This window comes from Tiliqua scincoides, chromosome 8 (genome assembly GCF_035046505.1).
Source record: "Tiliqua scincoides isolate rTilSci1 chromosome 8, rTilSci1.hap2, whole genome shotgun sequence".
Lineage (NCBI taxonomy): Eukaryota > Metazoa > Chordata > Lepidosauria > Squamata > Scincidae > Tiliqua > Tiliqua scincoides.
Genome location: NC_089828.1, coordinates 35,493,448 through 35,565,037, shown reverse-complemented (window position 1 = coordinate 35,565,037; position 71,590 = coordinate 35,493,448). Strand labels below are relative to the sequence as shown.

The window sequence follows — 71,590 nt, the reverse complement described above, 5'->3', positions numbered from 1 at the left end:
GCCCATCCATGGAGTAGCCTGAGGGGGTTATATCAGGTTGCAGGCAGGTGGGGGCTACTGCTGCTGCTCCCACTATTCCTTCTATACGTGCTGTATTGAAAAAGGAGAAGGGAATAGTACAGAGAAGAGGTAAATGATGGGCTAGAGCAGGGGTGTTCAAACTTTTTGGCAGGAGGGCCACAACATCTCTCTAACACTGTGTCGGGCCAGGAAAAAAAAGAATTAATTTACATTTCAAATTTGAATAAATTTACATAAATGAATATATTAGGGATGGAACTTATATGAATTAATGAAGTTCTTGCAATAGCTCAAGGCCTTTAAAAGGCCTTGCACAAAGCAAGGCCAGCCTTTTCTTTGCTGCTGCTGTTGCATCAGATGTGAAACAGCAAGTAGTGGAGGGAGCCCTTGTCCTACAGTTCACGCAAGAGGTTGAACAGTTGGCTATCATGCTGAGAGTGGTTGCATCAGGCCAGCACGGGCTCCAGCAAGCCTCTGGTAGGCCAGAGGCTCATTAGAGACTGGGGGCTCCCTGACGGCTGGATTGAGAGTCCTCGAGGGCCACAAGTGGCCCCAGGGCTGGGGTTTGGGCACCCCTGGGCTAGAGTGTGCCCCTAGAAACACTGTAGCCCACCATTCTTCTCTCTTCTTCCACTTCCTCCTTTTCAAATACAGTGTGCTAAAGAGGTGAACAAAAAAGTTCTAGCACATGGCCACTACAGCAGAATGAGGCACATGGTCGTATTTGGTACCCTTTCTCAGCTGCCCAGAGATTGCCACTGTAACAAAGTATTATGCAGCTTTATGAAACCAGGAATTTGCACTCGGGGCCTGAAATGGACTAGGGCTCATAGCCCAACACAGAAGAGTCCCTTGTCATATCACAGGGATGTGCGGTGCAGGTGTGGCAAGTAAGGCAGAACCACCCCATTGTAATCCATGGAGAAGCACCACAGCTGCTCTGCCTGCTTACACCTGAGGAGGCTCTCCTTACACCTTTGAAAGCTGCATGTAAGGGACTGCATGTCCCTGCATTGTCAGCACGCCCACTAAGGTGAGTAGATTTGCAGATTTTCCCTAGTGCCTCTTTAAGTTCCAGCTCCCCTGTGAGTCATCTCTTTGCAGACTGAGAGCTCCCCCTCTTGCCCAGCAGAGTGCACAACAGCCATCTCAACCAGAAAACTGTCCCAGGCACAATTTGAACCAGGAACTTCTCACTTCACATATTAATCCACAACCCTGCATGGCTTCAAGTTCTGAAGTCTGAGGACATAGGAAAGAAACTGGGATGGCAGCTCCGCAAGGTGTGCAAGTGTTTTATAAAATCATCTCAAGATTGAAAACAGCCCAAGATGTGTCCTTGGTTCTTATTTCTGTCTTTCACATTTTAGACTATAAGATAGCTTGATACAACATTGCCCCCTGCTGGATTCCCCATGTTAAGCCCTCAGTTCCCATAATCTACTTCAACATGCCTGCCACATCTCACTTTGAATGGGGAGTGAAGTCAGCTTCCCCCATTCCTAACCATCTGCTACACAGCAGAGGACAATTTAGGGAGCCTCCAGCTACATCCCTGAAGTAAACAGTCGATGAAGGCTGAAGGCCCAATCCTATGCAACTTTCCAGTGCTGATGCAGCCACAGTGGAGTCTTGAGGAAAGGGAATAAGTGTTCCCTTACCTGGAGGAGGCCTCTGTGACTGAGGATGCAGCATGTGCCTCATTGGCATGGCCGTACCAGCGTTGGAAAATTGGATAGGATTTGGCCCTGAATCCTCCAATTTTCTCTGTATCTTGCATTTTTCAGTTCACACATTTATGTTCAACTCCATATAAAGCACATACTGTACCACTACATGCTGCACACAGTGGTACATGTGTACATCATGTGTACACGTGTTAAATGAATGTGTTACATTCATCATGCGTACTACAGCAGTACGAGCAATCTGTCCGTTGATTTTTAAGGAAAGAATAAGGCTGTTAACATTATATTGCCCCTATATCAATCTGTGGTGCAGCCATATTTGGAATACTGTGTACCATTCACCACAGCTCAGGAAGCTGAGCTGGCAAAAGTGCAAAAGAGGGCAACAAAAATGATCTGAGGGTTGGAATGCCTTTTTCACAGAAAGGAAAAGACTATAGTGTTCGGGGATTTTAAAAATGCAGTTAAGGGAGAATGTGATTGAGGCTTCTCAAAGTATGCATGATGTGGAGATAGGAGACAGAGTGGCATTTTTCTACCTTTCTCACAATACTGGAACCAGAAGTTAACCCAGGGCAAAGGTCCACGATGCCATCTCCCTGCACCACGCCAAGCCCCCTGCTTACCCAGCACCATGGAGCACCACGGAGCCTCGTACAACATTAAGACCAACTGCGAAAGCATTCTGCGGCTTCCCTACAGTCTTAAACAGTACTTCAAGGAAACGGAAGTACTGCTTACAATCATGTCAGAAGCCTCAGAAGGCTTCCCACGCAGTTTGGAGCACTGCACAGATGCAGCACTCAGGGCATATGCCCCCTGTCCCCCTCCAGGCCTGCCATTGCATGCGTCCAGTCTATATGCTGACTTTGAAAACAAATGCCCCTGTGTATGTATGGCATCAAGTATGAATAGCCCCATATAAACCCTGAAATCCAAATAATTCCACTGTTGCTGAGACAGACAGACAGACAGACAGACTGACTGACTGACTGACTGACTGACTGACTGACTTAGTGCTAGCAGGAAAATCTTCCACACACAATTCTCAGCAGCCACAATTATTTCAGTTGGAAAGGATTGCCATTTTTTCCTAGCAGAACTCCTGTGCGTTATCAGCAACTCTGCACAACATGCACAAACTCACTCAGTAAAGCTTTTCCCATGACTGCATTTGCAGGCCAGAAAAAGAAATACCTGATTTATTTCCATTGGTTGATTCACTTTTCATTGGTTCTACTCTTGAAATCAGAGTGTAGAGTTGTCCATTTCATTGCCAGCTGGTGCTTTCAACAGTGGCTTGGTATGTAAACATTAACAGGCGATCATTTTTATCCCCGTGTCTCAAGAAGCTTGATCATCTGATTCTGTTAAAGACAGAAGCGCAGGCCCAGGTGTTTTTTCATGGTCAAGTGGCAACCTGGCTCAAAAGCCTGCCAAACAAAACAAAAAAAATGGCAATCTCAAAGGGTTAAAATTCCATACAAATCTAACATTTGGGGGGAAAGGTTCAAATTCCAAGCACTGGTGGCTGATAGGAGAGCAAAATTGTCAAATGATTTTTAGTGGTGTGTTTTTAAATGGGATTCTTTTAAGACTGGTTGAATATCATGGCAGAAGAGCTGCTTATATGTTAAATAAATAACAGCTGCCAGCATATGCACATTCACCTGGGACTAAGCACCATTGAACAAATAGGCCTTGTTTTTGTGTTGTTGTTGTTCAGTTGTTAAGTCGTGTCCGACTCTTTGTGACCCCATAGACCACAGCATGCCAGGCCCCACTGTCTACCACTAACTTCCAGAGTTTGTCCAAATTCATGTTCATTGCCTCTGTGACACTATCTAACCAAATTAGGCCTTACTTCTGTGTAAACATGACTGGAGAGACAAACTTTCCAGTTCTCAACCACCACATTTACTTTAGCTTAAAGAAATTGCCATGGCTTTTTCTCTTACATAGCTCCTGTGCCCTTAACAGCTGCAAGAACATGGTGCTACTGAGATGTGATCTGAACCCTGGGCCTTCCTGCCCCTTCAACCCTGCTCTGCTCCAGGTCTCCCTTTGTTCCTTTGCCCACCTGTCTCCAGAGTTTCTTTTCTGTACAAAAAAATGAAATAACACCACTGTTGGCATTCCCTTCCAGCCTCTCCCGCCCCCCCCCCCTCCACAAAACCCTGTCAAGATACTCTTTAATATAGCTGCTCATCTCCATCCTGGTTGTTTTCACTTGAGGAGTTGCCACTCACTCACTGTCAGGCTGTCAGACGTGATGGGTTTGCGCCTGGCGTGACGCTGCAGTTGCAATTCAAAGTGGATTAACTCCTTGAACAGTTTTGTGTGTTGCGGTGCGTGAGCACTCCTTTCTTCCCTCTTCCCTTGCCTTCCTTCCCCCCTCCTTGCGCTGCCCTCCCCGCTTCACTTGGGTGGGTTCCAGCCGAATACAGTTTACTCTTCCGTTTCATTGTCAACATTCTATGAGGTCTGGTCAGAGAGGCAAAAGTTGCATCCTAGCCGGCAACTAGTTTTGCTGGAGGGATCAAGGCCCAAAGTGGCCTCCTCTATCCACAACCTGCCCTATGAAAGAGTCCCATCCCTGCAGTCCATATCCTCCTTTGGCCTCTAGGCCTGCAAGAGCGTTGCCTATTCTGACTGATGTCATTCCTGGAGATGCTTAAACTTTAATTAAAGTACTGTGTTAATTAATTAACCCTGAAAAAAATGCTGCCCCCTTACCTAATAATGTGCCAGTCTCTGCTCATCCCACCCTCCAATGTTCTAGTTCAGCACTCCCCTCTCCTTCACATTTCCTCTTCCTCTCTGTCCCTTTTTTCTAATCCAGGGACTAGAAGAAGAAGGAGCAGTAAAGGCAAGTAGGAAGATGGAGATGGGCACCACCCCATCCCAACAATCTGCTGCCTGAGGCAACTACTTCAGTTGGCCTTATGGACAGGGCTGGCCCTGCTCCTCCCACTTGCTGGATTGGAAAAAGGGGACAGTGCAGAAGAGGAAACATGGAACAGAGGAGAGTGGCCCACCTCTCCTACATGTTTCCTGTTCCTTTCCCACTCCAAAGTGGGAGGAGGAGCTATGGAAGTGAGTGGGCAGAGGGAGATGGAGGGGGGTCATCCCTCACCAATCTAGTGACCATCATCAAGGGGTCAGCCCTGGTTTCTACCAAGGCTTTTGGTTACACTCTCCCTTCACAGTGGCTACAAACCGGCGCTAGACCACTGCAACAGGCAAGAAGCTCTATTACAGGGGGAGCCTTGGTATCTGCAGGGGAACCGTTCTCGGATATCCCCGCGGATAACAAAAACTGCTGATAAGCTAATTTGTGGTTTTGGGCCCCCTAAACCCTCCAAAGGATGTGCTCTGGTCACCTCCAGAGGGCTTTCCGAAGCCTGCAGAGGCCATGGGGCTTCTGCAGCCCTCAGAATGCCTTTTAAAGGCATAAAAACATCACTTCCAGTTTCCCTCCAAAACGAAGTAGCAGGTTTTTTGCCTCTGGGGGGCATTCTGAAGCCCACAGAGACCATGAACGGATGCCCACAGCCTCTGCAGCCTTCAGAAAACCCTCTCTGGTCGCCTTTGAAGGGTTCAGGTTGGGCTAAATCTGGCTCAACATGGGTCTGGGCAACCTGCGTTGAGTCAGATCTGCGCATAAAAAATCTGTGGGTAAGTAGGCTCAATTTGTATATATTTATACAGAGCCTCAATGTTCACACTGCTGTATATAAAAAGGCAGCCCCCTGCCCTGCAGAGCTTACAGTCTAAAAGGTAGCAATCACTTTCAGGGGTAGCAGGCATTCCCCTCCAAATATAGTCCAGTATCCCATTTGTCACCCCTGCTTTCAGTCACAGTCCGTAAAGGTTTTATATAGCATCGAAATAGTTTTATATAGCATCGCCCTAATAATGTTCTCTGTTCACACAAACCAGTTTTTCTGGAGTTGCCCTTGCTGAAAGTAGATTGAGCACCAAACATTGAGGGCTTTCCCACACCAGTTATCTGAAGTTGTATAATCCTAATGTGGGTTGGTGCAATTGTAGATTTTTTGCAAGCCAAGAGACAGCACAACAGCAGCTGACTTCAGCACAGCCTTCCTTCACCAGGCAAGAGTGGAGAACGAGGCTCTGTCATCTGAATTAAAAATGGCAGTTTCTTCTGATATATGCTAGGTGAACCATATCCACAGATCTTCAAAACCTGCATTAGAGACAGTAGCAGGAAAAAGATGATGCAAGTAAAATGGAACAGACTTTTTCCACTGTATTCCTTTGCTGTTTCAGAATTTAGCTCTGCACTGTGTTCCACTCCTACCAGTGGAGGAATAATATTATCATGTTATATATAAATCAATGCGTAATTTCATGCAGAATGCAATGAAACTGAAATATCTATGTTCTATCAAAAGGTACTGCCAAAAAACCAGTGGGGGCGAGGCAATGGTACATCACCATGCCCACCATCTGGGGTGTTGCTCCGCCCACTGCATGGGGTGACACGCAGGCCTCCTGCACCGGGTGACGCGAACCCTAGTGACGCCACAGACTCCTACTGGATTCTGGTTTAGCTAGAACTTCAGAATTGATTCCACAGTTAGAACATGCGTGTAACTTTTAGCAAGTTTGCATATTTTTTTCCCTCTCCAGGCTCACAATATGTTAGCTTGTATCGATACAACACTGCAAAAAAGGAAATGTGATGTGAGCCTAAAGTATAGCCATTTTCAACCACTGTGCCACAGGAGTGCGGGGGAGGGTCATTTACTAGTAGGGCCATTAGGTGATGTGAGCCCCCACCAACAGCATGGTGTGCCTTGTCAATTGTCAAAAGACTGATGGTGTGCCTTGACAATTTTAGTACCTTGTCAGTGTGAAACAAGATGAAAAAGGTTGAAAATCACTGCTATAGTATATGCAGTTGCATCAAGGTTCTTTTTCAGCAATGTTTTACCGATATGTGTATGCAGCCCAGGGCATTAATAAAACACCACATTAAAAAATTAATGCGCATACATTCAATCACCTCATCAGATGTCTTTTTTGTAGTTTTTATCAATGTACATGCAAAGGGAAACAGACATAAGTGCACTAAAGGAATAGAAAGTTGTGGCAAACTACACATGCACTGCATTCTGTATGAAATTTGGATTTTTGTTTTTAAAGGAAGATTTCTAAGACATCCGTTGCCCTTGGAAACAAGACCAGATAATTTGGAATCTGAAAATTCAAACAAGGACAATGTCACAGGCATTCCTAGCTGCTTGATCCCTCTCCACTGGGCGCATTGCTTAAAGAAGGATGTGCCATACCGTCTTTACACAAAAATGTTTTCTGTACAGTGATGAGCACCCCACCAGAGAGAAAAAGACTATAATCACACAGGTGAAGCAGCCTTCCGTTTGTTATGGCAAAAACGCCAAGCATTCTGTGACACCTTAAAGCAGTCTTTGTTTCCCTGGTCACCTGGTCAAATGAACATGCTTCAAATGATGAGACAAGGGATCCTATGGTTGCTCTTTCCTGGAAGTAAGTCCCACTGAATTCCATGAAACTTACTTCTGAGGAGACATTCATAGGATTAGACCACGGGATACTTTTGTAAACTGCAAAAGAGCTAGTTCCTCTCTGCCTCTCGTTAAGGCCACTGATGTGTGACAAATTAATAATATAGATTTCTGTGGGGAGGCTGGCAACTCAGAACTGTTGAGGACTAGTAACTTTATTTTGCTGAAACTTTACACAGCAACATCACACAGGTATTTCTCCCCCCCCCCCATTTTATAGTTACATTCGATAAGAGAAAGAAAGAAAGAAAGAAAGAAAGAAAGAAAGAAAGAAAGAAAGAAAGAAAGAAAGAAAGAAAGAAAGAAAGAAAGAAAGAAAGAAAGAAAGAAAGAAAGAAAGACACTAATCAGTGTATCATTTGCTGTGTGAACCATCACAGCCAGGCTGCTGCTCCACAAACACTGCATCAAGAAATCATCCTTTGTGGCGAGGAGTAAGAGTTGAACTGCCGGGGCCAGCCAGCCGACCACCATGGCCCCTTCACCCGTGGCGCTGCCTGTCAGAAGAGCAGAGTCAGCCATGTAAAACCGAAGTCTCCAAGGGACTGTAGGGCGCTGACCCCTACATTTCCAGCAGGAGGCATTACTGTTGCGCCTGGCTGCTGAAGGCACATTATGATTCCACTGCCTGCTCCACCCACCCCTCCCTATTGACTGAAGGGCAAGTCCTGGAAGAGGGATTAGCAGTCTCCTCTGGATCTGAAGGGGAAGGAGTTGCTCCTTGGGCCTTTCTGTCTGATGTAAGCACCACTGCAAATACTGGGGGTAGTGGGAATAGCAATCCTTGTAATAGACCTTAGTATTACAGACAGCATGGATTCAATAATAATCACTTGCATTATCATGTGATAATCTGGATAACAACTGTGTACAGTAGGTCAGAATAATTATTATACCCATACTGCATATGGGGAGGACTGAGGTCAAGAGTGTGGCTTGCCTAAGATGAAGAAAGCAAGATGAAGAAAGGCAAGATTTAAAGCAGGAAATGGGTAGACCACAGATAAATGCCTGTCACAACACGGCACTTGTTCAAGGGCCAATTTGCTCAATTAAATATTTTCACACACTTGGGAGCATCCCCTCCACCCCCGCTAAACTCAGCAGCATCCATAAAGTGGAAATGTTGCAAAAAAAGAACGGGCAGTTCACAAGATCATGATGACCACTGGCTTAGACAGCGTGAAGAAGCAAAGAGACAAAAGCTCAGAAGGGGTAAGTTTTCTCAACTGCTGTGAGTTCTGTTAGCTAAATGGAACCTCCACATTCAGAGGCAGTCTATCTCTGAATGCCCACTGCTGGAGAAGAGACAACAGCAGGAGGTGAATATCTTCACCTCCTGCTTGTGGGCTTCCCTGAGGCATTTGATTAGCCATTGTGGGAAAATAGAATGCTGGATTAGATGCTGGACCTTTGTAAGCCTATCAGTGGCTATTAAGCAGAAGCTTAAATGGAGCTTCCAGGGGCAGGAGGAGTCTACAACCATTTACCAGACTGAGCACAAGTAACATGCAAGGGGTGCTGCCTTCCTGCCTTAGTTGTGGTCTTCCAGGAGGCGCTGTGGGGAGCAGGATATTAGTCTACTTTCTTCCTATCATTGCTTTGGCACATCCTCTGGCATTGGCCTCTACAGAAGTGTAGCTGGGGGGTGTGGTAAGTACAGCAGGTGCTGCTATGCACTGTATAAGTGGCCCTGTCCCTTGCCACCGGAGCCATTTGGGGCAGGAATAGCAATGCAGTGTGCTGCCATTGCTGCCCCAAATGGCTCTGATGGCAAGGGGAAGGGACCACTTACATGGCGCATTGTGACGCCTGCCGTACTTACCACACCACCACCCCTGGCTCTCCCCCGCCAGCAACCTGTTGCATCAACATCTTATTTGTTCACATTTTCTCTTTCAGTTCCTTGGAATTGCAACTAGAAAAGGGAGGTGAGGAAAGAAATCTCTGGTTCCGTCAAAGGGCACTTGCCCCATCACTCTCTGCCCCCGCCCCAAATCAGGGGACTTTTAATGTGGCAAAACACGACGGCTCCCACAGGTCTTCATTATGTCTTACAGGCCTGACATTATACCCAATAATGGAATCATTAAACAGAAAATATTGTACTCCCAAGGCGTCCACAGGGGCCTGCCCGTTTTCCTTGTCTAAATATAACAGCATCATTCTTAACCAAAGAGCTGCTTCCCTTCCCTTGAGGCTTCATTATATTTCACAGGCCTGGTTTGGAATATCATGTCTTCTGGCTCACGTGCCCAGATTCCTGCTCTCATTCTCCTGCCAACACTGAGGCACATGGAACAGCCAGGGTTCCTCCCATCAAATAGCCCTGATACACACACACACACTCCTGATGTGCAAATGAACCTGGCTTATACAGTCCAACCATCAATAACTAGATGTCCAATTACAGGACACTAACCAATCATTACAGTCCAATTATTGTCTCCCAGGGCTTGCCGTTAGGAGTCTTTTCCAGCCCTATCTGGAGACACCATCAGTGACTCAACCTGAGATTTTTTGCCTGCAGAGGAGGTGCAAATCAACCAAGGTATAGTCTATTCTCAAACAAGCCTTGACTTAGCCCTCCTCTAGCTCCACCCCCAAACTACCAGACTCCTTCAACTTCTGCTCAGAACCACCAGCTCCTGACTTTGATCCTCCACAGATGTACCAGTGTCTGGTTGACTGAGAGCCTCACCTGGATCTCTTCTAGAGCATCTCCTGGGCAACTCTTGCTTGGCAAGATCTGGACTGCACCATTTTCAGAATCCTGGTTTGGTTGGTTGACCACCTCTGCTTCTGAGCTCCAGGCAGAGACGGAAATGAGGAGGGATGCTCACCAAGTGAACACTCTCTTGCTCACAAGCAGGACCAGGGCTATGAGCACAGGGCAGTGGCATACAAATGGGGGGCCAGGGAGCTGTGGGTGCCAAGCTGCAGAGGGGATGACACTATTAAAGACCAAAATTGTGGAAATTATGGTTTTTAGAAACAATACCATCCTGTTATATATCATTCAATGCATAATTTATAGCAGAATGCAATGAAGCAAACCACATTGACATATCTGTATTCTATCAAAAGGTATAGCAAAATAACCAGAAAAGGAAACACAATTTTCTTATGTCACAAAAAGTGGATTTCCTTAACTCAAAACTGACCAATGAGCCTGAGTGTTATGAGAGCTAACAAGGTGTTATTATGACACAGCATGGATGTTATCAGAGTAAGCTTCCAATAAGATGTTATAATGAGTCTACTTCCTTTTTCATGTATCAGAGCTAATATTCAAACTCCTGTTAAGTTGCAAGTGTAATCAAGTTGGCCGCTGTTTTTTGTTGGGTTGGCTGGGTAACCTGTACTGTTCTATAGTACAATAAATAAATGGGGGTGACACAATGAGTTACCAGACTGAGTGACACCAACCCTAGTGATGCCACTGGTGGGAAGGCTGGGTTTTGGTCACTGGCTTAGATGACTTTTAAAGTGGATTCTAAACATTCATGGTAGACTATAGTCTATCAGTGGTTATTAACCATGATGGCTACATTGAACCTCCAGCTGCAGGGGCAGTATGTCACTGAGTCAGGTATGGATCCAGTGTTTGTATTGGGGGGGCATGAGCACTCAACTCAGGTCTACCCACCAGGTAGGTAGACCTGGGCTCCTGGATCAACTTCAGCCTCTGTGGCTGATGTTTGCTAGGTAGACCGGGGCTTCCACCTGGACATGGGGCCGAGATCTACCTGCTGGGTAGACCTAGACTCCCATTCTGACTGCCATCTGGAGCCATCTCTTCCAGGTGGGTAGACCTGGGCTCCTGGTCGAACTTTGGCCTATGTGGATGAAGTTTGCTTGGTGGTTGGACCTGGGCTCCTGCTAGGACTTGAAACCCAGATTAATTAATTGTATTGTATAGGGGGAGTGTCAAAAATTTATGGGCCTGAGTGTCAAATGATGTAGCTACGCTAATGGCATAGGGCAATTAGGGCTGTGCTCCCCCTGATCCTGTAAGCCATCTCTGCCACCTCCTCTTTCTCCTGCCCTAAGCCCCTTCCTCAAAAAACTTACCTTGTGCTGGGGAAGGCAGGAATGCTCACAAGATCAGGGTCTTCTCAGCAGGATGGTGCATAGGTCATCATTTTTCCAATGGGGAAGCTGGGATTTGTAGTCCCAAGTTCTCACTTTCTGGTGGGAAAGTAAGTTCCATCCAGGTGCCATTGGAGCCATTTGGGGGAGTGAGTGGCCATGCCACTATCACTTTCCCTTAATGGAAAAATGATGCCTTGCTGGTGCCTGATGTGCCCACAGCTTCCCCCTCTGCCTTTCTCTTGTGCCAAAACTAAATTTCAAGGTGAGGTTTGCGGCAAGGGAGAGAAGAGACAGTGATGTAGCAGTGGATGTTTGGCAAGCATTAAAGAATCAATGCTCACAAAACTTTTGAGGATTTACGCATTTTTTAAGCTCATGCAAATCCCTTGCTGTTCTCTTACCTGTCCACCTGCCCAGGTTCTGCTGCTTGTTCCTTCCTGGGGAAGGGAAGTTGTTTTGAAAGGGGAAGTTGGCAAACATTCTTACATGGGGGACATGAAGCCATATTAGCAGTCACTTGGAACAGAGAGCTGGGGTTCTTCACCAAATAAAGCTATCAGGAGAGATCCTCTGAAGTTCTGAGGGGTTGTCTCTCTTTGTATTGATTGACTGACACCTAAGATTGATTGATACCCTGTGGTATATTTTTTTAACCTGAGTACTCAAGAGGAGAATTTCAGGGAGCCCCTTTGCTTCCCCTGTGGCCATGACCAAGGTCCAGCTCTGACTCTCTCCATTCTGACATTTTTTCACTGTGCTGAATAAAGAATAAAAGGAGGGGAGCTATTTAGTTGATGCAATAAATCAGTAAAGGAAGGGGGTAATGGAAAAAAATAATAATACAGGGGTTAAGTACAAGAGAAGCACAAAGAGAAGGTCAATTTATTTTAATTGCACATACAGCATGGCTTGGCACTATGCCAGTCTTGCTGTTTGCTGGTTTTAAATAGGGCCAATTATGTGTGAACGTCTAGCAGGTCAGATGGATGGTGAATCAGCAAGTGGGTGCAGGGTGGGATTGACAGAAAAAAAAACCCAACCAAGTTCACACCCATCTGTCAAGGCTCAGTTATCCAGAACATGTTCGTGGAAGGTCAGCCTCCCTAATTTCCTTTTGCCCCATGTTGGTTTTTTCAGAATGCAAAAAGGCTGCATGCACCCCAAGACTTATCTGCCTGCTAAAGGGATAAAGATCCATCCAGCACCATCCAGGCAACGTTATCCATTGGCTTGTTTGATTTTAGCTCTTCTGCTTTCTATTATTGTAGGAAGTGGCTCAGGATCAAATATGGAGAAAAAGCCCAACAATTGCAAAACAAGGAAAACTATTACAATGCATCCAGTAAGGCAGAGAAAGAGAGCGCACGTGTGAATTGGAAATGCAGTCGCTACAAAAGCCACACCAGATTAAAAACTGCCTTGAATAGAAAAGTTTTGAAACTACCATGGATTAAGAGTAAAGTGGGGACAAGAAGCCTGGGCACTTCCGTGGAGCACTCCCTCCAGGGCTGGGTCAAAACCTTCTGAGCCAGCATGACAAATGCTGCCCCCCTTACCCAATGACGTGCCAGTTTCTGCCACTCTCCAATGTTCTAGATCAGCACTCTCCTCCCCTTCACATTTTCTTCTTTCTCTCTGTCTCCCTCTTCCTTTCCCAATCCAGGGAGTGGCAGGAAAAGAAGAAGCAGTGGAGAAAAACAAATTGACAAAGATGAACACTCCCCCCATCTGCTGTCTGAGACAACTACCTGTACTTTATTTGGCCTCATGAATGGGCCGGCCTTGAGTTAGTCTTCCATGCAAGAGAAACTCTCTAGATGGCTTTAGAAGCAGGCAATCTTATACCTGGAGAAGATGGTTGTTTATAGACCTAAGAACCCAATCCTAAGCAGTGCACGCCAGCATGTACTATCACAAACATGCCATAAAGCACGTTTGTGGGGATTAGCGCCAGCCAACCTGCCACAGAATCAAGTAGCCCCGTTGCGGGCTACTTCCCTTACCTGGGGGAAGGGGACGAAAATCCCCTTCTCCTGAGTTGTCACATGTCAGGAAGCTCAGGATTGGGCTACCCGTCCTTTAGGGTTTTTAACATGCTGAATTGGATCAGGTATATTTGCAGCCAGTGGTGCTAGACAAAGCAACATTGGTGTTAATGGTGCAAAGGACCATCTCTACTTAACAGATGAGCTGCTGCATTTTGCATGAACTGCCATTTCTGGGCATTTTTCCAAGGGTAAACTCACCTCCTTTGTGCTAGTTTATTGTGTTTTAACCCATTTTTGCCCATTTTTGTGTATACATTTGGTCCCTGTTGCGTATAAGCATTGGGCAGAAATGGCTTAAGGTGGGGTTTTGCTACTATCTCATAATCAGTGTGCACAGAGCTTTACTAAGTACATTTGAAAAGATCCCTACTTCAAAGTCTGATTAAAAGTTCTGGTGCTGAAATCAAATTCCTGGACTGAACATGTGCCTCTTAGAGTCCCCTTTAGCTTCATTCTAAGTGCTGGTCTTGCTTTTTTAGGAGCAAGGAGCTTTAGAACTTGCAATCTCTTGCAAATGGGGGCATGTTGGTGATGACAAGGGGTAGATTTTTATATAGAGCAAAATGTGTTGTGAGCTCCACTTGTATAGTTTTTATTTATCTTATTTCAAAATATTTTCAAGACAATGCTTGGTTTTTGTTTATGGGGCTTATCTGCAGAGAAAAAGGGTAATCATCATTGCTCCTTAAGTTTAAATGCATGAGAAAGGGACAAGTTGCAGTCGTCCATTAAATTCCTGCGGATGCACTCTGTACATGCACAGAGGCATCCATCATTAGTCACATTTTTCCTCTCCCCTCCTCCACAAGGCTCAGGATGGCATACACAGGACTTCCCATTCCATTTTATCCTCCCAACAACCCCAGAAAGGGGTGGGGTAGACTGAGAGTGACTGACCATCATCCAGTGTGCATTATGGCCAAGTGAGGATTTGAACTCAGATCTCACCAGGCCTAGACTAACCACAACAAAGCACAGGCTCTCTATTGTCAGAACCTGGGACTAATTTCAAGAAGGGGAAAAGGTTGTGTTGGAATCCTTGGGCCTTTGCTTGGCAAAGCAAAGTGGACACCAAGAGCCTGAAGTGTGCCTACCTCCACTGGAGAAGGGTGGAGTCACAGCACAGGCAAGAAGTTGCTCTGCCTCTTGGTGGCACTGTGGTTCCCACCCTGTCCTCCTGCCACTGTCAACTTTTACAAATTGGGAGAAGGGATGGTTCTTCTCAGAGTGGCTGTCTAAACATTCATTCCTTGACCCAAAAAAGCAGGGCAGGGAGTATTAAGGAGGATATAATCACAGTTTAGCCTCTCAGCCTGGAAGTTCTTTGACTCTAATAACCTTTACCTTTGAGTTTTTCTGCTTAGGGGAAAGAAAAAGAGAGAGAGAGAATGTGTGTGTGTAGTATCTACCTTTCAGGTTAGAAGCGGGCTTCGTGGAGGACGCCAGCCCCTGGGGGGTTGTAGCCGGGCCTTTTCCAAGCTCGAACTTCACAGACTCATTACAGTACAGCCGGAGGATCTGGGCCTCCTGAGACCAGGGCACATGGGAGCATGAAGCTCTGGTTCCTATGGCGACCGGGAGGTTGTGGATGTCGCCGCCTGCGGCTGTACTTTTGGTAGTTACAGATCAAACGGAAAGGGGCAAGTGGTGCTGAAGAGAAATACACAAGAGCGCTGGAGATTTAATGACTTGAATTAACAACACACAAACCTGCAGTGCGTCGTGCCCCCCCCCCCCACTGCACCTCTCCCTGTGCCCATGCATGGTTAAGAATCCACTTGCCCTTCCCCGCTACAAAACTTCACATCATTTCTCACCCCTTCAATTACCAATGCTTTCCAGTGGCTCTCTTCAGAGTGAGAGGCTCCCTGGTCAGCACCTCAAGAGGAACCAGCACAGAAATTGGAGTAAAAGCAAAAACCTGGCTCATTGGAACTTGGGCTGCCTTGAGCCAAGTTCAAATCAACCATCAATGGATTGGAACATTTATGGCCCGCCCTATGCATCCACAATCTGGCATGTACACACACCTCAGTCCTCAAAATATATACAGGTCCAGCCTTGTTATACACAGATTTTTTTATACATAGATTTGACTCAACACAAATGGCCACTGCAAATGAGAAGGAATGTGCTGATCCCTGGAGAAGGGGAAAAATGCATCCCTTTAAAATCAGTTTAAAAAACTGAACAGTCCTTTAACAATACCCTCCTTAATGAGAGAGAGAGAGAGGGCAGCTGGCTGACAATGCATCAAACCTTCTTTCTCCAAGCGACCCCTCCCTTCCCCCTGAGCACGTGAAAGAAAGGTGATCAGTTTGCATTGGTGAAGGGAGGGACTGAGTGAGGCACCTTTCTAAGCTCTTGGAGGAGGACAGATTGATGGATTGTCTTCTTAATGACTCTTATCTTACATCACAAAGGTCAGCAAGGCTGTTTTCAAGTCACCGGAGCAAAGAAACTTTGTTTTTTAAATTGATTTGCTATAGTGCGCTTTTTGCCATCCAAGTGAGTGCTTGGAACTGAACCCACGCGAAAAATGAGGCTCAACCTGTATGACTATATGCCTATGACTATAGACATATATGACTATATGCCTCTGGGGCATAAGTCATGGGTGTGTCCTCGGTGCAAGTTGCTCCAGGGACTCAGGGAACGTGTCAACTCCCTTGAAGCCTTGGTTGCCAACCTGGAACAGCAGAGGCAGGCAGAGAAGGACCATGCGGAGACTTCCGGGGATGATTAGGCTTCGTCCCAACCTCAGGTGTGCAGCTCCTCAGCTGCCCGGGTGGGAAGTCTTGGGGCTGGAGGACGTCATCCTGGAGAGGAGGGAAACAATCCCCTGAGGGGTCCCCTTCTTCAGGGGATGGGTTTGTATCCAAACACACTCAGGCTACTCTTCAGCGGGAGGGGGTGTCAGTGGCTTCTTGTTGTGGGGGATTCAATTATTAGAAACATAGAGAGGGGGGTTTGCGACAGATGTGAGGACCGCATGGCGACTTGCCTGCCTGGTGCGAAGGTTGCGGACATCACTTCTCGTCTAGACAGGCTGGTAGACAGTGCTGGGGAGGAGGTAGCGGTTGTGGTGCATGTCGGCACCAACGACATGGGCAAATGTAGCCAGGAGGTCCTGGAGGCCAAATTTAGACTATTAGGTAGGAAGCTGAAAGCCAGGACCTCAAAGATAGCGTTCTTGGAAGTGCTACCTGTTCCATGCGCAGGGCCAGCTAGGCAGGCGGAGATCGGGGTTTTCAATGTGTGGATGAGACGGTGGTGTAGGGAGGAGGGGTTTAGATTCATTAGGCACTGGGGAACGTTTTGGGACAAGCAGGGCCTGTACAAGAGGGACGGGTTTCACTTGAACCAGAATGGAACCAGACTGCTGGCACATAACGTTAAAAAGGAGGCAGAGCAGCTTTTAAACTGACCCCTGGGGGAAAGCTGACAGGAGCTGAGGGGCATCTGTTTCAGCACTCCTTATCCCTATGGGATGAGGATGGGGAGATTAGAGAGCAACAAGGTAAAGACAGAGTAGGAGAAGAAATTGGGAATGGTAGCATGATGGGATGTGATAGACAGTTTGGCAAAATGAGAAGTTGCAGGGATAAAGGAGCTAATAAGCAGCCCATCCTGGGGCATTCCATGTTCAAATGCTTTTTTGCAAATGCCCGAAGTCTCTGAGCAAAGATGGGAGAACTGGAATGTTTGGTGACTAGAGAAAACTTTGATATGGTGAGCATAACGGAAACCTAGTGGAATGCAGAGAATCAGTGGGATACCACAATCCCAGGCTATAAACTCTACAGGAGGTACAGGGAAGGGCATGTTGGAGGTGGGGTGGCTATTTATGTTAAGGAAGTGATAGAATCCAGCAAAGTAGAGATTGAAGGCGGTCCGACTCCACAATAGAATGTGGATTAAATTACCAGGCCTGAGGAGTGATGTAATACTGGGGCATACAGTCCTGGTCCTCCAGGCCAGAAACCGGAAGGAAACCTTGAAATGAGGAAACAGATCAGGGAAGTGTCAAGGAGGGACAGGGTTATAATCACGGGGGACTTCAATTATCCTCATATCAACTGGGTCAATTTGTGTTGTGGTCACGAAAGAGAGACCGGATTCCTTGACATGCTAAATGACTGTGCCTTCGAGCAGCTAGTCATGGAGCCCACCAGAGGACAGGTGACTCTGGATTTAATATTGTGCGGTACAGGTATGGTGCGGACCTGGTTAGAGATGTCAATGTTACTGAGCCATTGGGGAACAGTGATCATGCTGCGATCTGTTTTGACATGCACGTTGGGGGAAGAATACCAAGCAAATCTCTAACAAAAACCCTTGACTTCCGAAGGGCAGACTTCCCTCAAATGAGGAGGCTGGTTAGAAGGAGGCTGAAAGGGAAGGTAAAAAGAGTCCAATCTCTCCAGAGTGCATGGAGGCTGCTTAAAACAACAGTAATAAAGGCCTAGCAGAATTGTATACAGCAAAGGAAGAAGGGCTCAACTAAGTCCAGGAGGGTGCCCGCCTGGCTAACAAGCCAAGTTAGAGAGGCTGTAAAGGGCAAGGAAGCTTCCTTCCGTAAACGGAAGTCTTGCCCTAATGTGGAGAGTAAAAAGGAACATAAACTGTGGCAAAAGAAATGTAAGAAGATGATACAGAAGGCCAAGAGAGACTATGAGGAACACACGGCCAGCAACATTAAGGGGAATAATAAAAGCTTATTCAAATATGTTAGAAGCAGGAAACCCGCCAGAGAAGCGGTTGGCCCTCTGGATGGTGAGGGAAGCAAAGGGGAGATAAAAGGAGAATTAGAGATGGCAGAGAAATTAAATGAGTTCATTGCATCTGTCTTCACGGCAGAAGACCTTGGGCCTCTCCTGACAAGGAATTAAATCAGATAGAGGTTAAAAGAGAAGATATTTCAGACCTAATTGACAAATTAAAGATCAGTAAGTCACTGGGCCCTGGTGGCATCCACCCAAGAGTCATTAAGGAACTGAAGAATGAAGTTGCTGATCTCGTGACTAAAATATGCAACTTGTCCCTTAAAACGGCCATGGTGCCAGAAGATTGGAGGATAGTAAATGTCACACCGTTCTTTAAAAAGGGAAGGAGAGGGATCCTGGGAAACTATAGGCTAGTCAGCCTAACATCTATGAGATGTTAGGTAAGATGGTGGAATGCCTCATCAAAGATAGAATCTCAAAACACATAGACAAACAAGCTTTGCTGAGGGAGAATCAGCATGGCTTCTGTAAGGGTAAGTCTTGCCTCACAAACCTTATAGAATTCTTTGAAAAGGTCAACAGGCATGTGGATGCGGGAGAACCTGTGGACATTATATATCTGGACTTTTGGAAGGCGTTCGACACGGTCCCTAACCAAAGGCTACTGAAAAAACTCCACAGTCAGGGAATTAGAGGGCAGGTCCTCTCATGGATTGGGAACTGGTTGAAGGCCAGGAAACAGAGAGTGGGTGTCAATGGGCAATTTTCACAATGAAGAGAAGTGAAAAGCGGTGTGCCCCAAGGATCTGACCTGGGATCGGTGCTTTTCAACCTCTTCATAAATGACCTGGAGACAGGGTTGAGCAGTGAGGTTGCAAAGTTTGCAGACGACACCAAACTTCTCCGAGTGGTGAAGACCAGAAGTGATTGTGAGGAGCTCCAGAAGGATCTCTCCAGACTGGCAGAATGGGCAACAAAATGGCAGATGCGCTTCAATGTCAGATGCGCTTTAAGTGTAAAGTCATGCACATTGCAGATGCGCTTTAAGTGTAAAGTCATGCACATTGGGGCAAAAAATCAAAACTTTACATATAGGCTAATGGGTTCTGAGCTGTCTGTGACAGATCAGGAGAGAGATCTGGGGGGGTGGTGGTGGACAGGTCAATGAAAGTGTCAACTCAGTGTGCGGCGGCAGGGAAGAAGGCCAATTCTATGCTTGGGATCATTAGAAAAGGTATTGAGAACAAAACGGCTAATATTATAATGCCATTGTACAAATCAATGGTAAGGCCACACAAAGTATTGTGTCCAGTTCTGGTCACCACATCTCAAAAAGGACATAGTGGAAATGGAAAAGGTGCAAAAGAGAGTGACTAAGATTATTACTGGGCTGGGGCACCTTCCTTATGAGGGAAGGCTACGGCGTTTGGGCCTCTTCCGCCTAGAAAAGAGGTGCCTGAGGGGGGACATGATTTAAATACAAAATTATGCAGGGGTAGGATGGAGTGGATAGAGAGATTATCTTTACCCTCTCACACAACACCAGAACCAGGGGACATTCACTAAAATGGAGTGTTAGGAGAGTTAGGGCAGACAAAAGAAAATATTTCTTTACTCAGCGTGTAGTTGGTCTGTGGAACTCCTTGCCACAGGATGTGATGATGGCATCTGGCCTAGATTCCTTTAAAAGGGGATTGGACAAGTTTCTGGAGGAAAAATCCATTACAGGTTACAGGCCATAATGGGTATTTGCAACCTCCCAATTTTACAAATGGGCTATGTCAGAACGCCAGATGCAACGGAGGTCACCAGGATGCAGGTCTCTTGTTGTCTTATGTGCTCCCTGAGGCATCTGGTGGGCCACTGTGAGATACAGGAAGCTGGACTAGATGGGCCTATGTCCTGATCCAGCAGGGCTGTTCTTAAAACCCCAAGGTTTAAAAAGCTAGAGATGTGTAGATTTTGCTTTGTTTCTTGGAGATTTCATTTATTTTATTTTCATTGTGAAGGACTCACATCCCTTCTCACATAACTTTTCTCACAGCATAATAATGCAATGCAGTTTACATTAAAAAGGACAGAAATACAGTATTTTGCTTACAAAAATGTGTTTATGAAATCTTTATTATTCCACTATTGGTTAACATCATAAGAAATGACATCATTTATATCAGCACCAGATCTTCCAGTAACTCACTGATACATACCAATTCTCAAAAGGAATTTCCATTACTATTAGAGCCAGACTGTCCCCCAAGTGGGTTCTTGCATGGACCATTGCACCTTGCTCTACACAAGGCCCGACATGTGGCCTCTCCTCTGGTGGTAAAAAAGCCAACAACCTCCACGCATTCAATACAACAATTGAAATAATAAGGCCACAAATACCATCAGCCAAATGGATGGGCTTTCCAAGCTAAAGATATCCAACCTATGGATGGCTGCATTGGTGCTTTAGGGCAGTACATCCTTGGGTGATCCTCTGCGCAGGCACAATAGCAGTAAGCCAGCAAGAACTGGCTGTTTTGACTTATGTTCATCTCAACTGCACTAAACAATATATCAGTGGTTTTCAACCTTTATCATCTCATGGCATGCTGACAAGGCACTAAAATTTCCAAGGCACACCACCAGTTTTTTGACAATTGGCACAGCACACCGTACTGCTGGTGCAGTACGGCTTACATTTCCCAATGACCCTACTAACAAATGACCCTCCCCAAAACTTCTGCAGCACCCCTGCACACCATTTATGGCACACCAGTGTGCCACAGCACACTCATTGAAAATCAATGAAATGTATTGTGAGGAGTTTTCAAGAAGTGACAGCTGTGCTGCCTGGGAACAGGGTCAGGATCCAGCACAAGAGCCAGATCTTGTCCCACCCCCCATTCTCCCACCACCCACCCATTGGCCCACCCACCACCCACTCTCCCTGAAACACCTCCATTCCTTCCTCCACTTGACCCCCCACAACCTCGATGCTGACGCAAACATACTTTTTGTCAGCACAGCAAAAGCAGGATGCAGCCTCCTTGGGCCTGTGCACCTCTCTGTACCAACCCAGCCAACACCCAAGGAGGTGCAAATGTGCTTTATGGCACGTTTGTGACCCTCCCAGGCTGGCGCAAGGGACTTGCGTCAGCCAAGCGCACCATTAGGATCACACTCTAAATTAGCCAAATTGCCCTAAGGTTGACCCTAGTGCACACATCCCCCCACCCCAGAGCACACCCCTGCATGGTCATGAGAGGGTCTGGAATGACCAAATCATGCATTATCGCATGGTTGAAATATTGCAGTAAACCAGAAGTACATTAGCATAACTACTCCAGATTATTATTACTCCAGACTTACTATGGTAAAGTCACAGGACATTAAACTACAGCTGCTGGGGGGGTGTCTTCCCAACCAGCCCCTTGCCTTTTGACTGTTTGAATTTTCCTTTCAACTTCCCAGACCTGTTGTCTCTTATCTCTTAGTGGTGGAGGGGTTGTGTCCTGTTGCTTGGGGAATGGAGATTTTACTGCATTTGTAATTATTCTGTCTTCAGACTGTTTTGGGAAAGGTGGAGTAAAAAAAGACTATCAGTCCATAAATAACAGACAGCAGGGATGGCCTGGTCACATCTCATTTGGCCCGAAGCATGACAACAGCATCTATATGCGCAACACTGGCTGGAGCATCTATGCCCCACTCCCTGCTTAAATTGGACATCTAAACAGCAGTTGTCCCAAAGTGCTTCCACTTCCTTTCTATCCTATAACTGCTTCTCTCCAGTCTTCCGCGTTTCATGAATAAAACAGAGACACACCTGAACCATGCCTTTTCCTCTACCAACTATGTTGACCCAAACAGGGCCATCAGATGTTCTCTTTTTCCAGGACATGTCCTCTTTTTTAGCCTCATGTCCTGGGAAAAACTTAAATGTCCTCCTTTTCCCCCAGTGAGTAGGTCCCTCAAGCAGTGCATAGCCTTCTTGTAATTAATAAATTATATGTAATTATATGTAATATAAATTTAATAACAAGTAATATACTGTTTTATTTTTTTAATATTTTATTAATTTATTACAGATACAGGTAAAGAAAATGGTTTATACTTAGGGCTGTAATATACTGTTTTAAATTGACAATATGAAATCAATATACAAGTATTTTGAACTTTTCTTTTGTCGTGCCCTACATTTTTCTTGGATGTCCTACATTATTATTATTATTATTATTATTACATTATAATTATAATTATAATTATTATAATTATTATTATTATTATTACATTTTGGGATGCCTTGTCCTCTTTTGTGATTATGACATCTGGTCACCCTGGACCCAAGGCACCCACACCCCATTACACATTGCTAAAGGCTACTCAGGCTATCACATCAATTGATCCAGCAGTATCCTGTCTTCTGCTAATTAAGCAGTCAAGAAGTTGTTTTTAACTTTAGTTTACAGGTTGACATTTTTCTAGTTCAGTGTTTCTCAAACTGTGGGTTGGAACCCACTAGGTGAGTCACGAGCCAATTTCATTTCAATATTTTATTTTGAATCTATTGGACTTGATGCTCCCATGGTATGTGCATTTGGGGAGATGTTACGGGGAGATGTCTGTACTCTGAACAGGCTATTACATTTATGCTTTTAACAATGATAGTCAGTAGGACTTACTCCTGGGTAAGTGTGAGTAGGATTGCAGCCTAGTATTGTTAAAAATTTTCCTGCTTGATGATGTCACTTCTGGTCACGGCATCACTTCCGGTGGGTCCTGACAAATTCTTATTCTGAAAAGTGGGTCCCGGTGCTAAAAACTTAAGAATCACTGTTTTAGTTTATCTGTTTGCATCTGGAACATGAGCGAGACCCTTGGTGCAACTAACTTGCACTAACCCTTGGAGCGAGACCCTTGGTGCAACTAACTTGGTTTTTTTGTTTTGTTTTGCACAGGCTGGCCACAGCTCATCAGGATTTCAGAGAGAAAAGGGTCTTCCCCAGTCCTACCTAGAGATGTCAGGGACCTTCTGCATAGCAAGCATGTGCAACACTACTGAGCTTCAGTTCCACTCTTCCCACTACAACTGCACAGCCATTACCAAAAAGCCCTGTCTGTCAACCCCATCATTCGATTCCAAGTTAAAGATGGGCAAGAGTGCAGAGCCTGTAAAGGTAGACTTAAATAATTCCATATGGCAGTGTTTCTCAAACTGTGGGTTGGGACCTACTAGGTGAGTCACGAGCCAATTTCAGATGGGTCCCCATTCATTTCAATATTTTATTTTTAATATATTAGACTTGTTGCTACCATGGCATGTGACTGCATTTGGGGAAATGTTACAGACCTGTACTTTGAACAAGCTACTATGTATATTCTTTTAACAATGATAGTCAATGGGACTTACTCCTGGGTATGTGTGTAGGATTGCAGCCTAGGATGGTTAAAAATTTTCCTGCTGGGTGATGTCACTTCCAGTCATGACATCACTTCCGGTGGGTCCTGACAGATTCTCATTCTACAAAGTGGGTCCCGGTGCTAAATGTGTGAGAACCACTGCCATATAGGCATAGGCCTGGGATCGGCAACCTGTGTTTTTAGAGCGGCATGCTGCTCTTTCAGCCATCTGCTCTGGCTCCTGCAGGCTGGGATTTAAAGGGGCAGGACGGGCTGCTGCTGCTTTCCCCTTGGGCGGAGGGGGAGATTGTTTTGTGCAGGACGGGCTGCTGCTGCTTTCCCCTTGGGGGGAACGGGAGATTGTTTTGTGCTGCAGGGGAGGGAAAGGGGGGCTTGGCTGCTCCTGCCTGGGAAGATGGTGTGCTGGGGCTTCACCTGCTCCCATAATGCGCTGTGCGCCCTCTACGTCGTGTATATGGTGAGTGTGGCTGACAGCAGCCAGTCTCCTCTCCTGGCTTCCTGCCACCCTGAGTGTGGCTGGCAAGGGGTGGGGGTGCCAGGCGGGTGGGCTTCCAGTGGGGGGTCGGTGGGGGGCACAGAGGCAGGAGGGGCGCAGGGCTGCCTGGGTGGGGGGAGACAGGGGCAACCCCCAGGAGAGGGCAGAAGGCGATTGCAGTCCCCTTGTGGGCATCTCCTGTGCACACAGCTGTGGGGTGGGGCTTGGCACAGTGAGGCAATGGGGATGACCTCACTTTTGTCTTGTAGGGCAATAGGTGAGGCAGAGCAGTGGGGGGGAGTGTTGACTTTGCAAGAGTGGGTGGGTGGGGAAGAGGGAGGCTGTGGAAGGGCTGCCTGTGTAACTCCATTTTTAACTTGCTTTTCTGGGGTGCCATGGGAGCAGGAGGGCAGAGATGGGGCTGTGGGAGCCTTAGAAAGGGGTGCTCTTTCAGGAGCAAGATAGGGGTTGACCTGGGGAAAGTGAAGAGTGCTAAATTCAAGGGTGCCGTCTTAGCATGCAGCGTCCCAGTGTGTGCCCAGGGTGACCAGAGGTCCTCTTTTTCCAGGACATGTCCTACTTTTAGCCCCATGTCCTGGAAAAGAACTTAAATGTCCTGCTTTTCCCTGTGAGCAGGCAACGCATCCCCTCTTGTAATTAATAAATTATATGTAATACAGTTTTAAATTCAATAATAAGTAATTTTAAATTAGGCACATGAGATCAATAATACAATATATAATCAATATAGATGAGTGTTTTTAGCTTTTATTTTGTGGTCCTACATTTTTCTTCAATATCCTACATTTTGGGGTGACTTGTCCTCTTTTATTATTATGACATCTGGTCACCCTGTGTGTGCCTCAGAGTGCCATCTCAGGGTCCAATCCTATCCAGTTTTCCAGTGTCAGTGCAGCCATTCTAATGGGGCATGCACTGCAACTTGTAGTGGGGAGTCAGTCACAGAGGCCTCCTCAAGGTACGGGAACATTTGTTTCCTTACGTCTGGGCTGCATCAGTGCTGGAAAGTTAGATAGGATTGGGCCCTCAGTCAAGATATATCTATCTTGACAATAAGTATATTGTCTGGTTAGCACAGGAAGGGGAGCTTGCAGCAGATCATAAAGGTAAAAAAAAACTATATATGCAGTGTTATCTTCATTTTAGATGTCAAAAGGGTTTTGTGGCTCCCGAGGTTTTCTTTTCTCCAGAAAATGGGTCCAAATGGCTCTTTGAATGTTTAAGGTTGCTGACCCCTGCTATAGGCAGTCCTTAAGATAAATGGGACCAGGTCATGGCCTTAAAGGTTAAAAACCAGTACTTGAAACTGAGCTTCTGCTGCCACTTTCAGCACACTTCCAAATTAATCAGCAATTCTACCCTTCTCTGCCACCACTTAACAGATGTTTGAAGCTAACCAGCAAGACAGGTGGTTTTAAATAAGCAGGAGAGTACACAAATGCAAAGGCACCCACCCGCCCCAGGGCCAATGGCCAGTTAAAAAAGTCATTTGATGGAATTCATTTCCATGATTCAATTAAATCTGTCATGTTATGGGTAAACACAATAGTTCTAGAGCCCAAAGCATGCTAGTTTTGCATTGAGACAACACATGCATGTGGTCTATCTAGCCAGCAGCATTTCAGAAGAGGGATTCCCTCCTGTTCACAGGAAGAAAGAATGCCTCTTCCAAATTGTCCTTTGTAGTTTTGATAAATACTTACATTAACACACATTTTTTAGAAAAAATCTAGCAGCCAATTGATTGGGGACTCCTTCCTAGTCAATTGAAAGCATTTAAATCAATTAACCTAAGCAATTCATCAATGCAACATTGAAGCTTTGATAAATAAAATAATGACGAGCAGGAGCAGTAGGAATCAATTCCAGTCGGAGAATGTGGGGTTCTTTCCTGCCCAATTCGGTGACTTCTGCTGGTGCACAAAAGGGCGATTGACCCCCCCCCCTTAAACAGTATTCACCAGAGAGTGCAGACATAAGAGAGCAGCTCTTTAATCTCCCGCAAGCCTTTGACAACCTGTCTCTTCCTGGCTTTTAGCTGCTCCGAGACCTGATAGCTAATGGCACATTAACCTTGGCAAGGCCCCACAATTACTCAAACACTAATTCTGACAGTTTTCAGTCATTCTGTTTGTTCTTTTGACAAGCAAAAGAAAATTCTGGGAGGAAAAAAAGACAGATTAGGAAACAAATAAGATTTTTTGTCCATGGTTTATTTCTGAAATAAAAAATGTTGGGGGGGGTTTGCACAAAAGGGGGTATTAAGAAAACCAGACATGCTTCATCTTTATACAGACAGATATTGGCAAAAAGGGGGAGGGAGGTGAAAGATGGACTATTTTACCCCCAGCTCAATCTCTCTCTCTCATAAGTGATAGAAGCACCAGGTCTCCCCTGACCTCATTAGGGTAATTAGTAAAAACCTTTTGAAGCTGGGAGAATAGCTTTGAGCTGTGGGAAAGGGAAGAGAATTGAGTGCTTTTTAAAAAAAAAAAAAGGAAATAAGTGTTCATGTGCAGGAAAGTATGTGTAAGAAAGCAGCGAAAAATAATCCACAATTGTATTAAAGGGCAATCTTTAATTCTCCCCCTCCATTTCCCTTTTCTACAGAGGTGGGCAGAAGGTAAGTCATGATCTACCAAAGGTTAGATGGACCATTTGCAGCAGATCAGCAAGGGTTTCTGATTTCCAAATACTTAACAAAAGCAACAACAAAAAGGTTACAATTGTGTACATATTTTCCTGAGCCAAGCTGCATTACTCTGAGCCTCAGTCTTCTTCAGCAATAAAATGGAATTTTTCTTAAGTATTAATTGTATTAATTACTTTAAAACTGCAAGTAAAAAATATCCACGGAGCACAGTGGCCCTGTGCTCATTGCTTCTCTCTCTGCCTCCATGTTCCTTCCTTGCAAAATGAGAGTATTCACTGTATTCACACACAGCTGTGCTGCAAAAGGTCTGCAAGTGTGTTGCAAGAGTTTGGAGCACAGTGGTTGAAAACTGCTGAAAAACTCTTTTGAGTACTGAACCTGTTTCTAGGGAAACTGTCTGTAGTGAATTGTCTGACCCTCCACCAGCAGAGCCCAGAAGTGTCATCACAAGACACAAAGACCACAAAGAAGCCTGTGGGGGTCAGTGTGCCATTAGAAGAAAAACACTGAGAATCACTGGCTAGGGGTCCTTGAACCAAGCCCAATTCTGCTCCCTCCCCAAAGTGCTTGTGCACATGCCTGTTCCCCTTCCCAGTGCAGAGCAATCTTGGAGGGCAACTCTCAGCGCTCCAACGATACTGAGAGGTACCCTCCAAGACTACTCCTTCCTATTTCCCTGACCCAGAAAGGAGGTTATATCAGAAGTCCACTCTTTTCCCACAGTGGAGAGAGCTAAGGAGAAAAATTTCCTCCAACATCACTCTTCTTTCTTTTCCCAACCAAGACAGGTTGGGGGAAAGGGAGAGAAGAAATTGGTGGATGCCTTTTCATCGAAGCTCCAGAGGTGAAGAGAGAGAGGTGCCCAAGCTGCCTCCTCTCCCACCTTGCCCATCTGTGAAAGAGCTTCCTCTGAGGCCCCTGCATCATCACAGTAACCTCTGGAGAAGTCCTGTGCACTTGTGCAGTGGCACAACTTGTTAGGTTGTGCAATCATGCCATTGCCTGCATTGGGGGCTTCAGAGGTTGGCCAGTTGGACCCTCAGCTGGTGCCCAACTTCCAATGCCACCCGACTGGATCCTTTGCAGCATATTCTTGAGTAGCTCCACTAGCCAACTTGGGCATTTCATATTTGGATCCCTCAGCTGTGGATTTGGACGTGTCTGGCCAATCTTCCCAGTGTGAATTTCATAGGGTGCATAGGTAATTAGCTGTGCCTCCAACCTATCATTGTTTACCTGGTTTCATCCTTAGCCTGTAGCAGCTGGGCCCCCCGTGGCTTGAGTGAACAGCACAGTAGATCCTACCTGAATCCTGCCCAGCACATCCTCCCATCTCTCCCCAACTGACTGCAACCCACCTTATATAAGGTTGAGTTTAAGACCTCACCCATTGGATTTGTCAGGATCAAGGACCAAAAACAGAACCTCAAGCCACATCTCAATCACCTGGTACAGGCATATAGCATGTACCCCACAAGTGCAATCTATAGGCAATCTCTCATCACATTCTCTAAGACCTGGAGGAGCCCAGTATCTCTTTCCACCCCAATCATGTCACATCTGTTGCAACTAAAACAACAGTGCTACAGCACCTCTTTGTTTTCAAGGTGGCACAGGACACTTTCATTTTTCTCCTCACTGGCACTCTTTGGCAACAGTCACACATCCTTCTGGATTACTTGTGGCAGTATGCAAAAAAAACCTGTGGGTTGGGACCCACTAAGTGGGTTGCAAGCCAATTTCAGATGGGTCCCCAACCAATTTTTATTTTTAATCTATTAGACTTGATGCTACCATGGTATGTTACAGCATTTGGGGAAATGTTACAGACCTGTACTTTTAACAGGCTACTATGTATATGCTTTTAACAATGATAGCCAATGGGGCTTACTCCTGGTAAGTGTGGGTAGGACTGCTAAAAATTTTCCTGCTTGATGATGTCACTTCCAGTGGGTCCTGACATATTCTCATTCTAAAAAGTGGGTCCTGGTGCTAAATGTGTGAGAACCACTAGGGGACACAATCCAGCTCTCGGGCTGAGCTGTTCAGTCACCTTTTGTGTAGCTCAAAAGATGTTGCCAGAAAGGGGGAATGAGGGAAGGCTGACCAAAATCTCCCCAGTCCCTGACATAGTGCATCAAATGCTGCCCAATATTATCCCCACCTTCCCCAGTGGCCCATTACTCCCTCTGTCATATTCCATTCTTCTCTTCCTTTTCGAATTCAAGGAGGAAGATGAAGAAAGGCAGAAGGAGATAAGGAGACAGATGGAAGCAGGCAGCCAGTCTCCTCGCCAATACACTGCTTGAGGCAGCTCATGGACAGACCAGCCTTGGCTTTGCAACTAAAGACACAATCTTCAACAACTTTCCAGCACTGACATAGCTGTGCCAATGCAGCATGCGCTTCATCCTGCAGTGGGGAGGCAGTCAAGGGGGACTCTTCAAGGTAAGGGCGTGTTTGTTACCTTACCTTGGGGCTGCATTGTGGCTAGGTCAGTGCTGGAAAGTTGATTAGGATTGCAGCCTGTGAGACCTTCACCTATTTCCTCCGATTCGTCCACGGCAAGTTGAAGCTTCAACAGGGGACTTTGGGAGCATGAATATTTATTCACAGCAAGTCTAAAAATAGGCTGAGGAAAATGCCGAACAAATCAATAGGAAAAGGCTTCTCTCCTTTGGAATGCACTATCGCAAGTTAATTCAGTCATGTGATGGGCTCCAGGTTTCAGCCAAAAGCATCATGCAGCAATAGAATCTTGCATGTCAGGAAGGAAGGGGTAGCTTCCCAATTAACTAAGTTTGTGCATTGTAAATCCTTGTTTCGGATGAAGAATTCCATTATATGTTCCCTCCTAGCAATCCAAAAAGAAGTTGAGAAATGACCCATATATACCCTTCCCTTTCTTCACACCTATTGCCCAGAGAAACATGCTTCCTACAAACATACCATGTTTGGAGTGACATCGCCATCTAGTGGCCATGCTTTAAAGCCCACACCAGATCTGGTTAGAAAGAGCAGCAGGTGGAGAGAGACTCAGGATCCAACTAATTGCAAAAAGAGATACAGTCAGCCTGCATCTAAGGTGCACTTTACTCGCACAAATTCAGCTACACTTGCTCAGCAAAACACACACACACAGAAAAACTACAGTTTAATAGCGCAGGCAATTCTGCCCACCATTCCATTTCTAAATACACGCCTGAGAGAGAGTGCATCATTGGAAATGAAGCTCTGTTCCCACAGTTGGTCTCTGTTCCCACCTGCCTCTCATAATGTTTAAAAAGACAGTAAGAGATGCAAAAGATTGTCAAGGTTATTTTAAGTATACACTATTTTAGCTTTACAGGCTGACTGTAACATAACATAAGATGCAGGTGGACTGTATCATGAAATATTATAGTGGATGCACAGAACTTCTGCTGTGCTTGAGCCAACGGATGGGGTATCACTGTAACCATCAGGACCTGGAAACAAGGGTGGACAGAAGAATGATGAGAATTTAGTGGAAGATCACTGAGTGAGCTTCAGGATATTAACAAGAGTTCCAGATTTTTTTTAAACTACACTTATAGTTTGCTGTTTCTTAAAAACTGTAAGCAATTCTTTTTTCCTACCAACATTAGCCTAGTACTAATCTCAGCATTCCTTACATGTAAAATAGGAGCACTCATTGGTTGCCTTTGACTAGGTCTTTGCGCAGCTTGGTTAGCCAGTTTTGTGCAAGAATTTGTTTGGTCTGTAACAGCTTGGGTGTAAGTGTATATGCAGTTGTCCCAGTGTACTGTTCCTGTGGTGTAGTTTAAAGATAAGCTCTGCCTCCCCCCTGTGCCACCATTCCACACATGGCTGTATTTGGTGGAACTTGGGGTCCTAATTATAAAAAGTGCAAAGTAGAGCCTGATGTGTCCCCAAATTACAACATTTAGTTGAAAAGGGATGGCTTTGTATTTTGGACCGTGCCTTGCAACCAGAACTGCTTAAGTGAACATGTGCAAATTCACCACTGCCACACACAACACCCATGGTCAGTTTTAGATAAGAACAGCAAGTACCTCTTACGCATGCAAAAAAAAAAAAAACACTAAGAGGGTGGAATGTTTATTATCAATTAGGTAGAAGTTTGTTGGGTTTGTTATTCTCCAGCAAACAAATAAGACTGCATAAATCATTTAACAAATTATCTCAACTTTCAGTAGTATTTAGTCACAAAAAATGTTAGCCTGTTTTTAAAAAAAACAAACAAACACAGAATACTTCCTCAGAAATAATTTGAAAGGCAGATTGTACACCCTCCTCCAGCAGCAGCAGGCCCTGGTACATATCAAATAGCAAGCTTGAACTGATTTCACAATTCTTGTCTTTCAATGCAGCTTGCCTCTTGGGTCCCAACAAAAAGGGAAGGATTTTTGAAGGACTCATTGCAGGTCCCGTAGCACTCATTTTGTAATTAAAATTAAAACAGACACCCAACTTCATTTCATCAAGGGTTGTCCCATCAAAAAAAAATCTTTGTATAATAGGAATACATTTACCCACTGGCTGTTTGTAACATAGGGTGCCACAAAAGGAATGCAGATGTTACAGAAGAATGGATTAAAGTTCAATGACCTAAAAGGAGAAGGGGGAGGAGAAAAAAACTGCTTCCTTGCTACTCATCCACTGAAAGGAAAAGTTATTTGGTTGAAGTAACCTTATGCTAGCTCACCTACAGTCCTTAAGCACTATGACATGATGTCATTATCCTGCATGATGGAGATGGTATTTGTCAAAAACACTTTTGTTGCCAGTTGCACATAAACTTTAGTGCCATCTTCACTTTAAACACGTTTTCACAGTTGCTAAGCCATCCATGGTGGTGGGACATAACCTCCAGCTATGGAGAAGTGTGCTGCCCAGCAGAAGCAGGGATAGCCAAGCCTCCATGCTAACCTGCAGTGGAATGAACCTTGAACAGGCCACCAAGATGCAATCAACCAAAAAAAGGACACATGCATGAATTCTGACAGCCTTCCAAAAATTCCTAGGCACTTGATCAACTATGTACCTTCTTGTTTGTTTCAGCCTCTCAGTAGAACAGTATCACTACACAGGCAACCAGCTTCAAAAAGCAGTTAGGAGAACACTACTGCTAACAATGCCTATCACAATCACAAGACTGAGAGTCCTGTGCAAGGTCCAAGTGCACAAACCGAAGGTAAGCCCAGATAGAGTCTAAGCACACCACCTGACCAACTATAGTTTCAAAACGCAACCATGAGGATCCAAGCTGGACACTGCTTATGCAGCAGTGACCCTTGCCCCATTTTGTCATGCCAAACCCAACCCCAGCAACCTTGAAATGGATGACATTGGTCACAAACTTTGCCAATCACACAGCCAGTGCATGACCACCTCCTGCCTCCCCATGCTAAAACTTGTTGGGGGCAGTTTCATGCCTCCACCTCTTGCTCTGTCACTATCAGGAATGTAGAACGTTCCATCCAACCCACCCCAGGTTCCCCCATTTGCTTTATAATTCAGTCACATTCATCTTGTCAGTTGTGAGGCCAGAGGGACGCCAGCTCTCCTCTTCATCAGCCTCCAGGGGAAGTTTTCTTCTGCTTAAACTGCACTCAGGAAAAGAAGTTTTAAAAGCCAGGAATGAAGAAAAGTGGCTCCCGAAGGCAGATCTGCACCTTCTCTGGTTGAGTCTGGACTATCGTGCCATTGGTCCCATCATCATCTAGAAAAACCACAAAGTTTTAGGGATAGTGCTGTAACTTGACAACAGAGTGCCTATTTTGTATGCAGAAAGACTGAGTTCAATATTTCCAAGCAGTGCTGAGACCCCTCTCTGAACTCCTGCAGAGCTGCTGCCAATTCATGTAGGCAATCTTGAGATTGACAGACCACTGGTCTGAGTCAGCACAAGGCAGCTTCATACACTCAAAGGGGAGGGGAGCCTCTCGTTTGTACATGGTGGCAAGTGCAAGGCATTACCAAAACCATCTGTAGCTCAGCTTTGCAGAAATGCTCCTAGAAAATGCCAGCTCTCTTTGCATGCAACAGTCCCCTGGCACTTTGTTGAACAAACTACATTTCTTTAAAAGAATAATAGTAGAACTGTCAACTTTTGGAAACCCCCTGTTTAAAGGGGATTTCTACCATGGGAGGTTAGCAACACCAGATAGTTAAACACAGGTTTTGTCACTAACTACCATGCTTGCAGTTCACCTTTCCTTCAAAGATATCATGTTACCCTTACAAACACCCTGTAAAGCAGACAACTTACCCAGTGAAGCCCACCTAGACAGGGGAAGGCAGGAATTTCAGGCCACGTCCCTGAATTTTTGTCAATCATTTAAACCTCTAGACCTTTTCATTCAGAGACAGAAGGAAGTGCCTGTAGGATTCTGCTTAGCTGCTCATTAAATTTGCAGACAAGGTCACTGTTCCCTTAAGCCAGCGAGTGCCAAACCCCAGCCCATGGGCCAGATCTGGCGCCCATTACAATCCTTCCCCCAGGTGAATAGAGGTTACTGTTCCAGAAAGGAACCTCGTATCTCCCTTCCTGATCTCTCCCAAATATTGCACCGGCCAACCACTTTGGCATTCTGTCACCCCAGCAGGCTTTGCATCTGGATTTAAAAGTGAATGCAGCTGCCCAGCGCAAAGTTTGGGGGAGATATGAGGTTTCCCAGAGGAACAGTAAGCTCCGTTCATGCTGGAGAAGGGATTTTCGGTATGCAGCTGTCTTCAGTTTGGAGACTGCTGCCTTAAATTGCTCAGCCGTGCAGTTCAAAAATTAGCAAAACCGAGCTCTGCATCACAGAGAGCACAGCATTTCCCGATATCCTGCAACAACTTATGATATTATCAAGGTGTACCTGGAAAAGTTGCAAAGGAGTAACTGAAGGGGTCCACAATGTGGTACAGATTCCTTAGAGGAAATATTAATCCAGGCCCTATTGAAGTAAATGTCAAAGCATCTATTGATTTTAAAGGAGTTGGACTGTACCCTAAGAAGTATAATGTACTCCTAAGTTTACAGATCTGTCCCAAAAGGATAGTTATAATTATCTGTTACAGCAAAATAACAAAGGCTCTTATGACACTTTCAAGACTAACAAATGCTACATAAGATTAACACACACATGTTAGTCTTTAAAATGCCACCCATAAAGTCTCACAGACCGACAAAGGAAAAAATACTTTTAGCTGTTTAACAACTGAAAGTCAGAAAACTGCCAACTGACAGCAAATCAACCAGAGATCTATTAGATCAGATTCTACCTTCTGCTCAGTTCTACTTTACCTGTGTTGGCTGGCAATTAAGTCCTACCAACAGAATGTACTCCCAAGTGTATGGGTTGTAGTTCTTATGCTGCACTCTTATCAAGTTTCAGTTTCAAACAAATTCAGTTTGTTTCATTAAATTCTTGTTTATTTCCTCACAGCCATGCCACACACTCACATGCTATCTTGGGGCACTTAGGTGTGACAGCCCCACAGGTCTAGCACCAATTCCTCCAAAGTATCATGGTAAGAAAGTAAAAAGGAGCACAAGAAACTCAACACCCACCGCCTCATGTTCCTTGATTCAAATAATGTGTCTTCGTCACTCTCCAGAGAAGCCATTTCCACATTATCTTCAGAGTTTGAAAGGAGACCATATTTTTTTCGTGGAGGTTTCCTTTTCCTAAGAATCAAAGATACCCGTGAACTACAGTGTGCCAAGATCACATGTCATACAAACCTTGAACTACCCACCACCTCTAACTCTAACCTACCACTTAGAATTTGCTATTTACTTATTTATTTAAAAGATTTATACCTCGCATTTCCTATGTCAGAGCAAATCTCAAGGCAGCTTACAAATCAGGAACTAAAAATATACAATATATAATTTGTTAGAAATCTATTCTTAAACATATCTGTATCTATACAGAGATATCTCCTTTAGTGTACTGTAATAGTACATAAATATTCTAAATCAGTTGTCTCCAAACTGTGAACTCTACAGAAAACCTGACCCCAGAGCAAATGAGTTGACCATTCCACAGGACAGTCTCCAGTGGCATAGCTAAGGGGGTGCAGGGGGTAGAAGTTGCACCGGGCAACAAACTTTAAGGGGGCAACAAGCTGAGCTTGGCCAAAATTGTGAAAAAATTGGTATGTACGAATAATACCATCACATTATACATCACTGGAAAGGTAATTTAATGCAGAATGCAATGAAACAAACCCCACTGGGATTGGAATATCTGTATTCTATCAAAAGTTATGGCCAATTAATCAGAAAACAAAAACGCAACTGCCCTATGGAACAAAAAGTGGATTTTCTTAACTCAAGACTAATTGTTCTGAGAGCAATGAGATGTTATTAAGATACTGCATGCAACCAATGAGGTGTTAATATGAGTTAGCTCTCATTTTCATGTATCATAACACAGCTACTCCTAACTGGTAAAGAGGCACGTTTTCAAGTGATGCTCCTCTTATATTTAGCAGGGGGAGAATAACCATCCCTCTTCACCCCAACACAGTGTCTCTACCCAATAAGGGACACACTTTTTATTTACTTACTTATTTTGTCATGGGGGGGATACAAAATCTTCTTTGATCCCAGGTACCATATAGATGCCTTAGCTATGCCACTGACTGGGGAGAAGTTGCAGATCAAGTAGGTGGTGAACTGCTGGAGGGAGGAGGCAGGTTTCCCCCCAATTTGCACTTCTTAAAAAGCCCAGGCATGATGTCACTTCTGGCTGTGACATCACTTCCGGGGCATCATTTTGACCTCTGCACCGGACTACATGTTCATTAGCTACACCACTGGCAGTCTCATATCCTCGATCTCCCCAGAAGCTTGTGCTGGGCAGCCTTGCCTGCTTGGAAATCTGGGCGCAGAACCTGCCCGGCACAAGGTTCTGTGGAAGAAGGCTGTTCTTGGGTTTGGCACCCGCTGTTCTAAATAATAAATTCTACACTAACCTCCGTGTCCCTGTTACGTTTCTACAACTAAACCCACTGACAGACACCTGAAACAATAAGCTGACCTCCAAGGACATGCGGTGGGGTGGGTGGGGAGGCAAGTGAGGCAGATCCTCCCCACCAGAGGCTTTGAAAAGCACTGCAGCTGTACGAGGCACCCACAACCCACGCACAGGCAGCAGCTCTTTCCAAAGCCTCACCTGTCTCCCCATCCACCGAGTCCCTTTCCCTCCTCTTCCTCTGCTGTTTGTTACATTGCAAGCCACTCGGGGTGGAGACCAACCTTCCTGCACATAAATAAGCACCGTCCTTCCCCGCTTCTGCCCTGCCTCCCCTTCTTCCATACCTAACAGCCCAATCCGACCCACACTTCCCTTTGAGTAAGCCCACTGACTCCAGTGGGACTTACTTCTGAGTAGCCAGGCCTAGGGGTGTATGACAAGCAAGAGCCAACCACGCACGAAACACATGCAGTCACCCAAGGGAGGGGCGGGGAAGAGTGCCTCTGAGCACGTGCAGACGCCCTCCCGCCTTCCCTGGCCCTCACCGCAGGAACCGGCCTCCCAGGTAGTAGAGGGCGGCGATGACGCACAGACCGGCGAAGACGTAGAGCGCGCGGCGGAGCGCCGGCGGCCCCAGCCCCGAGGAGGCCCCGAAGCCGCCCCCCTCCTTCCGGCTCTTCTCACCGGGGGCCGCGGTGGCGTCCGTGCCGTTCGCGGCCTCCGCCAGCAGCTGCCCCGCCGCCGCCCCGGCCACGAGCACCGCGGCCACCACTAGCCTCGCGGCCGCCGCCATTCGTTCTTCGAGTGCTGACGCCGACGGGGTTGGGGCCGGAAGCGGTGGGCGGGCCGAGGAAGAGCCGCTTCCGGACGGGCGGCTGAGGGGGGACTCGGAGGGGAGGGGCTGCCCCCCCAGTTGGCCGTGGGGGGCGCGCGGCCGAGGCCCAGCTCCGCTTAACGAGGTGGCTAGGAGGTTCCCGAGCTCCGCCCGCGTTTCCATGGCAACTGAGGCTGCCGCGTCTCCCATGGCAACCGCCTGAGGGCGTTGTACTGGGCCCCGCTCTCTAGTAGCGCTTACGTCACGCCTCTGGGGGTCTTCACCTTCCTGCCCCTCGAAAACTTGGAACTGCACTTCTCAGGTAGCATCGCTTTAGAACTATACTTCCCAGGTAGCCTCGCTGCACTCCATAGGCGGCAGCGCCCATGCGAGCGCGACAGCTTATGGGAAATGTAGTCTTTTTTTTTTAAACACAGCAAACGTTAATAGTCTTAAAGACCAACCCATTTACTTCACCACAGGCTTACGATCTGTGAAAGTCGATGCTGAAATAAGCTGGATGAGCCGTTTCGGCTCCCCACACAGACGCTCGCAATGTATTATGGGAGGAGAAGCGCGTCAAGGAGAAGGCCGACATGACGCCTATGAGCGCGGTACCTTCTGGGAAATGTAGTCCGCTCGAGTAAGCGAAACCTCTCCGTCCTTGAGACAGGTCGTCACCCAAAATGGCGGTTGTCTTTTTTCCCATCATGCCCAGCGAGCGCGTGGCCTGCTGGGAGTTGGAGTCTGCTCGGCCTCTGTGCTGTCCTCTTCCTCCCTGCTTCTCCCTTCTGTCCTTGGCTTCACCATGCTGCCCGCCAGCCGCTTCCTCGCCCGCCTTGTGAGACCGGGGCCCCGGGGCCCTGCCCGACGTTATGCGGAGGCTGCTGCTGCGGGGCCTGCCCAGATGGCTTTCACCTTTGCGTCCCCCTCTGAGGTACTGAAGGGGGAGTCAGAGGAGGGGAGAGGAGGGACAGTGCCAGGGGTGTGGGGAGGCAGCGCCTCCGCACCGGAGTCCTTCGAAAAGCACCACCGTAGTATGAGGTGCCCAAGCACCATGCAGCGCGCGTGGGTTGTGGGTGCTTCGGCACCTCACACGACGGCGGTGCTTTTTGAAGGACTCTGGTGGGGAGGCACTGCCTCCCCAGCCTCCCCACACCCCTAGAGACCTGTGTGGGTGAAACCCTGAGAGCAGACAGGCATTTGGCCTGTGGAACCTCCAGACACTTGATCTGCTGTTATTTGTGTGCACGCATGCTCAGCAGATTAAAAAAAACTCTTAAAACAGTTTACATTGTACAGGAAGAGCGACCTGAAGATGGTTTCCTGTCCTGGAAGACTCGCAGTGCAAAAAGAAACGCCAATGAGACCCCGACAGCCACTGGGAGAGATGAACAGGCGCCCTCCGCTCTGGTTCAGCCCAACCAAATTTGCTGCGTTGTTGTGAGCACAGAAAGCAGTTTGTGCTACCCTGAGCTCCTCAGCAGGGAAGTGCAGGGTGGTGAGACAGGAGAGGCAGAGCCCTAGTCCTTGAAAAAGCACCACTGCCGTGGAAGGTGTACAAACACACACAACCTCCCATAGCAGCAGTACTTTTCGAAGGGCTTTGCCTCCCCTTCCTCCCCACCCACTGCACATAGATTGTGTTTGCTTGCACACCTTCCACAGTGGAAGTGCTTTTCAAATTATTATGGCAGGGTGGCTCTGCCTAACCTGCCTCCCCAACCACCACACGTCCCTGTGCCTTAGGCTTAGAGGACGGACGGGATAGAAATGTAACTCATAATACTGTATCGCTCATTCATTCATTATTACATTTCTATCCTGCTTTAACAATGGTGCTGATGGTTCTTCTCCCCCTTCCTTTTATTCCTGCAGCAACAATCTGAGGTAGGTTAGGATTGCGTGAGGCAGAAAGAGGCTCCTGTTGAGTTTCTGGGACTTTTTATTGTATTATTTATATTGACCAATTTAAATGGGTTCATTGTAAGCCACTTTGAGCTCCCCTCTGGGAGAAAACATGGGATATAATTTTTTTAAGACTGAATAAATAGTGAGTTTTGTGACCAAGTGAGGCTTTAATCCAGATCTCTCCAGTGCACCACACTTGAGCTTAGTATTTTTTTTTTTAAAGCAAACATCAAAATTAACCCTTTTGAGAGTCCTTGGCAATGATTTCCTCCTTGTTCAGGGTGACAGGCTGGTTTCCTATCTTACCTCTTCCCTCTCACTGCCCCCTTCAGGTATTCTACAATGCAGCCAATGTGAAGCAAGTGGATGTCCCCACCCTGAGTGGTTCCTTTGGTATCTTGGCTGCCCACGTCCCCACCTTGCAGGTCCTGAAGCCTGGTGTTGTCACAGTCTTTGCTGAGGATGGTTCTGCTACAAAATATTTCAGTATGTTTGGAAGCCCTTTGAAGTGGATTGTCCTTTGAATACCAAAGTTCCATTCTAGTGCTTAATTACCAGTAAATCTTTGCTACATATAGACCTCTGATATTAGAGCAGCCAGAGATTTTGTTTGTTATTGTAGCTTGCTTTTCTGTTCCAGTTGCAGGATGCTTAAAGTGACTAACAATAATCAAAACCAATAAAATAAAAGAACCACAAAACAAGGCCCACACCTGAGCCAAGACAGACAATTGCAAGGGTAGACTGGCAGGCTTCTTTCCATCTAAACTATGCCAATAAAAGAAAGAAAAAGAGGTGTCAGTGGACAGGAACCGATTGGAATGGATGGAACTTACCTGTGTGGTGTATTATTTAGAACCATAGTAGTTGGGGCCAGAGCGCCTGCAGGGTCCATTAACCCCTAGAGTAGTTTCTTACAGCAGGCTTTGGAGTGAAAGAAGTAAAGGTGCTGCAGGCTGTAATGTAAAAAAAGAATGGGGGGGGGGCTGAACTCCTAGGGAAGCAATTTGTCTGTTGTCTGACTCTCTTTCTCTCTCCCTGTCCCTTTTGCACTTGCAGTCAGCAGTGGCTCCATCACAGTGAACGCAGACTCTTCCGTCCAGTTACTGGCTGAGGAAGCAGCACAACTGGATAAGCTTGACCTTGCGGTTCGTACTGCCTTCTCTCCCTTCCTCAAAGCTGAAACAACACTTTGAAAAGTTCCTGAGTACTGCGGGAGTTTTGAGTGGTTTGTTTTCTTTTTAACAAACAAAATGCACAAGAGGGCTTTTCCCACACTAGGTTCCTTCCTGTAAACTTGAAATACTGACTGGTCCTTCCTTCCCTGCCAGATTTGTTATGGCCACAGGGTATGGGAACAACTAGCAACTATAACCAAAATGTAGAAGCAGGTCTTAATGGGTCTGGGTCTGGGTCTTGCTTACAGTATTAAGCAGTCTAGGACAATAGGGGGCAAGGGGCTGCAGGGCTCTGATGGTTTAAGTAGTCATAGCCACAGGGCCAACCTAAGTCCTCCTGGCACCTGAGGTGACAAATGCTGATGTGCCAAATGCTGTCCCTTTATCTGGTGCTGGGTCAACACTGGAGATGCTTTAGCTCACCACTCTTTTCTCCTCCATGCTTCTACTTCTTCATCCTCTTCCTTTTCCAGTTCAGGGAGTGAATGCAGAAGGATCAAGTAAAGCAAGTGAGCACCTGACCCCTAAGACAACTACCTTAGTCAGCCTCATGGTTGGGCTGGCCCTGCCCAGCCAGGAAACCCACAAAAAGAACATCCCTTTCTTTCCTGCTGCTGCTTGTGGAGTTTAGACATCTCCACCCACATACCCATCTCCTCTCACGTTTGGCTCCAAACTTGAATGTAGCCCAGCCCACTGCATGTCTCCTGGCCACCCTGCTTTGCTTGTCCATATAAAAGGATCCCTGTGCTTGTAAGGCACTTTTGCACAACTGAGAGTCCTGGGCAGTGAGGGTCCATAACACTAAAGCCAAATGCACACCTGACAGGAAGCACAGTTAGAGAATGCATTGTCATGGGCCTGTAGCCATGATATCTTTTCTCTGCCATGTGTTTGCTATATGCATGAAGCCAAATGTGCGTGTTTAGCTAGTTTGAGAGAGCAAGAGAGAGACTACTTCATCTTCCATCCACAGGGAACCCTTCTTAGGGTACAATCCTAAGTGTGCCCAGGGCTGGCACAAGTCACTTGCACTAGCCCATGCCATAAAGCATGCCATAAAGCACATTTGCACCTCCCTCTGAGTAAACTGCATGGTGCACAGAGGTGCACTGGCCTGCGGAAGTCAGATCCAGCCACCGCAGTGGCAACAGATGAGTTTGCGCCAGCTGAGCTCGGCACAACTGAGCTGGCACAGGGGTCTAAGGAGGGTTGGCAGCAGGCGGCCAGGGAGGCAGGGATCGGGAGATGGGGTCGAGACCCGGAAGTTATACCAGATCCTAGCACCCATTTCTGGACAGTGCGGAGCAGCTCCTGGCTGCTCCATTCTGCTCAGATCTGTGCAGATCCAAGTAGACCTATTGGGGCTGCTGCAGCTCTCCCTGCGGTAAGGGAAAAAGTTTCCCCTTGCCTCGGGCTGAGTCTTGGCCAGTCCCAAACTTGCACTGGATGCAGCGCAGGCCCGCTGGCTTCCCTATTCCAGCACAAGTTAGGATTGCACTGTTAGAGTGTCAGCAATCTTTACTGGTCCACATGTGTGTGAGACAGTTGAAGAACGTAGCAGTAATTTTCAGTGTTTTTCTTTGATGGCAAACTAATGTCTGTGATCTTTGCCTTTTGTGATATCGCTTCTGGGAACCTCTTCTGGGTTCTGCTGCTCTGTTTTTAGGGCAACTGTCTGCAGTGATGAATTGTTTGCCCTTCTTCTTCCACCAGCTGGCGGAGGAAGAGGGACAGACAATCTGTTACTACAAATAGATGCCCTAAGAACAGAGCTGCAGAACCTGGAAGCGTTTCCGTTTTTTTTCAGCTGATGTGATCCAAACTTCCATGGCACACCTGCAAACATTTTGTAGCACCTCAGTTGAAAACAACGGACTTAAGGTATAATATACTTTATTATATGCTCATGTGTTGCAACCTGAAGGTTTGCAATTTTTATTTGGGCTGCAAAATTTGGCTCTTATCAGTGCAAAATGACCTCTCTTCAGCCTAGAGCAGGGGTCTCCAAACCCTGGCCCGGGGGCCAGATGCAGCCTGCAGCCAGCTTCTATCCATCCTGCGGCCAGCCTCTGATCCCCTGAGAGCCTCTGGCCCAGTTGACCAAACACAACCAGAGTTTTGCTTGTGGGGTGGGGGAATGAGGGTCCATTTAAGTGTGTGCTTTATTTCTTGGGCTGTGTTTGTGCTTGGAGAAGTCCTGGACATTTTAGCCTGTTTATTTATTTATTCATTCATCCAAGTTCCATCTCTAATGCATTATTTAAATTTTATATTTAATTTTTTTAACGACCCTCAACATTGTGCCAGATATTTGATGCAGCCCTTTGGCTGAAAAGTTTAGAGACCCCTGACCTAGAGGACTGTGATAGTAATATATCTAGGTTTTTGGTTATTTTCACTGCCACACAAACTATACATGGAACTTGTAGTATTTGCCACATGTAAGTTTAAAACTAAAGAACTCAACAGGAAATAGATTTTTCTAATACAGCATTTGGCTCCAGCATCCCATTCCATCGCAGGGAGTTTTTAACCTTTCATATCCTCAGGGGATGTATTTTCAAGGTACTGACTCAGCAGCTCCATGCTCTCATCACTCTTGCAAAAAAAATCAATATCTTTGTAGCAGGGTCAGTATTTTACAAGTAAATATTTAAAGTGGCAGATGTATTGGTTGGAGCAGCTCCACCTCCAGCATATAAAGATCCCTACAGAGGTTCATGAAGCAGTTGCATCTGCTCATTAACAGTGCTTTTGAAATTGACTGGCGCAGCTGCCCGATCAAAACTGTTCAAGGCCAGTCTATGTAAGTCGATGGCACCATTGGACTAGCAAAGTATTTGTTTAACATGCTTGTTAGGTGACACACAATGAAACAATGGCATTTGCTCTCAGAGTAAACAAAAGCTTTACATGAAATGTGCAAAAGCCAGTGAGAGAAATGACAGAATGCTCAGAGCTGGGGGAGGGAGGCAGGAATCTACGTAAGCTTAAAGTGGGAGGCTTTGGAAATTGGGTATGTACAATATTTATTTTATTGATTAGGGCAGGGGTGTCCAAAGTTTTTGGAGGGCCACATCATCTCTCTGACATTGTGTCTGGGGCCGGGGGGAAAAAAGAATTAACATTTCAAATTTGAATAAATTTACTTAAATGAATACATTGGAGATGGAAATTCACTATGAAATGGAAATTCATATATAAATGAAGGTCTTGCAATAGCTCAAGGCCTTGCACAAAGCAAGGGCAGCCTTTCCTTTGCTGCTGCATCACAGATGTGAAACAGCAAGCAGTGGAGGGAGCCCTTGTCCCACAGCTCACGCGAGAGGTCAAACAGTTGGCCGACATGCTGATAGCAGTTGCATCAAGCCAGTGCGGGCTTCAGCAAGTCTCCGGAGGGCCAGAGGCTGATTGGAGACTGCGGGCTCCTGAGGGCCGGTTTAGGAGTCCTTGAGGGCCACAAGTGACCCCAGGGCCGGGATTTGGGCACCCCTGTGCTATGGAAATCACTCTGGGAACTACTGTTGTTCAGAAGTGATACATAAATGTTTTAAGCATTTTTATTCATTTGTTCATTTTTTTCTGCCTTTCATCAGTAGTCCCACGACAGCTAACAAAAGACTAAAAAGTGACAGTTTTTACAGTAAAATCAAGATTTAAAATGGTAATTGACATGAACCAAAAGGTCAGCTATTTCAAGAGCAGCAAGTAATAAGCTAGGTAGAACAAGTTAATCTTAAGTACCACAGTGGAGGGAGGAGTGTTTCTTGAACTCCCTGAGGCAGGTTCTACAACCGGGCAGCTATTGTGGGGAGGGCCCTGTCTCACATGCATGCCAGTACAGGTTCACCCAATAACAATACAGAGAGCCGAGTCTCTCTTGAAGATTCACGGCAGAAGGTGATCCTTAAGCTACAGAGGACCAGACAACATAAGGTCTTAAAAGTCATGATCAACATCTTGAATTAACACCCCTTCCGCCCCCCTAAAAAACCTACAGAGTACAGCAGTACCATGGCTTGCATCCACTTGACTTTCATAACTTTACTCTTTCAGCCATTTTCAATTATAAGCACATTTCAAATTTCATCCATATGGTTTCCTCTTTTGTCTGATTTCATCTAAGCTTCCATAATGTTCATTGATGTTTTCATGCATGTTTTTGCATTTTTCTGTTTGTTTAGCTTTCACACACATTCACACTGTTATATAGTTATTTACGTTTTTCACTGGCCAAAGTAAATTTGCAAGCTAAATAAGGCTATGCTTTGACATCCCTCCATTTTTTTTACTTTCTTCCATGCTCTGGTCCTAACCAAGCAGAAATGGAAGGTATTGCTGTAGGATGAAAGAATATGTTCCTACCCCTCTGCAGCCCCCATCATCATTCTGACCACACCATTCTGAACCATTTTCAGTTTCGAATACTTTTTGAGGGCAGCCCTGTATCGAGCACTTTGCAATAGTACAAACAAGATGTAACCATTGCATGGTTGACTCTGGCCCAATCAATAATCATCACACTCACTTGCTCTTTTCTGATGTGGCCCTGCTCTGGCTCCATCCTACAAAGAGGCTAGGTCAGTCCACAAAAAGGGGGCCTTCATTACAATGACCCCAGTACAGAGAGAGATTTGTACAGCCTCTTCCTCTCTGCTGGCCTTCAGAAAATTGGCTAAAATGTAATTTTTTCATGACTTTTGAGAATTAACCGTTTTTTCTTGCTGGCCCTGAATTTGACTTTTGTTGCCGTGCTGTTTTATATTTTTATTGTTTGATTTGTTTGGATTTGTCTCATCTCAATGAAAGTTTTACAACTTTGTTTTCAAGCTTATGAATGGCTTTTGGAATTGATTTGGGAAAAGTGTTATGTAAGATTTTTTTTAGAACAAATGGAATAATATAAAACTGGCACTGTGATGCAGGTGCGTGAATTTCTTCTTTCCCTGCAATGCAGTTGGGGCAGGTGGACCAAATTTGGACTGAATGTCCTGAGAATGAGGAGCAGGGGAGCGCCCAAGGTTGGATGGTGGCCAATAAGTGAGACTAGGTACAGTGGCAGACATTCACCTCTCAGCCAAATCTGTGAAGCAGCATGTTCTGCTGGCTATTCCAGGTGTGCTTTCTCTCAGTTTCTTGTAGGGGTTTATTGCTTAGCATGAAGGCAGGTGTGTGACACAGTCTCAAGCATCAGATCCATGTTTCACGGCTGCTGGTCAACGAGGGGATACCACCAGAGTTGGGGCCCCAGCCAGTTCTTGCATATGCTGACTCCACAGATGTCCTTTCCATGGTTTGATTCCAACATCTTTTCCTGTTCAGACAGCCAAGTCGAACTTGGAAAAGGCCCTCTCTGCCCTTGCCTCAGCTTCAGACGAGACAGCAAAGGCCGAAGCCCAAATCAACGTAGAAGCCAACGAAGCCATCGTGAAAGCTCTGGAGTAAGGAGGGTAAGCATCTGCCACCAGGTGTCCTCTTTGTCCTTGGAGAACTTTCTCTTCAGCCTGCCAGGCCAGCTTCTGCCAAAGAAATATGCAGATTTTTGAGTTATGCAGAGCTTTTCCAGAGCTATTTGCAGCATAATTGTCAAGCAATTTAACTGTGAGATGGTCAATTATTAGTTCAGCTCAGCCACCAACTCACAGGGTGACCTTTACAGGGAAAAACATTGGAGCACACTGAAGGTGTTCTGTGAAGTAATTAATATTCTGAATTAAAAAAATAGTAGTATTTCAATTTTGGTTTATAGCTAGGATGGTCTCTTAAAGCACCTTGCAGCTGAAGACGTGCAAAAGTCCAGTTGTAATAAGGATATGTGAGGAGTATGTATAACCAAAACTTCTGGTCTACAGTTGATGACAACCTAGTCTGGGTTCCAGGCTCCTTCCCTACAAAGCAAGGGGGGCACAGAAGGAACTGCAAGTAAGGCAATCCTATTATACAGAGAACATTCCACCACTCTTATGTGACCTATAAGGATGTTTAGGGTAGTTTAATCAGAGCCAAGGCTCAGTCTTTTAGTAGGTGAAGACTGCATTTAAGCATGTGCAAAGTGCATTTATCTTGCTATAATTAGGATCTAAGCTGAGCCAGAATCAAGATAGTACTGTATTGACTTCAGCCTAATGGCATCTCTGGGTTTGGAGGAAGTTTTGCTTGGGACAGACGTCTGCCACTAGGTGGTGCCACAGGGTAGCCAAACTCCTTTGTGAGACTGTGTGGGCTGGACAGCACTCTTTGATTACTCAGATGTTTCTGAATGTCCTTCCTCGTCCTAAGTGCATTTACAGTAAGTTCCCACGCTTAATGTGAGCAGTAGATTACTTCTGGCGCTGTTCAGTAAGGATTAAGCTGCTGCTGCTGCTTTCTCTTTCCTTCCAGACTTGAGAAGAACTGCAGCTGTCCCACAATCCCTTGTGTTGAGCAAGGGACCATGGAAGGATGCTGCCTTTAGAAGGGCTACTCTGCTTAACAGGAGGACTAAGAGAATTCTTAAGCTTGCCTGCCCATCCACTGTTTTTCTAGTGTCTTTCAAGAGAAATGGTCATGAACTCCTGCTGCAAGATACTCAAGTGCTACTGTTCAGATATGAATTCTACAGCACTAGCAGAGGATTGGTCTGGCCATAATTCTAGGGCAGTGCCATTTTCCTGCTCTTCTAGTGGTTAACCTGCCACAGCTACTTTAGGAAAACAAAATGGAAAATCTGTATATATTTAAAACTAGGGACAATGACTTAATGTTCTTCTTTAGACCTCTTTCAGGCTCAGATACTATGTGTTAGTTCAGTGCTTTCCCCACAACAAGGCCTGTATTCATTCCTGGGAACGACCCTTTTCTATCAGAGGGCTCTGCAGTTTTAATAAAGTCCTCCTTTTTTCCCCTGCATCCTCATCTCCATCAGCACTTGATTAGGTGGCAGGTGGATGATCCATGCCAACTTATAGTGTCTAGGACTTTGCCAGAGGGGGCTGAAAAGTTCTGTTTTGATGAGCCTTGCTCACCAAAGTCAAACCATTAAAAATGTGGGTTCTGTTCCATCAGTGTATTTTAATTCTCTAGTTCAGACATGAACTTGTCTGAAGTTCAGAAGCCCAAAAAGGAGTTTGGTGATCAATTCAGACACTTTGAATTGGTCTACATACAGAGTAATATTTTATTCTTTTGTCTGCTGTGTAACTCTGTAAAACAGAGAAAAGAACAATTTAATTTGAGGAACATGCATGCTTTTACAACTATTTACAAACAGAATACAAGTTGGGGAAACTGCAGTACAAACTGTATAACTGAAAACATAATCCTTGTTTACTTAGAAATAAGTCCCATGGGGTTCAATGGGACAGTCAGAGGAAAGTGTATAGAGCAGTGATTTTCAACCTTTTTCATCTCACAGCACACTGACAAGGCACTAAAATGGTCAAGGCACACCACCAGGTTTTTGACAATTGATAAGGCACACCATGCTGCCAGTGGGGGCTCACATCTCCCATTGGCCCTATTAATAAAATGACGTTCCCCCACATGCCTGTGGCACACCTGAGGACCACTCGTGAGCCACGGCACAGTGGTTGAAAATGGCTGGTATAGAGGATTACAGCTTCAGTATTATTGAGCCAATTATTTTGAATCTGCAGTTCTTGCATTTAAGGTTCCATTCAGGTTTAAGGTACACAAAAGACATTAGGTTCAGGTTCCTTTCTGTTTCACGGGGGCGGGGGGGCCAGGCAGGATCATCGTGCAGAGATCCTGAACTGATGTTGAGGTTCAGGTTTGACTCTGTGCTGCTCGATTTGCTTCCTTGTCTTAAGAACATAAGAACAGCCCCACTGGATCAGGCCATAGGCCCATCTAATCCAGCTTCCTGTATCTCACAGTGGCCCACCAAATGCCCCAGGGAACACACCACATAACAAGAGACCTGCATCCTGGTACCCTCCCTTGCATCTGATGTAGCCCATTTCTAAAATCAGGAGGTTGCACATACACATAATGGATTTTTCCTCCAGAAATTTGTCTTGCTTATGTATTGCAGGAAATCCCACCACAGTTCTGTGGAAACTGGCATCTCTGCTCTGGATTTGTTCCTCTTCGTCCCTGGACTGCTCCTCTTCGTCCCTCTCCTCCTCTGGTCTGTACAGATAGTGTTGGTTAAGCCCAACAATCAACTAATTAAAAATATAGACAAATTGGTCCATTTGACAAGTATGTGTCTCTCTATTATGGGGGGATTACAACAGTAGTCTTAGGTGTTTTTTGTATCATCAGAACTGATTTGGTGCTACCACTAAGAATGCTTTGCTCCTGACCATCTCTGGTGACAGCATCTTGATTGATTTTATGGTTTTGATTCACTTACATGCAAACAAGAATTTTGTCCATAATTCAAGCCATATTTTTATTTTAAGAGAACTGGAATTCTGAAATGTCTATTTAATGCGAAGTCTGTGAGCTGAATGATGTTTACAGGTAAACGAAGGTGCATTCATCTTCTCCTGTGAGGGGTGCTTCTCTCAGTGAGAGGACACTGTGGATCTCTTGCTCAGTTCTTTTGGGTACTGAGGTTTTTGTCAATCTTTGCCCACCCATTTTCAAGCCAGTCATAAGGTCTAGAGACCTACTCTTGACCAGTGCAGCCCAGTAGATTGCGTTTAGGTCTGGGAGATTGGCTTTCTTGATCTTGAGTCTCACTGTTCAAATGCATGAACAACCTCTACTGAAAAAGCTGGTTTTACACCAGCCTTGTGTTCTGTGGAGGTTCATTTAAAAGTGAAGATGGTCAAGGGATATACAAAGCTGTGTTCTGCCAAGTCAGACCATTGGTTTATCAGGCTCAAGATTGCAGTAACTGGCAGCTGCTCTCCATAGGTTCAGTTGGCTCTTTCTCAGTCTTATCTGGAGATGCTGCCAAAGATTGAATCTGGGATCTTCTGTGTGCAAAAAAAGGTACTCCATCACTTCGCTATAGTTCCAGACAGGACTGCTGTCGACTTGCAACAAATGCATAGGCAGGCCAACTATGAGGAACCTCAGTTTTTTAGAGGTCACTTCTATGTAATTGTGTTGGGGGTTTCTTTTCTTGGGCTGGTTTCTAAGGGAATATAATACTCCCTTGGTAAAGATTAATGTTGAAATGCATTGGGAGCACCCCTCCTAGCATTACCCTCTGGATGTTTTGGGTGGTTCTTTTACAGCCACAATTTGTGGAACCTTTCAGTCTGTGTAGTACTGCAGTTGGCTACCTAGTCTCATGAGCAGGCTGCATGAGTGGTCCTCCTTTATCTTAGTTGAAATGAGATACACAACACTGAAAGGCGGCACAAGCGCTAGGTGTGACCCCATGAATACCATGTGGAAATCTGGCAACCCTGCACATGGGCAACAGTAAATAAAATGTCTTATAGGCCACACATAGAACTTGGATGGGCTGCAGGTTGCCCACCACTGATGTAGCAGTTTATATATTGGTCTTTCTTGCCTCTTCTTCTAAGGCCGCTTTCAAGTGTGTTCCATATGCCAGGTACATTCTTGTGTCCAACATTCATGTCTCTTCCTTTTTTTTTTTGTAAGTATCATATCTTGTGATATGCATGTACCAAATACCAACTTTCTGAGCATGACAGTTTAACAAATTTGGGCTACAGTTAATGCTTCCTTATTTGAGTGAGAGGCATACAGGTGTCCCATTTTCATGCTTCTCTCATAACACTGTGTCACCAAATCTGACCAATTTTTTATTTATCTGAATATTTTGATGACTTCGTATTGTGGTGCAAGGATTTCAAAAATGCTGCTATTTTAGGCATAGCATCAATAGGTTAACCACAAATTACCCTGGTAATTTATACACTATCAGTTGTATAGTACAATGTATGTAACAATGTGTTAGGCAAGAGGATAGATAAAAACAAAAAATGTAAGATAACTAAAAAAGTTTTGATGATACAAAAAAAGAAGACTGCTGTTGTAATCAGCATTTCTGAGTTGTATTGGAAACATTAAAAATCAACATAGTTTTTATATTACACAGTGTAATGAAGGTGTCTTTATGCACCCTAATCCCAACAATTCTACAAGAAAGCAAGGTTTAGGCATCTGAGTATGTCCAATATGTGGAAAGGTGACTGCTAGGGAAATCTTGGAGGCACTACCTTGATCCACACCTCTTCCTTCAAAGATGCTCAAGTGGATGGGGAAAAAGTTTTCTCTCGTAAAATACTATGCTTGGGCTCATTCCACGAAATTTTATGGCAGTAGATGATGAGACTGGCAAACGGAAGCACATCTTGATAAATTCCATAAACCTTCTGTATTATACTTCCTCAGAGTGTGGTATTGGCCACTAGCCTAGCTTAGTCAACTTTAAAAGGGAACTAAGCAAATTCATGAAGGAAGTGGAGAGGATCTATCAGTGGCTGTTACTCATGATGGCTGTGTGGAACCTCCATGTTCAGGAATAGTCTACCTCTGTTCACCATTTGCTGGGAGCCATAGAACCCATGTAGGCTGTTGCCATCATACGCAGCTTGTAGTCACCTGGTTGGTCTCTGTGGAAAATAATAATAATAATAATAACAGGTATTTATATACCGCCTTTCTTGGTCTTTATTCAAGGCGGTTTACATAGGCAGGCTTTATTTAAATCCCTTATTAAATAGGGATTTTTACAATTTTGAAAGAAGGTTCTTTCTTTCAAGAACCACTACATTCAGGTGTTTCATTCCGATCTGGCTTCACATCCTGGCCTCCATCCTCCCACGCTCAGAGCAGATGGAATAGCTCGGCTTCAGCTTGTCAGCTGCTTCAAGGTCGCACGGTGCCGGTGGCCTCTAACTGGCGACCTTGTGGATGTTATCTTCAGGCAGACGGAGGCTCTACCCTCTAGATCAGACCTCCTGCCCAGGAAAACAGGATGCAGGACAATGTACTCTTGTTCTGTGCCAGCTGGACATTTCTTGTATTCTTAAATGAATTTGAGTAAGTGACAGTTGTAGCAGTGGTGTGATTGAAAATGGATGTAAAATCTGCACTGATCTGAGGGGCACTCTGCCATCAGAAGAATCATCTACAATGTCTGTGACTATACCACCAATTCTCAAGGGGGGAACTGCATGTCTAAATACACCTTTACACTGAAAACTCCCTGCCTGTTGAAAGGTTATGTGGTGAAAAGAATGATCTAGCTAGAGTGCTCATTCCATTTCCTTGGTTTGCTATTTTTCTACATTCGTGGAAGAGGTGGAATCATTCAAACCTTTTCTTCCCTTAACTATACTTTAAAATGACACAGTCCTGAGAAAGCTAAGTCTAACTGACAGATGAATGCATGTGAAAATCACTTGTGGACTAATAATGTATGTGCAAGGTATTCTGAGCCACCCTCCTCTTCCCCAAGCAGCCTAGCTTGTTGGTTACTGCTGTGTTCCATTCTGTTCATCACTGTTGTTAAGAATATCTATATGTTGCTTTTCAACACAAAAAAACTTTGTCACTAAATAGTTCCCTGTCCCAAAAGACTCACAATCTAAAAAAGATGAAACACCAGCAAATGGAGAGAAATTGCCTCTCTAATAGGTCTTTAATCAGTGTTGCTTCACAGGTTAAAAAGACATAACTTCCAAACCCAACTGACAGCTGGGCAAACGGAGTGACTTGGTGCCCTAAGGCCCTAAAAGGAAGTTTGAAACCCTGCTTCTCATCTCGCCTCTTCTGCTCCTGTCTCTCTTACTCTCGCCGTAACCCAACTTTGGCCATTTGCTTTTCTTTCTTCACCCCCTCCCTTCCTTTGCTTCCAAAATAGCTTCTCCCCACCCCAATACCACCACCGCCAGTTGTGCTGTGACGCCATCTCAGCGCATTATGCTCGCGCAAGCTCGGCTGTCATGCGGTTATTTTTGGCCACGCCACCTAGGATGTCTTGGCTGCCTCCTCTCCTGTGCCACCTCTTTCCTTTTTTTATTCTGACAAGAGATCAAAAATAGATACTCTGGGGAGAGTGTGTGTGTGTTAAAAACACCCTCCCTGCTTTTAGTTTATTAAAAGCCTCTAAATGGTTGTTGGAAGCTCAGTGAGTCTTTTGCTTCCGTCTCTTTCTCTCCTCCTCTTTAAAGGTCAGATGTTGAAGCAAGCAGGAAAAAAATACCAAGCCAGAGCTGGTAAAACGTTGCAGGAATAACCAGGGACAGAACGCCTTTTGATTCTCCTTTTCCGCTCGCATCTCTTTCAGGCTTTTTTGCTTGTTGCTTCCACGTGCCTCCTGTGACACATGCTGGTGCACTCTTTCACATTTGTGTCTTGAAGTTTAAGGTCAGAAATGAATCCAATTTTACTTTATTTTTTATCCAGCCCTTGGTTCACTGAGAACTTGGGAGTTTGGGGGCCTCAATCAGCATCAAAATCCCCAAACCCCAGATATTGCTCAGTTTATGAACCAGGGCTACCCTCTCTGGAAGGTTTTTTTTTTTAAATTCTACAGATCCCAGACTTTCAAAGGTTATGACAGGGTAGCTAAATGGAACTTCCATGTTCAGTGTCATGATGCTGATCAGTGCTGATACTGATGTCTGTAAAGCTGAGAATGAATAAGTAAGGGAGGACTGCCTCCTTCATGCCCTGCTTATGAACTTCCCAGAGCTGGCCACAGTGGGAAACAGGCTGCTGAGCTAGACAAAACTGTGGTCTGATCCAGTGGGGACTCTTCTTATGTTCTCAGAGAGATAATGGCAGACATTTGCTATGAAAACAGTGACATGCAGGCTGATGACATTATCTGGAAGCCTGACTGAAATTTTCCTGCACCTTACATCCTACATTCAAAAATGCTAGCTGTGTTTAGACCAAGGTGGTCCATTACGAGGCCTTTGGGCCACATATGGCCTGCAAGGCCCTTTTTGGTAGCCCTAGAAAGGCCCCACTGTAACCACGGACCACCTCCAGCAAATTTTCAGTCTCCCTGCTGCATGGTTCCAGCTTCTCTTTTGGAGAAGGAGAATCCAGAATGGCACAGCAAGGAGATAAAAAAAGCCCCACCACCTTTTCCTCTTTGCTTTGGAGGCTCAGAACCCGGAAGTAATTGGTACTGACATCATCACACAAATTATTTCTGCATCTGTGCACTCATGGGGGTGAAGCTGGGGTCATGTGCCCCCCCTGCTGTTAAAAGTTGGATCACCCCGGGTTAAGACAGTGCAAAAGGGAAAGCATTCTCTGTTCTGAGACACTCTTATGACTGCTTGTTCATCCCTGGGAAAGCCAGTGTGCCTTTAGTTGAGAATGCTCATGCAGACAATTGCTTCATGTTTACAAAAGGCATAATATGTTTGAGGCTCCAGTTTTTGCTTGAGGGCACATTGATACATTACATTGTGGCCTAGATATTGCAGGCAGCAGTTGAGGTGCTGATCCTGTGTCTGAATTGCACTGTTTAGGACTTCAGGTGCAAATTCAGCTGATGGAACACTGCTCTACCCAAAAAAAAAACAAAAAACTTCTTTGCATGTTGTAAACTAGTATATCAGGAAGGAGGCTAGGTTATCTCCCCAACATGTCAGTTTTCTGAATGCAAAGAATGTTCTTTTTCTACCTTTGACATGGAAGCTGCCTCATCTGCAAGTGGTACAGCTCAGCTAAATTTACCATCTTGGTTTGTGAGTTGTAGTGAGTGTGAAGTGGTACAGCTCTAACCCAAGCTTATCACCCAAATGACAGCTGGGCCTCCATTCATATGGAGCAGTGGTGAATCTGAAGTGGTACAGACAAACACATGTTTATTACTTTGTCCATTGAGTGATTCTGCATTGGGTCTAGTGCTGGTACAGGTTGCTGGGGGCTCTGGGGCAAATTCCTATGCTGTGTACCCCATGGTGCCCTTTGCTGCTCCCATTGTCCGTTGAATGCTACCACAGCCTCCACTACTGAGGGTTCAGGACCCCATTCAGCCTAGTGGACCCTCTGATGGGTGTAGGCCCTTTGCCAATGCCCAACCTGGCCAACCCCCCCATCACTCCAGTGGTGGTCTGGGGGGGGGATGAGGGCAAAAGCCCCTGGGCCTTGTGGGGGTGCCTGCCACACCACAGTCACCTCCGCCCACCACGTTGCCTCCTCCTGCTCTCTGGAGCTGTTTGGGGGGCAGGCAAAGCCTTGCACAGCATTCGGGACTGCTTGGAAAGCCTTCTGAGGCTTCCAATGTGGTCTGAAGCAGTACTTCTGGAAAAGAAGTGCTGTTTAAGACTACACTGGAAACCTCAGAATGCTTCTAAGTAGTCCTGAATGCTGTGCAAGACTTTGTGCGGGCCGGGGATGGGGTTGTGATGCAGGGGGGCGGCATTATGGACCTGCGCCATAGGGGCTAGGTCTGTAACTGCATCACTCCCTCTGGATCTGCACAAGCATCAGAATGACGTAGTATAATACTAAGTGCTAAAGGAGACGTTGCTACTTCAGACCACTGATTGGAGATAGCATTGCTTTTTCTTTCATTCCTTTCTTTGTGAAAACTCCCTGCAGCAAGCCAACTAGCTCATTAGGAAGAAACATTCTAGCTTAGATACCTTGCAGCAGAATTAGCTTTCTACCTGTAGAATTTTTGAATATTCAACAATGCAGTTCCTCCTCCTTGAAAGAATGCAAACCATTCTCCCCTACTCCCAATTTTTCTGTCCACATTTTGCTGCATGTGTAGATCCAGCTTGAGATGTGGGCTGTTAATCATAAGATTATTTTTGCCAGGAAGAGGAGAAAAGGTTAGGAGTCCAAATTAAGTCCCTGTACACAGCACAAGGCTTGCTCTCTTCTATCTGCTTGTGGCCTTGAGCCTGTTGTGCTTGGCTATTTTCAGGAAGGAGGTTTCCCTCTGCTGATCTAAGATGGCTTTTCTCCGGGTAATGAGGTATGAAGTGTGGAATGTGGGCGGCTGGCTGGGAGGGAAGGAAGGCTGGATGGCTGCGCTGGCTGTTCCTGATTTTCCTCGAATCCCTTCGACGTACTGGCTCTACTGCTATCGCTCTCTCCTCCTTCGCCTTATAAGGCTTGGTCAGCCAACGCTCCTTGCTTGGCCTTTACCAAGAGACCTAGCTGGGGCCAAAGGAAAATGTACAAGTATAATTTTGGGGGTGGAGGGGCCTTTCTCCAAGACCCACAAGCCAGAATTCCTCATTTACTCCCATTCATATTTACACAGCAGTGTGGCCAAGGCTTGCCAATTTGGCCAGCATTTCACAATCTGGGCCCAGATTTCATCTTCCTGGAGAACTGCCAAAACAGGAGGTAGAAACGCCGGGGGGGACAGGGAGAGGATGTGTGCAGCAATGGTTTTGCACTTAGCGCATGTATGCTAAAGGGCTGCTTGGGTTAATTTCCTTTTCCTTATTTTTTTATGGGGGGTAGTGTAATTCATGAGCATGCATAGCAAAGGGAAGCAGCTACTCTTTTCCAAAATGAACCAGAGGAAGCTGTGGCTCACAAGGGGAATCCACTCTGCATGAACACAGAGGCACTGCTTGCTTTGGTTCTTTGAGAGAGGACTTTGTTCCACTTGGGCAAAACACTCTGTGTTCAGTCATCATATACCTAGGTCCTTGAAGAGAGGTATTCTTCCATACAAGAAGGGCAATTTGTACAAGCTCAGAGGTACCTTGTGGAAAATGTAGCTAAGATCATCTTAGGTGAAAGATGATGTTATATGCAGGTGAAAATGCACTGCATGAACTCTGAGACATTCTGTGTTACCCAGTTCATACCCTCTAGAATGCAATGGGTGTACAAATGGCCTTTGTTCTGCATGCAAAGTTAACATAGCATGTAGAATGTTATTTGTTCCACCACACACCTGGCACTGATGTCACTTCTTATGGGGGGGGTATTTTCTCAGCATTTTGCAAAGACAGTTAATAAATATGAGAAAAGTAATGTGGTCATCAAACAAATTATGGCAGCATTTCACATTGCAATCATTTCAGTGGGTCACTATAAATGGAATTTCAGAATGAATGGAATGGACCTGAAAGAGCAAAAGAAAAATGTTTGTACCCCTGAAATATCTTAACATTTCCATGCTCCTATAGCAGACACTTGTTCAACTACAATGAAAATAGATTGACAAACTCAACTCTGAAGGGTTGGGCCCATCACCTGCACATCAACAGGAAAGGAAACCATCTCTCATGAAAAGGATCTAAGGTCTTGGAACTCCTTAAAGTAGTGTTTCTCAAACTGTGGGTTGGGACCCACTAGATGGGTCAAGAGCGAATTTCAGGTGAGTCCCCATTCCAATATTTTATTTTTAATTTATTAGACTTGATGCTACCATGGTATGTGACTGCATTTGGGGAAATGTTACAGACCCGTACTTTTAACAAGCTACTATGGTAGGATTGCAGCCTAGGATGGTTAAAAATTTTCCTGCTTGATGATGTCACTTCCAGTTGTGATATCACTTCCAGTGGGTCCTGACAGATTCTCATTCTAAAAAGTGGGTCCTGGTGCTAAATGTGTGAGAACCACTGCTAAAGGTTTAAAGAAAAGAAACATTTCAAGAAAAGAAAAGAAACACCAAGAACCTGACTGACAAGCTAGAAGGTCTCTAGTTCAAGATTTGTCTCTGTCTTTTTATATATACACACACACACAGGTATTTATATGCAGCCTTTCTTTGGTCGTGAGATTTCTCCTCAGACTTTAATCCAAGGCGGTTTACATAGGCAGGTTGTTCTAAACTCCCATAGGGATTTTTACAATTGACTAGTTCTAGTCTTTCATAGAACTCCTCGTTCCAACTGGATTCCTTCCCGGTCTAGCCTCTCTCTGGCCCTTCGCCTCCCACGCTCCATTTGATGGCAACTCCTCTCTGCCACCGAGGGTCAGCTCATCAGTATATCACTGTGTCGTCAGTTCTCGGGTACTTCCGGTTGTTTCAAACTGGCAGCCTCAGATCTTCAGGCATACAAGGTGGCATCTCTACCAACTGAGCCAGACCTCCTGCCTCCTTTGGCTGGTGTCCTCTCCCAGCTCCTATTTGCAGTGTGGCTACAATCTGACCCACCTTGCATGGTTGTTGGAAGTATTTTTGAATAGAAGGCACTCCAAATGTTAAGTATTGACTTTGGTGTGGAAACGGCAATCTAAATGTTTGGGTGTCTTGGAGTGCTTTCCCTAAAAGGCAACGTCCAGGCATTTGGAGCTTTTGAATGGGAGGGAAAAAAGACAGCGAACAGAAGAAAATGGAAGAGTTTTAGAAAATGATACATGGCATGGAAAAAATTTTCTCGTAATATTAGACCTCTGGTTCACCCATTGACATTGATTGGCAGCAGACTGGGGACAGGCAAAAGAAAATGTCTTCATGCAATGTTGAATTAATTTACAGATGGAACTTGCTGTCCCAAGATGTGGCAACAGCCCCTGGCTTTAATTGCTTTAAAAAGGGAATGAGAAATTCATGGAAGTCTATCAATGGCTCTTAGTCATTACACATTCAGAAGTTGTTTGCCTCTGAACAGTAGCTGTAGAGGAAGGCTATTTGCCTACATATTCCACTTCTAGGCTTCCTGCAGGCCTCTGATTTTAGGTGGAAACTACAATGGGGGACTGAATAAACCTTCAGTCTGAGATCCAGCAGGGCTCTTCTTGTGGGGTTATAAAAAGGGGGAGTAGACAAATTCATGGAAAGGCAATTGCTATTGACCATTATTAACAAAATGAAACTTCCATGGTCAGAGGTAGTCTACCTCTAAACACTAGAGACACACAGGGACACATTGTTGCCTTCATGGGAATTGCCCAGAGGCATCTCTGTCTGGTTTAATCCAGCAGGTCTCTTTTTAGGTTCTTTTAAGTGCCTGGAAGTGTCCTTTTCTATCCTGTATTTTAGTTTCATTTTAATGGCAGGCTAAATGTAGAAACACATCCCCTGAGTTCTGATCCTAGAGTTAGGAGGATTGGGGCTTTGGTCACCCAGTGCTGAAAGACAGGCACTCTACATCTTCTCAGGAATGCAGTGTTTATGCTGGATATCCAAGACAATCGAAGTATTAAGAAATGCGTTTATTTTAAAATATTTTATCCCACCTTCCCTTTTACAGTAAAATCCCTAATGTAGCTAACAATAAAACACATTTAGAAACACACAATACAAACCAATACAATAAATCAAAACACATGAAAAACAGCAACCAAAAATCATTAATCATAAGCAGAGAGAAGGCAGGATGGGATAAAATGTCTTGAGTCCCTGTCAGAAGGCCAACAAGAAGGGTTCTGTTCTTAATTCAATAGGGAGGGAATTGCATAACTGGTGCCACAGGTTCCAGATCTAGGACCAGTTTACAATATGTGTTGCTGGGAGGGAGTAGAATAGGTACAGGGGGATGGTGGGCAGCTGGGTCAGGCAAATGTGTTCCAGGCATTGATGCAGCAAAATGACTTAAGATCCGGAAGGACAACAGGCTTCTTTAGTGTTGAGTTAACCTTATGAATCTTTGAAGGTCATTTCCTCAGAAGGTGCACCTAGCAACCTGTTATTCTGAGCTTCAGGGTCATTTTAATTAGTAAGGGCCAGTGTTGCTAATTGTTCCGATAGCTCCACTTTGTTGTTGTTCCCCCGCCGCCCCTCCAAAGCTGGAAAAATATCCCTCTCTCTTGCACACACGACCCTGTCACCACGGTTGGGTACACAGTGAGAAAATCACCTTCGTAAAGATTGAGGCTCCTTTTCTAGAGCTGTTGAACTATGTGCTTTAAAAATTGAATAAAAATATGAATATTCTATTGATTGGCTGGTCCAAGGCAGAGAGGGAAAGGATTATTTCAATGAAGGGGTGTGTGTGTACAAGATCTTGTGACTTCACATTCCTTTTTCCTGGCATCCTTCCCCTTGTCCAGGGTTGGTTATCTGACATGCAAAAACATCCAGTAGATGATGCTGGGACTTTGAACTGAATCAAGACTTTTGGCCTAGAACCTGCAGTGTTAGTTATATTAGTACCACCAGCTGAAGAGTAGCAGATGAAAGCCTATAGATGTTTTAGGTGGAGAGATTCATGTCTTTTATGGTACATCTCCAGGTTTTGGGTGCAGTGCTCCTCCAGCTGGCCACAAATGTGTGAAGTGACCCTTAATTGAGGTTAATCATGCTGGTTTCATGATACAACCTGAATGCCCATGAAAGAGGAAATTGGGCAGCCCCCGAGAAGACAGAAACCACAGGTGTACTGTAGCTGCCAGTGTGCCGAAGAGGACCCTGAGTTCAAATCCAGAAGCTCATTCTATGATCTTGGGCTAGTCATACATTCCTTCAGCCTAACCCTACCACATCGAAAGATAAAATGTGGAGGGGGGGCAGGAGCAGAATGACTCTATGCCTTCCCCTTAGCACCTTGGGTGAAAGATGAGATTAAAATTAAAAGCCACTGGGGCGGGGGGTATAAATCTTTTAAATGAGAAAAATGTAGTTTCCTAATTAATACATTATATAAACTTGCCAACCAAGCCATACAGTATTTCACTTGTAAAACAATTTTTCTCAGATGGTTGTTAAGATTAATACTGTTTTATTATTTTATTAATAACAAAGTAGTAATAGTAGTAGTAATAGCAGCAGCAGCAGCAGCAGTATTACCACCACCACACCAGCAATGTACATATTGTTCACAGAGTTACATGGACAGGTCCCCACACCCAAGGAGTTACAGGCAATGGGGAAACTGAGAAACAGAGGTGGGTAGAGAGGGAAGCATGGGGGCAAATACCATTATTCTGGGCTCTACCCATAAACCCCTGTGCCACTCCAGGCTCTGTTTCAGGCCTATCCATTTGATACTAAAGTCCTTCAGGCTTTGTTGCTGCATTTCTTGTTCTGGGTCTTCAACACTTCAGGATACAGCTGACCCTGCCTGGCTCCCATTAACATCTTTCTGGATCTTGCAGATGTGTCCCAAGGACTCCCAAATCCCCTGCCCGCATATGTTCAAATAAGACCTCTGTGCAAAAACCACATTCTCCTGGAGATTCCTGGATCTCCCTGGCTTACTTTCTCCCTGGTTTCCTCTCCAGATCCTAAAATCCCCCTGTGCAGAAATCGTTTGCAGGGGTTTTTTTTGTTTGTTTTATTTTTAAAGTGAGAAGCAGCAGAAAAAAACACAGATGCAGCTTTTTCCTGCACAATAGGAGTGCATCACCTCTGAATTTCTGCCCATAAAATTAGTGCTAAATGCACAGGGAAAGTTTTGCATGTGGAAAGACCTTGGCAACACCAGGTAACATTATTTCAGATACTAAAGCTGGGAAAGACCTATGCCTGCAGTTCTGGTCAGTCAGAGTAGGTCATACTGGGCTAGGTAGACAAACAGCCCAATTCTATTAAACTTCGCATTGCTGATGCAGCTGTGCCAGTGGGATGTGCACTGCATCCTGTGGTGGAGGGGCAGTCACAGAGACTTCCTCAAGATTAGGGAACATTTGTTCCCTTATGTTGGGGCTGCATTGTGGCTGCATCAGTTCTGGAAAGTTGGATAGGATTGGGCCCTAAGGCACCAACCATGCCAACAGAAGAGGCAATCAGACAACCTGCAGGAGTAATTTAAAGTAATTTTTACGTATAGGATAGCCTGTCTGGGTCTCCTCGGACATATGCCAGCTGTTTTGGTGGAGAGAAAAGGGGCAGGGAGGTTTTTAAAAGAGGGGAGAAGCTCCAGTGTGTGAGACTGTTCCTGGATATGTCCCCAAAACTCACTCTTCCTGCCCACACTCTGCCCCTTGCACCTGCTGTGAGGCGGGCTGCTGACAACAGCAACAGATCTCTGCTGCTGTTTTGCGGTGGTGGCTCAAAAATGACCACCAGCGGCACACTCCATGTCAGTGGGAACCAATTTACGACAGCAAGACACTGCCCCACTGCCATAAATCCATGAATAGGATTAGGCAATTAGGCTAGGACTTTTCTAGAATACAGCTTCCAGCGTTTACAGAAACCCTGCCAGAAATAAAATATGTGGCAGCAGGTGGAGGTGTTGTGGTCACTTATTGTGACCACACTTTAGTGTTCCCTTGCTTTATACACCTCACCTTCAGCTGAAGTTAGATGCTGCTGCGGTAGACCCTAGATTGTGACTCCCTGTGTGAGTCTGGGTGGAAGGCCATGCCAAGCCTGACTGTGGGAGCTGAGAGCCCAGGCTGACGTGGGAGAGGGCAAGGCCAGGTTCTGAAGATGCCGCCCGGGCCGCACAGGGTGTGGCATGTGGCGCCCTGTCGGCGTGGCGTTGGTAGCGGTTGGGGAGGCCGTGCCCAGCTGGTACGATTGCGCGGGAGTGAGAACCAACGCACACCCAGCGCTTATCCCTTATTACAGAGGAGAAGGGGCCGGATCGGGCCAAGATAAGGCAGGGAGACGCCGTTGCCGCCGCCACTCACCCAGGGCCCTCGGGGGCCTAACCTGGGGTGAGGGTGTGGGGCAAACGGCAAAGGTGTGCGTCTCTTTGGCGGTGGCGGGGTGTTTTGTGGCGGGGAAGAGAGCGAGGGGGGAGGGGGAGAGAGAGAGGCCTTTCCACCACGCTGGCTTTGACAGCTTGCCATGGAAGGCGGCCTAGCGAGCCGAGGCAGAGCGCCTTGGCCGCCAGCCAGGTTCCCACAGAGGCCTGGTTAAGAAAATACATCCCGAGCTGATGGCGGTTGCCATGGCAACTGGCCAGCTGCCATAGTGGAGTGTGCAGGAAGGAGGGGAGGAAGGGGCCTCAGAGGCCCCAGGTGCTTCTGGCTTTCATGGGGCGCGCTGTGCGCAAGTAGGAGTGGGAAGAGAGGTTGTGTGTGAGGGAGAGGGGGGTTGGAGCACACTTGTGGGTGTGAGGGGGCTGTATCCGAGCATGCACACATTTGCAGAGGGATAGCAGTGCTGCGCATGAGAGGAGAGCATTGTGCAAATGTGAGGGTGTGCATAAAAGGATAGGGAATAAAAGGGCCTCAATAAAATATGTAGTACATCAGTGAGGGAGAATACAACATTGGGATGAAGAGAAAACAAATAATGGTTAGAAAAGGGATGATAGGGGAGAAGAGACTTTGGGGCATATAGGGGTTCGCTGAAAGGAGTGTTGAGTGTGTGCATCTGTAGGTCGCATCTCGTTTCTGTATGCATCTGCAAATGTTATGTGTGAATGAGACCTTGGAAACACACGTGTCTTACACACCCAACACCTGGTGAGGTAGCCAGGATTGACTTTGACTTCTTACGTGCGCAGCGAATGGTGAACCTGGGTGAGGTATGTTTGGAATGTGTGAATCGGTCCTGAACTTGCACATCCCTGAAGTAGGGCGGGTATGGCAGCAGAGATCACAAGCATGTGGGGAAAAGAGGGGACATGTGTGTTCGTGAAAAACAGAGAGAGTAGCATGGGTGCACATGCATGTGCAGCACGGACGTACGAGTATAATCGAGAGTCACATCACAGTTGGGAAACTGAGTCCAGGCATGATACCGAAACAACCCAAAAGGCAGGGAGGGAAAGAACATTGGAGAGTGGGAGGAGGGTCTGTTCTGTGAAATTGGTTCATTTGTGAACAAACCCATGCAGTCACAACTGGAAATAGAGTTGCCACCCTTTGAATTAAGATGTCTCTTGGCAACTCAAAGCTCTCTCTCTTTCTCTCAACGAGCTGGGGCAAATTAGTTTTAGTCTCCCACCCCCACCCCCCAAACTGGGGCTTGCCACATCTCCCGGCCCAGGCTTGCGGCATCCCCTCCCGTACACGCTAGGCCAACGGGTTCAGGCGGGTTTCTCTTCTCCCTGGGCAAAATGCCATGGCTGTTCATTTTACAGCTGGGCCTTCTGCTTTCTGCCCTCTGGTGCTCTGTGAAAGCTGACACCAGGGTGGAAAGAGTGGAGGCGGGTGAGGAGGAGAGCCCTGAGCAGAGGAATTTAACCAAAATGGGGGGGGGGCAGAGGAGGTACACTGTAGGGCTCTGTTGTTCTTCTTGTGCCTTTTTCAAAGGCTGTAGTTGATAGCAAGCAAACCCCCTCCCCTCCTTCCCCATTCCAAGTGATATAAATAGAAAACTTGAGAGGCTAAAGGGCACCTCTGGGCTTGACCTCGCCCCATTGCCCCGCCTCACGGACCCCTTGAAAGGGGTCTTTGTCAGATATGAGCCTGTCAGTGTCTGGTCACCACCACCCCACCCTTGGGTAGCAAAGAGCATTTGCATTCCCCACTCTAGAATAATCTGTGTGCAAACACTAGTTGGAGCCAATGTGCCCCCAGGCTCCGGAACCTGTTTCGAACAAGTGAAATTGTTGCGACAAAGGTGGTGAGGATTGGGCAAGGCATGTTGTGTGTTTGTCTTTTTAAGATGAAGAGAGACTCTTAGAGCATGTACAGAGTGCTTCACAAACATGGACTAACTAAACTACTGTACTACTTGATCAGTGTCCTCTGGGCTTAGGGAACAAGCTTCCTCAGTCTCACCTTTAGTGAACTGATGACTTACAGAGCTTTTTTTTTTTAGCATACAGTGTGTACACTCCTTCCTAGCATGTGCACACTTGACAGCCACAGTGGCAATCAGAGGTGAACATTCATACAGTCCCACCAGCTTCTCCAAAAATATGCACCAACACATGTGTAAGTACTGTACACAGTGCCCCCTGTTCTGTCATTGACAGACTAAGCCTAGTGAAGGGTGCATCTATACCCCATCCTCACCCCTGTACATACGGGATTGCCATGCACCCAAAACCGACCTGAGACATTTCAGTGCCTGATGCAAAGCAGTCATAAGGCATTCCCTTTTTGCTTATAAACATGGGATTCCATGCATTTTGCACATGCTCACAGACCCTCTTGTCTTTTATTATTAGTAGCTAACCTATTCTGGCATTGACATGTTCGGTGAACTTGTATTGGGACTCACATGTCCCAATTCACCTGTCACCCTCCCTGCAATTTAAATCTTGTTTTTTTCTTCACTCTAGAGACTTGGTCTGATCTTTCTTCTCTGCAACAACCATCCCACAGGGTGTGTGGAATTGCAGCTGCTCCCTTCTCTTCTGCTCACAGGCTGCCTTCCCTTTCCCCACTCCCTTTTTTCTTACACCCCCCTCCTGCCTTTGCGTCTTTGCTCTGCCCTCGCCCTTCCCAGGCTGTTCCCGATAATGAGAGGGTGTGCCTGCTGCAGACCAAAGCCAAGCCTGGAACAGCTGCCACCCAGTATGAACTGGCTGGGGCCAAGCTAAGTCCTCCACCACTGTCTAGCTGGCATTGGGAAGAAGCCCAGCCATCGCCTCCCATCCCATTTAACAAGGACCTACTGAGCATATACAGCTGCCTTCTATTGAGCCAAAGAATTGCCCCATCTAGCTAAGAGTTGCCTACTTCTCTAACTGGCAGTAGCTCTCCAGGTATCCAGACAGCGTTTTTCCCAGCCCTACCTGGAGATACTGCCAGGGAGTGAACCTGGGACCTTCTGCATGCAAGCCAGTTGTGCTATGGCCTGCTGCCCCAATGTCTTTTTTCCCTCCCCTCTACATGTGACTGGAAGGTGAGACTGCTTCCTCTTTGCTCACCATGACTACACAGGAAGGCTTGAACCAGATTCCATCTCTCTCTCTCACACACACACCAAAAAATAACTTTCCCCCAAACAAACCTCTTCTTTGTTCTCCTGCCTCTGTTCTTTCTATTCCCTGCACCTGTTGAAGCCTCCACCCCACCCCAGTCCCTCAAGCTATCTCCCTGACTGTCATCCTGCAGTGATAACCCAAGACTTAAAGATCCCCCTCCCTCCCACAAGCTGTGCTGTATGACAATCTGCTTTTGAAATGGAGAGGAGTTTCAAAAGCATGCTTTGTGACTTGTTGATAGGAAGATTGTTCATATTATTATTTGTTTTGCACTATCAATATGCATGAAGCTGTGCACAATATGAGAGGACAGGTCCCTGCCCCAAAAGACTTACAATCACAAAAGACAACAGAGGAAGGAGAAGGAGGCAGGCGCAGGGGGAAAATATGTCTTTGTTTCAGGACAAGAGAACAGGCCCATGTACAGAGGAGCATACAGTCAGAAAATGAAGAAAGGGAGGGAGATGTAAGGAGATAAACAGAAAAAGAATGTGTGATAATTTCAGTTACAGATGAGCCCTTGGTTTGGTTACAGGGTGGTATAAAGAGAAAAGGGAACCCATTTTTTTAGACAGGTGTCCTTCAACCTTGGGGTCAGGACCCCAATGAGGTCGCAAAACCTCAGTTTTGGGATCACAGCAACTTACAAGAATGAAAAAGTTTGTAGACCACTGGACTAGAGCACCACCAGAAAAAAGGGGAGACATCTGGTGTACCCCTTCAAATACCAGGAGATGGTGTTCCAGTCTTGCTCCAGTTCTTGTACTAAAATAGTTTTCACTAGTGCCAGGCTTCATGGAAACTTTTTCTGCTTGGTTACAGTGAACAGTGCTGGGAGAGCATAAGGGGCAGGAGTGAGTGCCCCAAGGAAGAGGACAGGACAAACAGTGGGTTCCCAGTCTCATACTTTTTTTTTTTTTTTAATTTATTGGAGTCATGGCAAGAAAAAGGTTGAAGACCACTGTTTTAGACCCAGATTCCTGTTTGGTGGCAGAAAATTCTTACTTCCCTCCAACATTTCACAGATGAAAATGGGGACATTCAGGTGTTTGTAACCCTTATTCTATGTCATTACCTGGAATACACACATCTGCTCTTATTTGCATTTACGGTACTCTGTGTTCATTTACTCAGGGCCAGGGGGTCCATGATGCTAACAGAGGAATTGCCTCAGGCAGCAGATGAACACCTCTGATTTCCCACCCACCCACCTCCTCCTCCTCCACTCCCTGGATTCAAAAAGGAAGAGAACAGTGGAAGGAACATGTGGCTGGAAAAGTGGTGGGCTGGAGTGTCCACACTGCACTCCACACAGCCTCTTCATCTCAATTCTCCTTTTCCTTTTTGAATCCAAGGAACAGGAGGAAGAAGAGAAGCATGGAGGTGGCGGCTGCACCACCCATTAAGGTGGGGTGACATTTGGTGAACTAACTTAGGCTGACCCTGGACCACTGCCCACACCAACACACTCACACACCCCTTCTTCTCCATCTGCAATACATTGTTCTCATTTCCTCAACCACAACCTGAACCCCCCCCCCATTTTTTTTAAAGAAAATAAATTCAGTACATTTAAGAGAATGCTTAACTTTACAATAGACATGAATTTTGTTTGTTTGAAAAAAATTTCATTGATGAAAAATATTTAGATAAGTGTATTATTATGGCTACCAAGCAGGGTCATTCCTTTGTGAGGTAGATTTCTGGTTAATAACCATCTGAGGTCCTAATCCTATCCAACTTTCCAGCAGCTGCAATTTGGCTCCGAGATAAGACAATACATGTTCCCATACCTTGAGGGGGCCTCTGTGGCTGCCCCTCCACCAAAGGATGCAGCGCACACCCCATTGGCACAGCTGAAAAATTGGATAGGATTGGGCCCTAAGGCTCTGTCACTGAGATGTGTGGCCCAAATGTAAAAAAAAAAAAAAAGACATTGTTTTTACATCGTTTTTACAGACAAAAGCAAACTGTCTTTTCTTTCATCAAGACAATTGAAGTGTAAGAAATTCCCCCATGCCTGCAACCCCCACAATTCCTCCACCCACACATATTTATAGTGGTTCTAGAAAAGCCCCCTCCACCAGCTCTTCCTGGCAGGAATTTGCTCTAGGCAGCACGCACTTTCCGGGCTCAACACGTCCTGCTTTCCCCCCTCCCCCAGGATGTCCTGCCACCTCCATTGTTTTTGTCCTCTCTGCTCCATTGCTCAAAGCAGCATCCGCCAGTGGCAGATGGGGAGGCGGGGGACGGATTCGTGGGTGAAGCCTGAGCCGGGTCTACCATTGGCAAGGACTTCAGGCCACCATGAGGTCAAGGCCTTTCTGCTGGGACAGAGGAGCTCCCCCCCCCCAATTTGGGGGGCTGGCTGGCAAGGGGGGGTATGATCTGCCGTGCTGAATTCCCAACAGGTAGTCAAACCAAACCCAAACCGTTTCAAAGGAGATTTTTCACTGAACAGGAACTGAACCAAAACCTACAATCTTGGGGTAACCGTGAACCGAACCAGGTTCAAATCCCTAACCTGGAACAGTTCACAGGTTTTGTTCAAGACCTCCAAGTTTCTGACATAATGTACCATCTCCCTTACCCACTGGTGCAGCAGCTGCCACTATTGCTCCTCCTCCCACTCCCCAGATTTGAAGAGGGGGTTGGGATGGAAGACAACATGTGAAGGAGAGTAATGGGATACACACTCTAGCAACAGCTCAGTACTCTTCTCTCCTCCATACCTCCTCTTCTGCTCCATTCGCCCTCTTCCTTCTGAAAGTGGCAGAGGCACTGTCCAGCACCCACATCCACCCACCTCTCTTCCTTCTGAAAATGGCAATGGCAGGTGGGCGGAGGTGGGTGGTGAACAGTCCCCACCAACCTACTGCCTAAACTAAGGCCTCAGGCAGTCTCATGGGTGGCCAGCCTTGACTGTTTAGGTTTGGCTGGGTCACAAGCTACATGCTCTGAAATGTTAATGCATGTGCATTTATGTGCATAGAAGAAGGGCGTATTCACTCCTCACTCAGACACTGAACAACTAGAGACCCTGGAACTGAACTCTGAAGTAGGTCAACTCTCACAATTTTGAAGACTTCTGAAAAGGCAAAAATAGGGGCAAGGATTTGCTGGGAGCCAGAAAATTTGGACTGCTCCTAAAAAGGGATGGTTGGAACCTAAGCTGTGTGCATCTTAAAATCTAACTTTGGGGGACTTGCATGTATTAACAGTTCTGCATTTGTGCACACGCACACACCACACACCAGTGTCATGGTTCCAATAGCCCTTGTGTTTTCAAGGCCCAATCTGCCACCCCTCCCCTGCATTGCTTGCTTGCTCTTTCTCTCAAGGCTCACTTGTTCTAGCAAGTTACTCTATTGTTGGAAGAGGAGGAGATCCACCCACCCCAGCTTAGCTCTCGGGTGAGGCTGATTGGGGCAATGGGTGGGAAGGGAAGCTGCAAATGTTGCTCTGGGGTTTTAGTTTACCAAAGAAACTTCCCTCCTCTCCCCCCCCCCAAGCCTCTTTCAACCTCCTTTTTCAAAATCTCTGTCATTTATTCACATTCCTAAGTGTGGTCAGAGGGGAACACCCTGTTGCCCTAGAAACATGGATCTGGAGGGCTTATGCTCTTGAGCCAAAGCCCTAGCCTCTCAACTGAAGGACATTCAAGGACAGCATTCCAGATTCTTCACAAACAAACAAAAGTTCATCGCTAGACCTCTGTAGGGTGATCCACACCAGGGACAGGCAGAAAGTAGATCAGGATCAACTGGTAGGTCTATAGATGATTTGCAGTAGATCAGCAAAAGTTTCTGACCTTTAATAAGAGCAACAACAAAAATGCTGCAGTTCTGTGTGTGCTTCTGTGCCTCTACTATGGGTACATTGTCTATCTCTGAGCCTCAGTGTTGCCAGGCAATAAAATGGGACTTTATATTTTAAAGTGCATGTTACCAGCATTGTGTGAGACTAATGGCAGAATTCTAAGATCTACCTGCACCTAACAGGGTGGGTGGATCAGGCCCAGGAGGGGCAGGATTGACAGCGCTGGGGCACACCATATTCTGTCCCCCTTCCCAGGTCTGATCAGCCAACATGGATCCACTTGGACTTGTACAAGTGAATTAGCAGGCTCAGGTCCGAATGGACTAATTGCAATGGCTGGGGCTTTCCCAGGCAAGGAGATAAATGCCCAGGCAAGGAGACCTCCAGACCACTAAATTCCCCTGCAGGATACAGCGCAAGCTGTGCTGCCCCCACTGCATTAATGTGGGGTAATTTCAATAGGATTGGGCTGCAAGGTATCATATAGAATGCCTAGGTATTCTACCAAATGCCTAAAACTTCAAGACAATGTATAAAATAAAATCATCTGTATGCATTTCCAAGGTATCTTGTAGATCAGCCATTTTCAACCACTGTGCCATGGCACAGTGGTGTGCTGCGAGTGATCCACAGGTGTGCCACTGGAATTTGGGGGAAGGTCATTTATTAGTAGGGCCAATGGGGATGTGAGCCGCCCACTGGCAGCATCGTGTGCCTTGTCAATTGTCAAAAACGTGATGGTGTGCCTTTGCAATTTTAGTGCCTTGTCAGTGTGCCATGAGTTGAAAAAGGTTGAAAATCGCTGCTATAGATTACCAAGTTTATTTTAGGCAATGCGTGAAACAACCAAATTGCAACAAAGAAGGTACCTCGCCACTACTGGCCAACTTAGGCCCAAGTCCTAACCAAATGTCCAGCACTGGCATAGCTGTGCCAACAGGATGTGTGCTGCATCCTGTAGTTGGGTGGCACTCAAGGAGGCCTCCTCCAAGTAAGGGAATGTTTGTTCCCTTACCTTGGAGCTGCCTTGCCCTTATGTTGGGGCTGGAAAGTGGGTTAGGATTGCGCTCTTAGTTGTTTTAGGGCGCAATCCTAATCCATTTTCCAGCACTGGCGTAGCTGTGCCAATGGGACATGTGCTGCATCCGGCAGTTGAGGGGCAGTCACTGAGACCTCCTCAAGGTAAGGCAATGTTTGTTCCCTTACCTCTTAGTTGCATTGCCCTTATGTCAGAGCTGGAAAGTTAGATTGTAGCCTTAGGGCCCAATCCTATCCAATTTTCCAGTGCTGGTGCAGCCATGCCAGTGGGGCCTGCACTGCATCCTGTGGTGGGGAGGCAGTCACAGAGGTCTCCTCAAGGTATGGGAACCTTGGGGCTGCATTATGGCTGCAGCGGTGCTGAAAAGTTGGATAGGATTGGGCCCTAAGTCAAACATTTCTTCTCTTTGCTCATGCATATCATGAGTGCCTGCCCTCTCCTTTATCCATTTTAAGGCAGTTTCATCAAAGCTGCCTCACAACACGAATCTTTCCATTCTGTGCCTTGTTAATCCTTCAAAATGGAGACAAGTACATCCAGTGAACTTGTACATGCAATGCAGCAATATTTTTATGCTGAACTGAGAAAACATCTGAGTTCTGCAGCAAAGAATATGGTGTTTCTAACTGATGAATGTTATCACTGATCAACAGTTAGTGCAGTGACCTTTTTCGACCTTTTTCAACCTTTTTCATCTCATGGCACACTGACAAGGCACTAAAATTGCCAAGGCACACCATCACGTTTTTCACAATTGACAAGGCACACCATGCTGCCAGTGGGGGCTGACATGCCCCATTGGTACTAATAAATGACCTTTCCCCCAAATTCCTGTGGCACACCTGTGGACCACTCATGGCACACCAGTGTGCCACCACACAGTGCTTGAAAATGGCTGAGTTAGTGGATGAAGTGAAAAATGCTAAAATTGCAGCAAAGAAAGTTCCTCACCACTATTAGTTGCTGAATAGATATAACTTTATGGTTGTACAACAGAAACCCAAGCTTATTACACCAATACAGGGAGGATGTGGCTGACAGTGAGCTGTTTGAAGTACTTCACAAAACACACATATCACCGCAGACCCTCGCCCATAAGTCGATCCCACAGATAAGTCGAGGGCAGGTCTTGAGCCCAAATCATGGAATTTTCTATGACCCTTGGATAAGTCGGGGGTTAAACTTAGGAGGGTGTCTGACTACAGTTTTGTCTGATTTTACCTGAGGCCAGATCCTGAAAAATAACCTACACTGTTACCTAAGAACTGTACAGTCTCTAATTTATTAAAAACATAGTAAAAGATCATAAGATACATTTTTATTCTTTTTAAATTCTGGTCTTCACCACCGTTTTGTAAACACTATCATAATAAGTTCTCTGTAAACAACATAGCAGTTAAACAGCGGTTCCCAACGTGGTATTCATGTTCTCCCAAGGACACACAACAGGACCTTTAGGGGTACTTGAAAAAGAATGGAATAATGGCAGAAAAAGGCAGGTCATGCTCCAGAATGCCTTGCAAGGACCAGCAAGGCAGGAAGGGAGGTAGCTAGCTGGCTGTGAAAGCCCCATCAATAGTTAGTTTTTGGTCATCAATTCATGTATGAACCGGTGATTTAAAACCAGCACAGTAAAAAAGCTGAAACATAATATGGAAAGTGATCCATCACCCAGAATTTCTCAGGACACTTCTGGTGCAAAGCAGTGCAAAGGCAGGGTCTTCTGTTCTTCAAACAGATGAAAAGAGAAAACACTGTGATGAATACATGAAGTCTGGGTTTTCATATGGAGGAGATGAGGGCTTGTATTATTACAAACATTTTGCTAATATGAAGCGTACAATTTTATGGAAATGGGCTGCCAAGGGATATGCAAGTGAAAAAGGTTGGGAACCACTGCAGGAGAACCAGGAATCAAATGCGTAGCGAGGTCATTTGACACCCAGGGCCCATAAATTTTTGTCACCCCATATGACTTTATTAATTATTAATAATTATTAATTATATTAATTAATTCACTTTTTAAACCACCCTTCCTCTAAGTAGCTCAGGGTGGTGTACATGGTTCCTCCCCTTATTTTGTCCTCACAACAACCCTGTGAGGTAGGTGAGACAGAGATAGTAATAGTCATGACATGGAATTAATAATAATAATGGCCAGAAAAATATCTGCAGTGAATATTTTCCAACAAGCAATGGATGAAATTCTGCATCAAATGGTATATAACATGATAGTATTATTCCTAAAAGCCACTATTTCCAGAATTTTGGTCACTAGGGTGACACCCCCCCCAATGTCTCATTGGCCTATTTTGAGTTAAGGCAGTGGTTCTCAAACTTTTAACACTGGGACCCACTTTTTAGAATGACAATGTGTCCAGGACCCACCGGAAGTTATGTCATGGCTGGAAGTGACATCATCAAGCAAAATAACATAATTATAAATAATTAAATTAAAGAAAACAGATAAATAAGGGGAAGCCAGCCCTGTTTCACCATGTGAATTTTCTCTGTAGCCTGCCTGCAATAACACCACCCC

General features: G+C 45.8%; 2 protein-coding genes across 2 annotated transcripts; one reads left to right on the top strand and one right to left on the bottom strand.

Moving 5' to 3' along the window:
• Positions 1–30,795: 30,795 nt before the first annotated feature.
• Positions 30,796–36,944, bottom strand: FAM174C (family with sequence similarity 174 member C). The gene is made up of 3 exons (XM_066634841.1): positions 36,234–36,944; positions 34,275–34,391; positions 30,796–32,435 (listed from the first exon to the last, which is right to left on the bottom strand). Exons 1-3 carry the CDS (start codon positions 36,710–36,712, stop codon positions 32,432–32,434), a joined length of 600 nt encoding a protein of 199 aa, XP_066490938.1. The 5' UTR covers positions 36,713–36,944; the 3' UTR covers positions 30,796–32,431.
• Positions 36,945–37,240: 296 nt separating this feature from the next.
• Positions 37,241–47,796, top strand: ATP5F1D (ATP synthase F1 subunit delta). The gene is made up of 5 exons (XM_066634842.1): positions 37,241–37,439; positions 38,746–38,899; positions 39,473–39,561; positions 44,917–45,044; positions 47,627–47,796. The coding sequence occupies exons 1-4, from the start codon at positions 37,311–37,313 to the stop codon at positions 45,037–45,039; spliced, it is 495 nt and encodes a 164-aa protein (XP_066490939.1). The 5' UTR covers positions 37,241–37,310; the 3' UTR covers positions 45,040–45,044; positions 47,627–47,796.
• The last annotated feature ends 23,794 nt before the right edge of the window (positions 47,797–71,590 follow it).

What these genes read in the sequence shown, in the direction of transcription:
- ATP5F1D (XM_066634842.1), top strand. Translation starts at nt 37,311, where the DNA reads ATGCTGCCCGCCAGCCGCTTCCTCGCCCGCCTTGTGAGACCGGGGCCC. An exon ending in TTCTGCTACAAAATATTTCA is followed by an intron (nt 38,900 to 39,472) that starts GTATGTTTGGAA and finishes TTGCACTTGCAG; the next exon opens with TCAGCAGTGGCTCCATCACA. An exon ending in TGGATAAGCTTGACCTTGCG is followed by an intron (nt 39,562 to 44,916) that starts GTTCGTACTGCC and finishes TTTCCTGTTCAG; the next exon opens with ACAGCCAAGTCGAACTTGGA.
- FAM174C (XM_066634841.1), bottom strand. Translation starts at nt 36,712, where the DNA reads ATGGGAGACGCGGCAGCCTCAGTTGCCATGGAAACGCGGGCGGAGCTC. An exon ending in CTGGGAGGCCGGTTCCTGCG is followed by an intron (nt 34,392 to 36,233) that starts GTGAGGGCCAGG and finishes TTTGATTCTTAG; the next exon opens with GAAAAGGAAACCTCCACGAA.